Source organism: Silene latifolia, chromosome 1, assembly GCF_048544455.1.
Source record: "Silene latifolia isolate original U9 population chromosome 1, ASM4854445v1, whole genome shotgun sequence".
Classification (NCBI taxonomy): Eukaryota; Viridiplantae; Streptophyta; class Magnoliopsida; order Caryophyllales; family Caryophyllaceae; genus Silene; species Silene latifolia.
Window position 1 is genome coordinate 43,339,737 of NC_133526.1, and position 72,089 is coordinate 43,411,825.

Genomic DNA, 72,089 nt, shown 5'->3' on the forward strand with positions numbered 1-72,089 from the left:
CTTTTGCTACCTAGATGGCTATTCCGGGTTCTTTCAAATACCCATTCACCCGGATGACCAAGAGAAGACCACGTTTACATGTCCCTATGGTACATTTGCTTACCGTAGAATGCCTTTTGGTCTTTGTAATGCCCCCGCCACCTTCCAACGTTGCATGATAAGCATCTTTTCCGACTACATTGAGTCTATCATGGAGGTGTTTATGGATGACTTTAGTGTCTATGGTTCTTCTTTTGATGCTTGTTTGACTAACTTGTCCAAAGTTTTGAAGCGTTGTGAAGAAGTTGATTTGGTGTTGAATTGGGAAAAGTGCCACTTCATGGTGAATGAAGGAGTGGTACTTGGTCATATTGTTTCGGAGAGAGGAATTGAAGTGGACCGTGCTAAGGTCCAAGTTATTGAGCAACTACCCCCACCGGTAAATGTGAAGAGTGTAAGGAGTTTCTTGGGCCATGCGGGTTTCTACCGCCGTTTTATCAAAGATTTTTCTAAGATTGCCAAACCCCTTACGGAGCTTCTTTTAAAAGATGCTCCCTTTGTGTTTACTAACGATTGTCTTGAGTCTTTTAATAGGATTAAGAAGGCTTTGATTTCCGCACCTATCATCCAATCACCGGATTGGAACTTGCCATTCGAGCTCATGTGTGATGCAAGTGACTATGCGGTAGGTGCCGTGCTAGGACAAAGAAAGGACAAGGTTCTCCATGCTATCTACTACGCTAGCAAAACCTTGGATGCGGCTCAAATCAATTATGCCACCACGGAGAAAGAGCTACTTGCCATTGTCTATGCTTTAGACAAATTCCGCTCTTACTTGATTGGTTCCAAAGTCATTGTTCATACCGATCATGCCGCATTGAAGCATCTCCTAGCCAAACAAGAAGCTAAGCCAAGGTTGATAAGATGGATCTTGCTTTTGCAAGAATTTGATCTTGAGATTAAAGACAAGAAGGGGGCCGAAAATGTTGTTGCCGATCACTTATCCCGTTTGAAGTTCAAAGATGGAGGTATTGAATTACCTATTGATGATTCCTTCGCCGACGATGTTCTAATGATGTTGGAAGCCAATACTCCTTGGTATGCCGACATAGCCAACTACCTAGTTGGAAGAGAATTGCCACCCAACCTTTCATATCAACAAAGGAAGAAGTTCTTACATGATGCCAAGTTCTTCCTATGGGATGATCCACACTTGTTCAAACATTGCTCCGATGGGCTATTCCGGAGATGTGTCCCACAATGGGATGTGAAAGGGGTGCTAGAAGGATGCCATTCTTCTCCTTATGGTGGTCATCATGGACCATCCAAGACCGTTGCTAAGGTGTTGCAATCCGGCTTCTATTGGCCAACCATGTTCCAAGATGCCAAAAATTTCGTGATGGCTTGTGATGCTTGCCAAAGGACGGGTTCCATATCAAGAAGACATGAGATGCCTCTCAATGGAATTTTGGAAGTAGAGGTATTCGATGTTTGGGGCATAGATTATCAAGGACCGTTTCCTTCCTCAAAAGGGAATCGGTATATTTTGGTTGCCGTTGATTATGTCTCTAAATGGGTAGAGGCAATTGCTACTCCTACCAATGATGCTCGCAATGTGATTAAATTGTTCAAGAAGATCATATTCCCGAGGTTCGGTGTTCCAAGAGCAATCATTAGTGATCGTGGCACTCATTTCGGTGAGAAACAACTTGATGCTTTGTTGGAAAAATATGGAGTCTACCATAGAAGAGGCTTGGCTTATCATCCACAAACTAGTGGCCAAGTAGAGGTTTCCAACCGTGAGATCAAGTCCATACTTGAGAAAGTTGTTGCCAAATCACGAAAGGATTGGAGTATGAAGCTCGATGATACCTTATGGGCCTACCGCACCGCGTTTAAGACACCTATTGGTACCTCACCATATAGGTTGGTCTATGAAAAGGCGTGCCATCTTCCTGTTGAGATGGAACAAAAGGCTTTTTGGGCAATTAAGGAGCTTAACATGGACCCGAAATTGAGTGGAGAGAAGCGGTTGTTGCAACTCAATGAGCTCGATGAATTCCGTTTGCAAGCTTATGAGAGCTCCCGTCTCTACAAGGAGAGAACAAAGAGATGGCATGATAAAAAGATCTTGAACAAGGAATTTCAAATTGGTGATAAGGTCTTGCTATTCAATTCCCGATACAAGCTATTTCCGGGAAAGTTACGATCACGGTGGTCCGGTCCATATACCGTCACAAATGTCAACAAGTTCGGTTCCGTTGAAGTGATGACCACCAAGGGCGAAAAATTCAAGGCAAATGGTCATCGTTTGAAGCTCTACCATGAGAATGTGATCGTTGGTGTGATAGAGGAAATGACCGTTCAACCTCTACCAAAGAAAGCTTAAACCGACTCAAGCTTTTTCGTCGTGCGGGACGTTAAACCAGCGCTTCTTGGGAGGCAACCCAAGCTTTTTATTGCTTTTATTTATTTTTGTCTTTGTTTTTCTGCATTTTAATTGTTTTTCGTAGATTAGTAATAAAATACTCAACTTAACGATTTTTCTTTTGTGATTTTTTAGGTGAAAGTGAAGAAAGGAGAAAGTGGAGTGCATTTGACACGCAACCCCATGCAAAAACCCCGTTCGGGGACGTGGTTTTCGAAAAAAGGAAAAACGAGTTACTCCCTTATACGAGAAAGTCAAAAAGCGGGTAAGTGGTCAACCCCGATCGGGGCCGCCTAACCCCGATCGGGGTCGTGGTGCTGTAGCTCTTTTGCATTATTGACGGGTAAGTAAAAAAAAAAAGAAATTTTTCTATCATTCTTATCTAACCCGACGGCACTCCTCTTCTCTATCTCCACCATTCTTCTTCACTTTTCTACCTCAAATCACTAGGAAACTTCATTTTCTTCATTGATTTGCAAGCTTTGTTCAACCATTAACATCAACTTGGTAAGATCTCTTCTCTTTTCTCTTTAAATTCATCTATTGCAATCAATTAATTGGATTATGCAAACCCTAAATCAGTTTGGGGGAATTCGATTTTGTGCTTAATAGTGCTAGAAATTGGTTGTAGAATGATTGTTACTTGTTTGTAGTGTGAATTAGTTCACTAATTCATACTATTATGCCTATTAGGATGGATTTTGGTTTGCCTTAAGATGAATTTTGTCTTAAAATTTCAGCAATATGGCACCAAGAAAAGCTCCTTCACAAGGTGCTTCTAAGAGAAGGAGAGGTGAGGCGGAGGCTTCCAATGCAGCAGCGGATGTCCAAATGGAGGATGTTCCACAATGGCATGACCCGGAATATCCAAATGTGATCTTCAATTCACTAGCTCAATACAACAATTGGGTTGTTTTGAAAAGCAAAGGTATGGAACCGACGAAATTCATTAACCAAGCATCTTTAAACAACATTGGAATAGAGAAAAATGTTAAAGCTTTGTTTAAAAATCTTGGCATGAAATCTTGTTATACCATGAATTATAAGACCTTCCCCGAACTCACCCTTGTGTTCTTGAGCTCTTTGAGTTCCATAGGTCCAAGAGACCCTAAGTTTCATTCTCTTTGTTACCTTTCGTTTATTTAATGAAGATCATAAGATGGACTTAGCGGATTTTGCCGCTATCTTTGATTTGCCTCATAAGTTGCCAACCGAGTCACCCGACGATTATAACCCCATTTTAACTTGGGATGCCATTTCCCACTTGACTTTTCCGGGTTTTGATCATACACCACATCAATTTATTCATTATCCCGACATAAGGGTTTGGCAAAGGTTTATGGGATGGACTTTTTTTGGTAGAAATGAACCTCACTCGGTGAGGAAGATTGAGTTAGAAATCTTGGGTGCTTTCTTAAATGTTAATGGTGATGAGAAGTGGGGAATCAATATCCCCTACCACTTTGCGGTCCACTTGACCAAACAAACTAACCCCAAGAATAGTTGCATTGTTTTAGGTGGTTTGGTCACAAAAATTGCTCACCATTTATGTAGGTTCAACCAAGAGACTACCGGTTTGAGACCATTGCTTGAGTCTAGGTCTAGGGGAGTTGGTCTTGATTATGAATACTTTCTTTCTTGTAATTGGTTTAAAGATGCTCATCCCAACATGATTTGGAAGATAGGTAGACAAGACTCCATTCGTCTACCCGAGGAAAAGAAAGAAATAAAGGCTTTGGTTCATACTAGGCCTCGTAGTGGAAGTGAACCCTTTGTTAGACCGACCTACCATTTAGCTCTTAGAGGTGAGTCAACTACCACCGTTGAGAGACGTGTGGGAGGTTCATCCTCCCAAGCACGTCATTCCACCTCTAGCATTGAGTCACCATCTAGCATAGAAATGATGAACATGATGCGAGAAATGAACTTAGGTGTTAATCAAATTCGTGATGACCAACGACTTGCATTACATCCTATTTATGATCATTTTGCTAGGCAAGGAGTTATCCGACCCGAGGGGCCACACCCTTCATTCTATACTTATCCTCCGGGCGGATTTCCTCCTCCATCTCATATTCCCCCTTCCCCTCCTCACAATGATGCAGGTACATTTGCTCACAATGAACCCGGCCCGGATTTTTGTGGTTCGGATTATGGGATTGAGGCATGCTATGGAGGCTATGGAGGATATGGAGGCTATGGTGGCTATGGTGGGATTAGTAGTTATGGTGAAGGTCTCGGTAGTGGCCAAGATATTGGTGAGTATGTCACTCCTCTTCAAGGGGATGACTCAAGTGGTAGTGGCCAACAAGGAGAATCAAGTGGTAGTGGAAAGAAGAAGAAGAAAGGGAGGAAGGGGTTCAATTTTTGGCCCTTTTCTTAGTTGATCAATGAAGACATCCCCCGAATTCATGCTAGCTTGGGGGGGCTAGCAAGTTGAGTAAGTTTTTAATTGCTTTGCATATTAGTTTAGATCTTGCAACCCATTAGACATAACCTCTAGTCCTTGCTTTGTGCTTTGAGCCATTTTTATAATTGCTTGGGTGATTTGGATAGTTGGCACATTGAGGACAATGTGATGTTTAGCTTGGGGGGGATTGCATTTGCATATAGTGTAGTTTGCATGTAGTGTAGGAAATTTGAAAATTTTTGAGAGAAATTTTTGCTTTGTGCTTGCTTGTTGCCTACTTTCCTCTTTGCTTATCCTAACAATAGCTTGTTGCTAATGATTTATTCTTTAATGATGGGATATTAGCTACATGGGGATGTCTTGACATAGTAGGTGGGAGATGGAGAATGAACCGAATAGGCTTGATCTTGACTTATGGCAAGCTACAAAATGGTAAGGTAGAACCTCCTTTAAGGCCATTTCATCTATATTTGGTCTCACTTAGGTGAGTGTAGGTGTCTCCTTATAATGTGTGTTACATCAAAACGCACAAGTATGGTCTTCATGTCATTTCTTGGTAAGCATGCATTCATTTGTTTTAGCATTTTGGAGCCATTCACATGATATTTTAGCCTTTTTGACCCCTTCACAAAATTTATCCTTAGCTACATCATTGAAATTGCCCACCCTTGTTGAGCTAGTAGCTTAGTTGGATAGTGTTTGGGTGCTCATTGGGATATATTTGGTTGTTTGAAATCATGTGAGCTTGGTCTTAATGCTTAAAAAAAAAAGAGAAGAAAAAAAAAGAGAAATGAGAAAGAATTGAAAAATTGGAAAATGAAAGAAAATGAAAAAAAGAAAGAAAGAAAAAAATGAATGAATGAGAAAAAAGCATGGAAAAAAAGAAGTATGCATTGAAAAAGAAAAGAAAAGAAAGAGAAGAAGAAGAAAAGATGTGAGAAATTCTCAAGCTTTATTCATTATATTTTGGAGAAATTTCTTATGGTTTGAATTGAAAAATTGGGTTAGAATTGGGATTTGAGCATCCTTGCATTTTGGTAGTTGCTAGCTTGACTTAGCTCCACATTACCATAACTCTTTTGTTCCCCCTTCTTACCCATGTTTATTTACCTTCTTCCTACCCATTTGGCTTCTTTATCATGCTTACATTTGATTGTTTTTGCTTGCTAGTTTTGACATGTTTACCATATTAGATTGCGGGCACATTGTTATAAGTTGAGGATAGTTGAGTGTTCATTCACGAAAATTGTCCTTTCACATATAAAAGAGTTTGAGTGTCCCGTGAGAGTCCATAAGTCGAAAGATCATGCAAGAGCTTAAAGGTTCATTCAAAGTTTTCTATGCTACGCCGTCGTGTAAATCTCATCCATGTCTTGCTTTATTCCTTGCCCATGTTGTTTCGGGTTTTTAAATCATTATGCTTAGCTTGTTTAGGATATAGCAATTGATGGGATTTGGTTTCTTGCTTGAGGACAAGCAAGGGTTTAGCTTGGGGGAGTTTGATATGTTCATTTTATATATGCTTTTACCCCTCATTTTAGCTCGGTTTCTATTGATTATCATACTTTAATTAGTATATTTTTGAGCTAATTTTGTGTTCTAGGTGTATTGTTGTGTTTGTTACGGTTTTGTAGGAATCTAAGCATTTAGAGGCTTTTTCCTATGATTTTGTACACCAAGTTCACTAAGCTAAACAAGGCCAAATATTGGACCAAGTGTGTGAAGATTTCTTGGGTTTTGCATGAAGATTAGTGGATTGAAGTAAGGAATTAAACATGAAGCCAAATGCAAAGTCAAGCCCAAAATGAAGGTCCATATCAAGGTTGCAAGCATTGGATGCCAATAGAGCTTAGGATGCTAGGAATTTAGAACATTGCTCGGGTGATTAATCGCACATTTAATCACCAACATTGGATACCTTAGCAATTAAGAGGAGATTTAAGGCGATAAACCGAGGATTAAGTGACCCCGATCGGGGCCGCCAACCCCGATCGGGGTTGCATGCCCCGATGACTCTTACGTTTTTTCCTTCCTCTCCTATAAATAGGAGAGGTATTCCTAGGTTTTGGGCATCCCATTTTACGTCCGAGTTTACTACATTAAGCCTCAAGCATTATAAGTTTTCTCTCATTAGTTTTCATTTCAAGTTCAAGTTGTTTAAGCATTCCTTAATTAATCATTCAACACTTTGTATTTCAAGAGATTTTCAAGCATTTGATATTCAATCTTTTGGTTATTAGTTGTTTGTTCTTCCATGCAAGCCTTCCTTTATAAGGTATTTCTTATTACAAGTTTACAATTTACATCATTGCTTTAGTTATCACATAGTTATCATAATCAAGTATTTCATATTTACCTTAGCTTTATTCTTTTCGTATGTTATATCACCTAATTAGTATAATTCATTTAACCATGTTCAACATTACTTACAATTTAGTTTGCATTTTACAATTAAGTATGAGTAGCTAAATTCTCTAGTCTAAAGGCTAGGGGAGCCATGCAAAATCAAACATATAATATGATTAAATAAAGTTTATAATAATTTTGATCAATTTCTTCCATCACATGCTTGCTTTGTTACGCTTAATCTTTGATTATCGGCCGTAGTCGTAGATTAAAACTTGTTTATTCGTTCTAAAGTCGAGAGGCACAGAATTGAATTAGACTAAGCATGTATGGTAGGACGACCTAGTCATGGACGAGAGTTTTTCTAGGACCCGATCTATGGTTGATACTAATGCCGTAAGGTGGGTATCTTTAAGCCTAAGTAATTGACAAGATTATTAGTACCAAGTTTATCATGTTCATATGTTTACCTTTGCATGAGTGACCCGACCCCTTTAGACTATCTTTTATCATATTATTTACATTGCAATTTTCATTAATCAACAAACCAAACAAATCAAACCCAAAACGTAATCGACCTTGATAAAAATCCACCCATAGCAATTCACGACGTAATTCCCGTTTCCTTGTGTTCGACCCCTATTACTACATTAACTTGTGTCTAGGGAAATTATTTTTGCATAGGTACGCGATAAGCCTATCACCACTCCTCTAAGAAAAACCCAGCAGCACCATGTTCCAAACACCCAAAACCCAGCAGCACCATGTTCCCTTCAACACCAACCTCGGACAAAACCCGTCAACACAAACAATGACCACCAACGAAAGCCAAACAGCCACCCCCGAGACAAAGCCGAGCTCGGACAACAGCACACAACCACGACAAAGATGAAGGGAAGCCAACCTGGGAAAGGGGGACACTCACCAGGACGCAATCAAAACGATTAAAAATTACGAAATCGAAAAAGAAGCATCAAACATAGACATCAATACCAGAACACTGGGACGCCCCTACGCACAGACCTGCATTTCGTATCACCTGCAACGCGCAATACATTCCCAAAACCTAGAAAGTCAATCAAAGAAACCTCCCCCAAATCCCCAAAATTCAAAACCAGATTGCAAAAACCGTCGAGCAATCGAAAACAGATAAAAAATCGGCATTGGATTGATTCAGAGAACATCAACCACAACAATAATTGCTAAACGGATGAAGGAGGAAGACGATGGTGAACCTTAAAGACAAACCACAGTCAGCCGTCAGGAATGAAGCCGATCGAAAAACGAAGGGAACAATGGAACGAAAAGGGTGAATGGAACCGGGTTAAAGAAGATGAAAGAAAATAGGAGTGGGAGTTCGCCGGAGATAGAGCATCGAAGACGGCTCCATCTCCGGCGAACGCGTGAGGCTCAAGAAGGACGGTGGGTGGAATGGGGATGCAGTAGCTGCAAGATTGGGATTTTAGGGGTTTTTTAGAGAGAGAAAAAGAGGGGAAAACGCAATGTTCGACATAAAAGTTATTATAATTCCAAAAACATAGATGCTAAATCTAAGACAATTAACACTTGAAAGTGAGAGATGGGGTTAGGGAAGGGTGGGGACTTGACACTAATATAAAGCATATATGTCACTGCGTGATCGAGTAGAAATTAATCGACAATCAAATACCCCCAAAATAGAATCATATAGATGATTTTTATTTTGATCTCTAAAGTGTATAAAACACATGCAAATTGCTAATTATTGTACGCCCAAGGGAGTGATGTATGGGCCATTGGGACCAATATGAAAGCCTCTAGCTTAGCCTAACGTTTGTGGAGGGGAATGTGTAGCATTACATATTGCCTCAAAACCAAAATCACACAAATTCTTTTGACAAGAACCCATGATGTCAAGTGGGTATAGTCTAATAATTAAAACCACAAAATCTCATTTGTGACGGCACATATCCGTCACTCTTGAGTGACGGATACCATTTTACCTCACAAAGTACCCACTTTTTCTCTTTCTGCAACACTATTCATGTGGTCCCCTTTCTCCATTAACCCATTTTATTACCATTTTAACTCACAAAATATCCGCCACAAATGGTAACCCGTCACAAGGGAGACCAATTGAATTAAAACTTGGATGAAATTTTAAAGGGTGTTAAAAATTTTCACTAACAACTATCTTGTGGGGGTAATATGGCTCTACATTATGTTTTTTAGACTTTGAATATGTCACCCCTTAAAAAAGTTAGTTGTCTTAATAATATAAGTGATTTGTAGACTATCATATATACTTGGTGCTTTACCCAGTACACACTAAAAAAGTAATTAGATAAACTTATTTAAGTTAAGTGATTATTTGTAACAATGCAAATAAGTACGGAGTATTTGATGATGTAATTTTTTACTTTTTATGTCCAAGTTAATAATTTACTTTCTTTTATACTACTCCATTCAACTCCACTCTACCTATTTGTATTTTGCACAAATATTAAGAAGAGTGGGGTTGGGTGGAATATATTGTAAATAAGTAATGGGGTATGATGTAAATAAGTGGGGTATGAGTGAAAAAGGGTGGAGTTTGATGTAGAAGTAGTGGGGTATGAGTGGTAAATATTGTAAATAAGTAATGAGATATGATGACAAAATGGTCATTTGTCATTCTTTTTTAGGAAATAGGTAGAGTGGAGTTGAATGGATGAAAAAGGAAATATGGTAGAGTGGAGTTAAATGGAGGAAGTATGAAATAAACGTGAATTATTGACTACGATAGTGGGGGTAATATTATAAAATTATTTGGTAATGGACTTGCCAATTGTTAAAAGTATAGCAATGGTCGTTCACTCAATTTTGTAGCTAGAATAGAGTAAACAATACAATGGCAAAATTTTCAATAAGACGTCCTAAAACGATCATGCAATAGTAACCCATCATCTGTTTAAAAGCTAAGTTTAGCACATATCACTCGCATGACTAATTTAGTCATTGACAAGTGAAAATTAGCACAATTACAAACAAGCTAAGACGAACATTAATTAATTAGAGCCCATCAATTGTATCCCACCTAGTAACAAAGACACTTTATGGTCCTACTCTTTAGTTACACTTAGCTTGTCCTTATAAATGAGTGTCTATATTATTTTAAATTACATATAAGTGTTTTAAATTGATAAAAAAAAAAATACCCATATGAGAGTTTATAAATACGAATACTTTATATAAATTAAACTAGCTAGCGAGTTAAATCTTCCACCATGTTTAAATAATTTTTCTATGAAAAATATGATTGAGTTCAGCAACGAGTGTACTTTATCAAATAGTGTAGCAAGTGTTATAACATTGTTGGAAAAACATATGAGAATTGACTTTTCTGCTACACAATTAATTATGCTTTGACCCTTAATTAGTTAACTATGTCAATTTCCTAAACTAACGCGTTGATAGTAATAGAAGTTGAATATTTATAAATCCTCAACTCGCCCCGACTGTATATAATAGACTATCTCTTCTCTATGGGTAAAATATCTCATTTTAGGTGTAATTTTGAAAAGAAAAAACATAATTTGAATTAATAAAACTAAAGGATCTCAAACTTTTTAGGTAAATCACCTCATTTTAGGTGTAATTTAGAGCACTATATATGTATATGTGGTCGCTCTTCAACTAAATTCTTCTGCTTATTAATAACTTCATTCATTATGTGACTCTTCAAGTCTTGAACCATTCCTTCCTCATACTTACAAGTTACAATCTCTTTCACTTGTTTCTCTCTTCTCCTAACTACACTGCCTTTATAGGTTGTTCCTACTATTCCCTTTTCCTTCTACCCTAATATCTCACAATATTTGAGCCATTATTTATAAATTTCTTACTTTTTATAGATTATCAATAAAATCGATAGCAAATATATCTATTGGCTTGGTCACGTAAATCTTGTGAAACAGTAGTGTTTCAGAAAGAACTTTTACACACATTTCTCCTGTTTCAATCATTTGTTTATTTTTTTTTTATTTTTTTTTTATGACTTGTATTTAAATAAAAGTAAACAAATGATTAAGACTGAGGGATTATTGATTAGTCCCATGCTTGCAAAGTACGTACATACTTAATCGATTATATATGTGAGCATGGTACAAATGTTTTGCAGGCAATAAAACAAGATGGTGAAAATGGGATTGGAGAAGATGATGGGGACATTGAAAATGAAGCTAATGAGGTCATTCAAAGGAAAGAAAGCTTATAAATATGACGAAATTGAGAAGAGTGAAAGTATGAGAATAGAGATAAGAAGCAGAAGAGCACGTAAGTTGATTCAAGAGACTCTTAAAATTGCTGATTCTCCTACTAAGAAAAGTGTTTCTATTTGAGTGTATGATATTAAATTAAATAATTAAAACTCTTATTGTAAAAATTATATAGAGATTACTCCCTCTTGTTCTTTGAATTTGGACTTTAAAATATTTACTTTGAGAAAATGGTGCAAATTTAGAGAACTCGAGGGCGTATATGCTTTGCCAAGCTACGATTATGCGATGAAATTTTCTTTAGTATTGTAATAATTTTGAAAGTTTGGACTTTCATTTTAATATACTTTACATATTTATATCAAAGATATATAGTCATTAATTCATTATAGGTCTTATATTATGCTTGTATAAGTTAGTTCACTTGTATGAAGGGGTGATTTAAAATTTTAACGAATCGTTTACCATTATAGAATTCAACAATTCCTATATAAAACTGTTTTACAAAAACATTATTGTAAATTCAAGTGGTTATTTACTTAAAACCCCCACTAAAATAACTTTCACCAATCACCATTTTCCATATTAATAGCGCATTAATGTCTTTCCTTATACAGTTTTACAATGTGATATTGTAAAATTGTTTTACAGGAGATTTACTCGACAAAATTCTGTTAAAAGTTCTATCTAAAGGTAAAGAAAGGGGAAAACCCAGAGTCAAATTAATTAATGAAATACTTACCTCTAAATCTCTAATATATATATATATATATATATATATATATATATATATATATATATGCTTTTATATTTTGTGAAAGAGAAGAACATTTTATTAATAGAACGTCATGTGACACTTACAAAAGATATGAATAATCGAAAACCAATCTAATAGAAACCAAAGAAAACTATTTTTCTTATAAACTAGGGATCTCAAAACATGATCTGACAATTCAGCTCGTCCTATCATCGCTATCTTCTTGTAACTTTTGAGGGGATGCTTCGTTTGATTGAGATAGAATTTACCTATGATTGGTTCCAAAGATCTTCACAAATCACTTGCACCCTTTGAAAGAATACACTACGAACCATCAACGAACTATTCTCGACTATATTACTGATGAGACTAAACCCATGAATAAATGGAAAACCCCCGAAATAAGGGACGGAAAAACAGATCTCACCAAAAAGGAGATTATTATTGAATAGAAGATAGATCTGCATACTATTTGTTGAAAAATAAAACAATTTTGGGGCTTACCATCGATTGATGATCGATGAGAGCCCCCGTATAGTTGATGAAGGTTAGGGATTTAGAGAGTTTTTTTGAGAAAGTAGTAGATTTTTTTAAATTTTTTGTGTGAATGCTATGATTTGATATGCTATGTTATGCCATCCTCCTTCTAAAAGAATAAAAGTTCTCAAAAATTTTTTCTCCAAAAGGAATCTCCTTAATTATGGAAACAAGCTTATATTTTTATTAAATCTATAAATATAATTAAAAGCCTCCTCTAACATGGCTATTAAATGCCAAGCGGACAAATCCACGTAGGATTGGAAAAAGCCACCTGGACTTCTACTTCCCACGCACGTGTTTCCCACGTCAAATGCCAACCTATGATTTCACCTAGAAAGGAGAGCAAAAAATAATAAAATAATAAAATATAAATTATTACACATAATGATACGGGCTTAGATGCCTTTTGCTCTCCTCATCCATAACACATCTCCTACTTTCAAACTTCCACTTTCATCAACCCTAATAATTAAGTATTTATTAATTAACAAATTTGTCCAGAATATTTTAGTAAGCCCCTTCATTTTCCATCATAAATTCCGTATTATAAAAGGATGATCGAAAGGCAATAACAATTTCGCGCCTTCAAGGTAATTTTTCTTTTGTAAATTCTTTAACAATTCTAATGCATGTAAGATCTGGATTTTTCCCTTGATGTATGAAATTCAAATTTTGGAATGTTTATAGCCTCATAGCAGATTAGCACGATAACATGCTGAGTTTATTTCGTTTATTTCGTTTCATAATTTTGCGTTTTACGGAGTACCGTATTGTTGATATTGCCGTGATATTAGTGTATGGTTTTGTATTTCTTATGACTTTCGGACTTACTAATTGCAATAGTTTCATTACCGACTTCTTATTCCCCTAATTTTGTACATATCTGAATTAATGAAATTTATGGGTATGTTGAAATTTAGGGTCATAATTGTAATACCCAGGATATTCAAGGACTCTGTTGACCGACCCTGTTGACCAAGACAGACAGTAGGGATGGATGGGTGAGGGATCGGGCTTATAACATGAGCTTTATAGGATTGCTTACTCGACCTAGCAGAGGCTACTCGGCCGAGTATCACCTATACTCGAACGAGTAGAGCCTACTCGGCCGAGTACTCCAGTACTCGACCGAGTATGGCTGTCGTCGACGCGTTAATATAAAACGCAAGTTCGCGAGATTCATTTCATTTTCCATTTCTTCGACAGTTCCTCTTTCTCTAACCCTCGCCTACCTCCCTCTCCTATCACCCCATTTCTACACACTCTCATACATATAGCCTAAACCTCCACCATGGGAAGGACGAGATTCGCTTAGGAAGGATGGCGTGCGTGGTGGTCGTTTATGTCGCCGTTGATGCGCTTTGTTAGGTAAGTCTCTGCCTTGTGTTTCTTTTGGGTAGTTTATTGAGGATAGTTGTGTAATAGGAAGTGGATATCGTTGTAGGATGCATATTGGTGTCCTGATCAGCTGTATCTGGATGTCTTTCATAGTTTGTGACGAGGTAGGGTTTCCCTACTCAGTAGTACTAATTGATTGAGATTGTTATTGTTTCATAATTATTGTTATCTGCTGATCATCGGTGTCCGGGCGTTGTTGTGACGGTGTTTATGTGGAGATGTTGTGACAACTGTAATGCTGTGTGTGTTGTGTTTGTGGTGGAGTCACTTGCGGGAGTGGCTTCACACCCTAGTTCGCCCTCCGTGGAACCCGCCACGGGAGGGGATGTGCACATTAAGGGACAGGGATTGTTAGTCGCTCGTTGATGAGCTGGACTAGGTGGGATGGGCTGCGGTCACCCACTGGCGGCGAGGATTACCTGTTGCGATGGGTAATCTGGCAGGGCTACACACTTCAGTGTGTAGTCGGTTACTGTGCGAGATCGGGAGACTGGGTTAAAGGATGATCAGCCGGTTACATTGTTTATTTGCTTTACATTTGATTTGTTGGTACTAACCCCGTGTTGTTTTGTGGTATCTGCGGTGATCCATTCGGAGATGGTGAGCAGCTGGCTTAGCAGGTACTGTTGCTTGTGGCTGCTAGGATTGGAGTGATCGAGTCATCACGCTACTGGTCTAGAAGTTTTGTAACACGAGTGTAGTAGTTCTTATCTTTATAGAGGGATGTATACAGAGTTATGTTGTATAAGACATATTAATACAATGTAAATGTTCTTTATTTGTTGTCCTATTTGATCTACTTCCTCGGTAAACCGAGATGGTGACACCTTCAGACACGGGGATGGTCCTTGGTAAGGCATTCTGGTGTACGGGGGTGTTAAAAAGTGGTATCAGAGCCGACGATTTTGGAACCTGAACCAATGAATCTAATGAATGTAGGGTGTCAATTAAAATGAACCTGGTGTATGTGCGTTGGGAGCCCCAGCCGATGCTAGATTTTGAGTGAGTAGGCGCCCTCATTTCACAATCATGGCCTCATCAAACTTAAGCCAGACACGGGAAAAAGGAGTAGCAAGTAAGAGTCGTTGATTGCTTAGTGATGGTTGTCGTGTGCATATGTGTTTATGATAATGTGTGTCAAGGTGTGTGTGGAAAAGTTTAGAATGGGTGATTGGATTGTTGCAATGTGTGACCAGAGGTAAGTCAATTAATTTGTTTGACGATGGTTGCGTTGTGTGATGATTGCTGTCTTGTAAATGTGGTTAAGATGTATACCTTGTGATTAGCGGAATGTGTGATGATGTAGTATAGGAGCTAAACCTTGCAGGTACAGTAATTAATTGCTACGTATGCTTAAAGGTATAATGTAATCGTTTAATAACAAAGTGAGGAATGAAGGTAGAAATGATGATCGAATTGGTAATGGATGTACAAAATTCGTGTTGATGTGTGTTTATGTGGTAGGATAAGCTCTAACAGTGACGAGCCAATTGCACGGAACTCCGAACTATGCTATTTATTTTGCAGGAACAAAGAAAATTCAATTCCGTTTTCATTTTTGAAATTCGGCCGAGTAGAAATTTGTACTCGACCGAGTAGACGATTGTAGATACCCGGTATCTGCTGAGACTCCAACAAACACCCGATGATTATCGGACTACAACATGTTTTGGAATCGCGGCGTTTGATCGACAGTTTGTGTACAACTTTACGTCGGAAAACTTAAAACGATTTCGAAAATAAAACATTTCAAAACATTTCGAAAATACCTGGAGTGTTTAATGCACGACGACGAGGTCGCAATGACACTAACTAGAGTCAAAACTGACACCGGACCAAAAACCGACTCAAAAATTCAAATCCCGACTCCAACAACGAGTCCAACCGAGTCAACCACAAAAAACCAAACATTTCAAACCTTCTACCTTAAGTTTTCCCGAATTCATGTTGGTCAAGTACCAAATATGTGACTACAAAACCTAGGATAGAACAAATCATGATTGCGTTTGTTGTGAAAGTGACAACACAACTCGAAGAACCGCAAAGTGGCTCGCGCCTCTTTGAGCAGCCCAAGTGTCCACGTCGCTCAAAACTCACACAACCACTCATTTCCCTATAAATACCCCTCAAATGCTACCCATTTGAGACTTATGCGAGCGTCCGCCCCCTCTTTTCGCCCTTAAAATTCTCGACTCGACTTCTTAAGTCACAACCTGACGCGTATTTACGACCTACCGGTCGTAAACACGAGCCTTACACATTGTTTGGTACTGTCATCGTGCATTAAATCACTTGACCGACCATTTCGACCACTACACCATCACTAAACTTTTAAAACACTCTTTTTACTTACCAAAACGGTTTTAAACCGAGTTTTTTCCGATCAAACGAGTTATTACACTTACGTCGGTCACTCGCCATAACCAAACATGTAAGTATGAGGGTGTAAAAATCCTCTTTTATTATGTTTTCATTCGTTTCATGACTATAACATGCATAACATGAACCAAAACATGGAATAAACGAGTCAAAACTGATTTTTGGTCTGAGACAGAAGCCCCTTAGGTCGCCAACTAGCCCGCGCCTAAATGGGGTATTCAGACCAGAGATCAACCGTGTTTGTTCTCGTTATTTCTCTTAATCCATTTTTCATATTTGTAATCGGTTTTCACCATTTCAAGTATTTTCGAACCATTGTTATTTTATTTCACATGTTTTAACCATAAAGCATTTTTCACCCTTGGTTCCTCATACCATGACGGTTAAATCCGTGTTTCGGTGATAATATTTGGTTAATGACATTTAGAAGGTATTTTAAAGCCTTTTATTTCATTTCTTTACATTTTCAAACAAACATATTAGTCATCAACACAAAGTCATCCTTGGTTCTACATACAATGCCGGATTTTAACCCGGGTACGATGACGAGTATCGACTAATAACATTCAAATGGACTTAAAACAATTAGTCCATAATCATTTTCAAAACTATTCATGTCAAGTTTGTCAAATCGAACCCGACACCGAATATTATCAAAATAATGGTGATTATTCGAGTCTAGTTCTTCAAATCAACAAATGCGGTCTAAACGACCCCTTCAAATCAAACCGGGTTCAAATACCCATTTTCAACACGTTTTATAACGTTTTCTAAAAGGACAGAACACGGCACATAAACCGTGGGCTAACCCGCGCCTAAACAGGCTCTCCATTTCTCATTTTCAAAACCAGAGGGAGGCCCCTTACACCGCCGGCTGGCTCACGCCTCATATAGCCGTCTGGTACAGGGTCTGTTCCCTTCCAGCATTAGTCTAGTACGCTCCCGACTCCGGTTAACCCGGATATAGGACGGATCAGATGCCTATTTGATTATCCAAAACCATATTTGCAAAATGCCTTACTAAGACAAATGGATCATGTTATGCACCCTAAACCTAATACGGTAAATGGATGTTTAATTTCCGTCTTGCATGCAAATCAACCATTAATCCAACTCGAAATCTTATACTTGATACTTGGATTAAATCAACCGACTTAGAAAGCTCTCACATGTTAGGTTTAAATTATTGGATGCGCATTCATGCATTTAAACCGTTTTATCAACTTTTGCATTCAACCAACCAAGATCAATCAGTAGAGGCCGCTAAACGCGGGCGGGATTGGGTGTCTGATTAAAGAGCTTCCCAATACGTACCTTCACCTCTTACTCAGAAACTTTGGATAGTGGACAACCTTATCCAGGGCGTACGAGAGTCATTCTAGAGATAGGATGCTAAAGAGGGACGATTTCCTTATCTTTAGTACCTATGTCAAACGCTGCTTTGTGCTTCGATTTGACCGAGGTATAAAGTGGAATTCGAACGGGTTCGGGGCATCCCCGTCACGTCATAAATCGAGTCAGCACCGAGGGACCACACACGGTCACCCCGTCTTGTTGAGTCTGATTTTTGTTTCGTCCTTTGTGTCGTCTGCGTTCAGTCTTAGAACCGTGTCGGATTGAGTTGTAATGTGAGCCGTTTTTTTGCGTCAGAGCCATGGCCCCGTCTTCAGCTTCGTCCAACAACAACAATGATAACAACAGAGATGTCACAACTGATCAACTAGCCAGCCTGCTTACCGCTCTCAAGGTCACCCTGGATCGCGTCGAGATCTGTATCGACGCCCTGGAGAACAAAGAAACTGGGGAACATAATACCCCACCTCTGACTGAAACTGAGAAGAGGCTGAAGCTCTTGGAAGAACAGCTCCTAGCCCGGGGTAACAATATCCATCTTGAGAACAACCGAAGGTTCGAACCCGTTGGGGACCAGTTACCTGACAACTTCACCCTGACTGATGTGCCTAAGTTCAAGGGAGTGGAGGATCCACTCAACCATATCCGTGCTTTCAAAGACTACATAGCCATTAAGGGGGTCAAGCAGGAGCTTTTTACCCGGATCTTCCCATCCTCTTTGGAGCCGATTACTCGCCAATGGTACTACTCCTTGGATCCGAAAAACCTTACTACTTGGGATGAGACCGCGGTCGAGTTTGCCAAACAGTATGCCGACAATGTCGAGATCTAGGCCAACACCCGTACTCTCGAAGTGTTAACCCAAAACGACAAGGAGGGGTTCACTGAGTTCCTAACCCGTTGGAGGAGGGTGAGTACTCAATTGGTCAGTAAGCCGAGTGAATCAACTCTGGTGGAAAAGTTTGTCAACAATCTCCGCCCGGTTTATGCCAACCTACTGAGGTATCAGAATATCAAAACTTTTCAAGATCTGCAGATTCTGGGGACGCGTATTGAGGACGACCTCCGAAAGGGTGTCTTAGCCAAGACCACTGGCAGGAGTTATCAGGGATCCACCTCAACCGGATCTCGCCCTTACGGTCAGACAAACAAGATTGATGAGGTTAACCTCGTCGAACCATCCGCTAAGAAAACTGAGCACCCCCAGAGAGTGTTCACCAACATAGGGTCGACTTATGCAAGTGCCCTGAAAAGGCTCATGGACCAAGGGAAGTTACAACCGATCGAACGCACCCCGGATCCGACCGACGCCAAGAAGTCCCGATTCTGGAACCCCAATGCCTACTGTCAGTATCATCGAGGGAAAGGGCATGATACCGAAAATTGCTTCAAACTCAAGCACCTCATTCAAGACATGATCGAGAAAGGAGATTTGCCTTTACCCCCACCAACTAAACCGAACAACAAGACGAATCCTTTGGGAATCCACGCCATTTCTGATGATGGGCCGACCCTAGACTCCTCTCACCTCATCCTGCCAATTGACGACGAGGTGAATGCTTTGGAAAAGGATCCTTCAGACGGAGTGTTTGTGTTTAGTGCTGCCACTATGCTCACTATGTTTCAACAAGTTGAAGAGGCCATAGTCAGCCTCTCTGAAAGAATCACCCGACTCGACGACGCCTACCGTCGACTCATCTTCAATCTCCCAACACCGCGCCCAAGGGAGAATTCCCCAAGCATTCAAAACTACCCACCCCAGGATGGATTGCTCCCGCGACCATTCTGGCATAGACCTCACGAAAATCACCCTCAAAATAACTACCCCCATAAAAATCGCCCTCACAAAAATATTCCCCACAAGAACTACCCACCGAGGAATACCCCTCCAAGGTATCCTCGAGACTCTGAAATTAACGGCATATGGAGGGATGATGTTGAGGATGTCTATATCCTCCCAAGGAAGGAGAAGCGGGCGAAAGAAATCGGAGATCTCACCCGTTCCGGACGTCCCTATCAAAATCCGAACAACCCAACGGTCGTTCCTACAACGAATGACCAAATCGTCCCAGAGGTGGACACTCAACCAAAGGCCCCCGAGAACTCAATCCTGAAACAGCTCCAGAAAGCAAAAGCCGAAATCTCAATTTGGCAACTGATCGCAACGTCTTTTGAGCATCGACAGGCCTTGCTGCAGGCCTTGGGAAAATTAACCGTGCCCTCCACCTCTTCCCCAGAAGAAATAGTGGCGCACATGACGAGAGACGCCTCTGATCTAAACAACCCAGTCGTCTTCTCCGACGAGGACATCCCTCCGTTCGGAGCCAATCATAACCTGGCCATGTACATCACCGTACAATGCCTCCAGAAAAATATACCCATGGTCCTCGTGGATGACGGTTCTGCGGTAAATGTCATTCCTCTTAAGACTGCCCACAGACTGGGTATCAAGGAATCTGATTTGATCCCAACGAATCAAGGAGTACGCGCCTACGACGGCACTAGTTGCAAGGTCGCTGGCTTATCACTTTGACCGTCGCAACCGGAGCACTAGAAAGACAAATAAGTTTTCAAGTGGTCGATATCGACGCATCCTTCAACATGCTCCTGGGGCGTCCCTGGATTCACGCCGTCAAGGCGGTCACTTCAACTCTCCACCAGAAGATCAGGGTCCCCTTTAACGGGAAAACGATCACGATTCCCGCTTACCCAACCAAAGCAGTTATGAGAAGGGGGATAGCCTCCCAAGCCATTGAGGAGGACGACAATGAAATGTGGGATTTCCAAACCGTGAACGCCATAACTGATGAATTGGCGCCCTCTGATTGTGACCCGTTCACCAACCTCACGGTCAACCGTATCATGATGCGTCAGGGTTACTTCCCGGGTTTGCCGCTCAATCCACTAAAGGACCCATTGCCTCCCTTGAAGCAGGCTAAGGTCCCCAACATTCCATTTGGGCTGGGATACGAACCTACCGACGAAGATATTCGGGAGATGAACTTCCTAGTCCGAAAACGCAAGAAGCACTGGGTTATCCTCCGTCCCTACCACCTGACTCTCAACGGATACTTTGTCCCCGGGGGAGAGTCCGAGCTCTACCACGGCTTTCCGGAACCAATCTATGACTCTATGGTGAAGGCTAGGTACCCGGGAGTGGAAGTCTTCCAGGATTGCTACTTTATCCCCGACAACATCGAAGCTGCATCAACTGAGTCCAAGTCGTCACCATGCCTTGACGGACAAGCTGTCACACTCCTATTTGGGGAAGATAACGTCAAACACCTCGACTATGAGGACATCATCAACATCGCCCTGAAAGACAATCAATTTGATCAAACCGCCTTGATCTCCGATACTGACCCGGAGAAAGCCACCCAGGGCTGGAGAAAAACCATCAAGTGGACCGATCACCAGGGCCGCATTCTCAAGATAACAACTGGAGAAGGCCCTATGTTCAAGGAGGGAAGTGAAGAAGGATTTGAGTCCGAGTCTGAGTCTACTAGGGTCACCCCCACTCCTATGAAAGGTGATAATCTGGAGCCTGTTCCAGAGGCCACTTCCTCTGTTGTTTCGCCTCTGACTGATCACGAGATATCTGTCCTTTCCGAGCTTTTCGCTCGTGTCAACTTAATGAATGCTAAGTTTGATTATGACTCGTCTCAATTTAACTGCAATGCAATTCTGAGTGACTATGAGGAATTTGACTTGAGTAACTACCCACCTCACTTAGACAAAGAACTTGACAAACGGGAAACCAGAACCCCCATCATTGAGGAAACCGAGCCTATTAACGTAGGAACCGACAATGCACCTCAAGAACTTAGGATAGGGACAACCCTGGACCCCTCGGAAAGAGAACAGTTCATTGACCTCCTCCACGAATACAAGGACGTGTTTGCCTGGTCTTACAAAGATATGCCTGGGATTGACAGGGAAATTGCAGAGCACCAGATACCCATTAAACCTGGGGCTAAACCTGTGAAACAGAAGCTACACCGGATGCGTCCTGAGTGGGCCCTAAAAATCAAGGAAGAAGTGGACAAACAGTTCAAGACTGGGTTCATCAAAGTGTCTGAATACTCGGATTGGGTGGCCAACATTGTGCCCGTACCAAAGAAAGACAGAAGAATTCGGGTTTGCGTCGACTTCAGGGATCTGAACAAGGCGAGTCCAAAAGACGACTTCCCTTTGCCACATGTTGACATTCTGGTGGAAAACACTGCCAAACATGCTCTCCTATCATTCATGGACGGGTATGCTGGGTACAACCAGATTAAAATGGCTGAGGAAGACATGCACAAGACTGCGTTCACTATACAGTGGGGTACATATTGCTACACAGTCATGCCTTTCGGCCTCATCAACGCTGGAGCAACCTATCAGAGAACCGCTACTACTCTCCTACATGACATGATGCACAAGGAGATAGAGGTGTATGTCGATGACATGATTGTCAAATCAAAAGAACGGGACAGCCACATCAGCGCCCTCCGGAAATTCTTCGCTCGTCTGCGGAAATATAACATGAGACTAAATCCTCAGAAGTGTGCATTCGGGGTCACCTCCGGAAAACTCTTGGGACATGTCGTCAGCAAGAGAGGCATTGAGATTGATCCAACCAAAATCAAAGCCCTTCAACAAATGCCTCGGCCTAGTAACGAGAAGGAGATTCGGGGATTTCTCGGTCAGGTCCAATACATCAGCCGGTTCATTGCCAAGCTCACTATGATTTGTGAGCCAATATTCAAAAAGCTTCGTGCCTCCGATCACACCGATTGGGACGACGACTGTCAGAAAGCCTTCGACAGGATAAAGGAAATCCTATCCAAACCTCTTGTCCTCATGCCACCTCAACCGGGGATTCCTCTATCCCTATACCTGACTGTTACCAACACAGCCATGGGAGCAATGCTAGCACAAATAGTTGGTAGCGAAGAGCGGGCCATCTATTACATCAGCAAAAAGTTCATCGAGTACGAGACGAGGTATACCCAACTGGAAAAGACATGCCTTGCCCTAGTATGGTCAACAAAGAAGCTGCGGCATTACATGCTCAGCTACACGGTCCACATCTACTCCAAGATGGACCCGGTTAAATACATCTTCGAAAAATTCGTGCTAAACGGAAGGCTGTCTAGGTGGACACTGATGCTGTCCGAGTTTGATCTCAAGTTTGTACCTCTCAAGGTTATCAAGGGAAGAGCAGTCGCTGCTTTCCTAGCAGAAAATCCCGTCAACGAGGACCCAATGACCGACACATGGTCACTTCCTGACGAAGACATCCTTTATGCCGACTCCGACGCATGGTACCTATACTTTGATGGTGCATCTAATCTGAGAGGCTTCGGGGTAGGAATCCTTCTAATATCACCAGAGGGAGAACACGTTCCGATCTCGGTCAAGCTAGACTTCGCCGTCACCAACAATGCCGCTGAATATGAAGCATGTCTCATCGGCCTACAAGCAGCCATCACACATGGCATCAAGAGATTGAGGGTCCATGGCGATTCCTCACTCATCATCAATCAGGTGTCAGGATCATGGAAAATCCGATCTGACAGCTTAGCTCCCTACCGAGCAAAGATCAATCAAGAGGCTGAGTTCTTCGACCAAGTCGACTACTTCCACTTGCCACGAGAGGAAAATCAATTTGCTGATGCCCTGGCAAAACTGGCCGCGCTCGTCAACATACCGGACGACATGACATCAATGCCCCTATGTGTCAAAAGACGGAGCGAGTCAGCTCACATTTGTGCCATTATCGACGACGAGGAAAGCCATGATGAACCTTGGTACCAAGCCATCCTCAATTACAAAACCAAAAACGAATTTCCTCCCAACTCTGATCAAAGAGGATAAAGAGCCATCCGTTTACTTGCATAACAATTCGTGATAAACCAAAATCAACTCTACAAAAGAACACCCCAAGGAATTCTCCTCCTTTGCATTGACCATCACAAAGCCAAAAAAGTCATGGGAGAGGTTCACGACGGAGAATGTGGCCCTCACATGAGTGCAATGATGCTTACACGGAAAATCATGCGGCTAGGTTACTATTGGACCACCATGGAAGCCGATTGCCGTAACTACGTCAAACATTACCACAATTGCCAAATCTTCGCCAACATACAACACATACCACCATCCCTTTTATACACCATGACGTCACCCTGGCCTTTCTCAACCTGGGGCATCGACATCATCGGGAAAGTCAACCCGATAGGCACCAAGGGGCATTGCTTCGTCCTTGTCGCCATCGACTACTTCACCAAATGGGTGGAAGCACAGTCATATGCAGTCTTGACCGCCAAACAAGTGGCCAAGTTCATTCAAAACAACATCATCTGCCGATACGGGATACCCCATGAAATCATCAGCGATCAAGGGTCTCACTTCCGGGCGGAAACTCAAGCTTTGCTGGACAAATACAAGATCAAACGACATCGATCATCCCCCTACCGTCCCCAAACTAACGGAGCGGTGGAGGCAGCGAACAAAACTCTTGTCACCATTATCAAGAAAATGCAAGACAACTACCGCGATTGGCCGAGCAAACTCCCATTCGCACTCTGGGGATACCGAACCTCCATTCGAACAACGACAGGCGCCACACCCTTCTACCTAGCATATGGTATGAGACGGTTCAACCGGTAGAGTTAGAGGTCCCTTCTCTACGCATCCTACTGGAGAGTCAAGTCCCTGAGGTGGAATGGACCCGTCGAAGGTACGAACAACTCACTCTTCTAGACGAACGACGACTCAACGCCTTGCGCAACGTCCAGCAATACCAACGACATATACAACGGGCATTAAACAAGAAGGTTAAACCCAGAAACATCCAGGAGGGCGACTTGGTCCTTAAGTCAGTTCGAGCACCGTTACCCGTCGATCCGAGGGGAAAATTCAAAACCAACTGGGCCGGGCTATACCTGGTCAAGAAAATATTTTCGGGGGGCGCAGTGAGACTGAGTGACCTAGATGGGGAGGACTTTACAAACCCGACCAACCTAGACCAACTCAAGAAATACTACCCTTGAGCCCTAGCAACCAACGACCTAGCCTAGTTTTACAACTAGCAACGACCTCAACCCTTTTCAAGTCAAGTTCCTCAACGTGTTCTGATTTGAAATTGCATGTTTTATCGAGTCTAAGCTGCGGCACCTTGCCCGTTTCGAATGTCCTTTGATCTGTCAAAGGCAACGTCCATTTGCACTAAAACAAAAAAACCCCCTGAACTACGAGCATGGTTTGATTTCACTTCTTCAGGTGAATACGTAGGCAATCCTTCTTTACACAAGAAGGATACAACCATTCCCATAATAAAAAAAAACATTACCCACATACAAAAACATCCCAAAAAAGAGAAAGGGAAAACCATTCCCTTTCCCACCAACATACAAAAATGAGCCTTTCTCCCTTTCCACCAAGTACCACTTTCCCAAGTGCAATTGTTTAGGACGATTCAAATCGAATTGCCTTCACCAAATGGATGGAAGAAACAAGCGTTCACAATTTTCGACACGGGAAATCCTCTTATTTAATTAATAATGGGAGGGATTACAATTTCAACCATAAATAAAGCTCGACGAGTCTACAACTTGTCAAAGCTAAGGTGTCAACTAACACACCTCACATAGTAAAACTAGCACAAATCACACAACAACTAGCTAGTACAACATAATAAAAACTCACAACAATAATACAACATAATAATAAAGTGGGTAATGGAGGTCTTCACTCTTCCATTCTACCCTTGCCTTTTCCTTCGGGGTACATCTTCCCCTTGTTCCTCTTGTTGGCCCGCCTAGCATGGATTTCTTCTTCGGAACGGATCCTCAACGGATCTAAGACGGCGATGGCCTCCGGTCTAGCACAAGACCCCATATTCGACCCAAGACAGGCCAATGCGCGACCCACCATATTCTTGGGATCGGAACTCCTCCTCTTCGGTGGTCTCATCACATCGGGAGTAGCTCCATCAACATACTCCTCAAAGAAGGCACGGTTGGCCTTGCCAACCTCTCGGTACTTCAAGTCGACAACCTCGTCCTTACGGAATTTGGATCTCTCTTCCAAGGACGGAGCACGCGACCATTTGACATAAGTGGGAGTCACCCATGTCGTGGCAACGGGGTTTGGTACCTCCCAAAGTGGCCGAGTGGCCCACCACCTTTCAAAGAACTCTACAAGCTCGGAGTTCCAGAAAACCTTCTCTTGGACAAGATCATCTTGAGCGGGCACCTTTTGTTGACGCCCCATTTGCCTCATGAGCCTTTCGGGATAAATAAAGGAAACAACCTTCAAGCTTACCACCATCAAAGAACGAGGACTAGCACCCGAAGCGGGCAACCCCGTGAAGGACCTCAAGTGCCACCACGACACCACCCAACGGATATGAGGACCACCCTCCTCCGCCAATCTTGCGGCCCAATAGGCCTCGGTGGAAGCAAAACTATCCGGGTACAACTTCTTCCTCATGGTAAAGTGACGGAAGGAGTAAGAAGAAGGATCAACCGGAGGCTCTACATACCTTAGCCTCTCAAATAGCCACACTTGGAGGATCCTTGGGGATCCAAAAGAGGGAGTTTCTCCACAAGAGCCTTCCTTGTCCAAAGCTTGGATAATCTCTCCAAGCACCAACCATGATGGATCTCTACCATGCTCCATTTGCTCAATCACATGGATAAGGGTCATGCTACCATGGAATCTTGGCCCCTCCTTCTTCAAGACATCAACAAAGAGGTACACATGGACAAGGCAAAAAGCAAGAGCCCTTCTCCTAGCCACCTCCGAGACATTAACATCTAGTCGTTTTGAAAAGATGTTGATAAGAGCCAACATATCCACACCATGTGGAGCAAGAAGAAAGTTGATTTGGCTTGTTGATAAGCCCAACATGGAACGGAATTTCTCTTTATAGCACAAACGAGTCGGAGGAAGCACCGGAACACAACCCGGCCACCCACCAATGGCTCCAACTTCTTCGGCAAGAGGACAAAGCTCACCTTTCGGGAAAACGAAAACATGGTGTTTCGAATCCCAAAACCGAGAACATGCTTCAAGAAACGAAGATTGCACCTTGACTTGACGAAGCACCAACAATTGACCAACTCCCATGCAAGCAAGTTGATACTTTTCGGGAGGCGACAAATCCCGGCACCATTGTCGCAAGGCGTTCTCAAAAGCATCCATGAAATATTTTTGTGGAAGAAGAAGAGGTTATGTAGAGATGATTTTCTGTTTCAGATGATGAAACAATGAAGCGCAAACATCCCTATTTATACAAAATGATCAGCGCATTTTTCAGAAAAAGGGGAGAGCCGGCTTCCATCGCCAGGCTGCTCGCGCCGCTTTGAGGCTTCTCCAGGATTCCCGCTGTTGACTTGTCTCTTTCAACATGTGTTTTCTCCTGACACCTCAAACCTCCCGCCAGGAAGCTGGCGCCTCTTTGGGATGATCCGGGACATTTTGTGTTTCCTCACACTCACATTTCCTTGTTTTCGCGTTTTACGAAATCCGACACGGTTTCCATGACGCAGCTTTAAACATACGGATTTTTCTTTCTTTTTTTAAGGAGGGAAGGGCTAGTCGCCCCGATCCGCGATGGATCGTTTCCATGTCAGTCGAAATTCCGAAAATTTTTCGCTTTTTCGCAATTCTCCATCAAATTTTCAATATCGAAGATTGATAACACGACATCAATTTTTCTCAAAAATTCAAGCACTCACAAACTCGAGTCTTGACCTCAAAAATCAAATATACTCGCAAAAGTCCTTTTCTAAAATTCTTTCCTGACGGTTTGAGTTTGATTTTTTCGAGTCAATTTTCAAAAATTTCGATGCAATTTAATTCACAACACGAGTTAATTGCTCAAATTTTCAAATTAATTCCTTTTGAATTCCGAACGTGACGATTTGTCACGGAATTTTCAAAATTCATTTCAAAATTTCAATCTTAACTTCAAGTCATCTTGGTTAATTTTGGTTTTCAATCAAATGCTTTACGTGTTTTCAATCAAATGCTTCTACGTGTTTGCATTTATGTATATGTGCTATCTGTTGCCTGTTTTCTACTCTAACGATGCAGGAACTGGTGCAAAGCAAAAGGAGAATCAAACAGCCGACTGCGCTCCTCCGAAACACAACACAAAAAAAGCCAAAAATCACAAAATAAACCACAATCCAAAAACACATATATACAAACTGCCTCACGCAAAATGTAAATATGTACAGACAAGAGTCCAAGACACGGACAAACTACAATAACTACTCGACGTCTCCCGTCGGACCAGTCCTGGTCTCACTAGGAGTCGCCGCCAATGCAGACACCACCACCTGCTCAAGCTCCCTCTCCGGAGAACTCTCCAGCGTCTCCTCCTCCATCACGACGCGAACCTCCTCCGCCGCAGCCAACTGAGCCCTGAGGGAGGCAATCTCCGCGTCTCGACTCCGCAGCTCGTCCTCACGACGCCTCAAGTCCTGGTCCCGAAAGATGATCCCCAGCTCCTGGCCCGCGATCATCGACCTGGCTGCCTCCAACTCAGCACGAACCCGAGCAAGCTCCGCCGGATCCGCAGTGCCCTACAAAACATAATAGCAGATCCTCAAGATCTAAGAACGTGAAATAAAACACCAAATACACTAAAACAGCACACAAAACGTACCTGAGAAAGCCGAGCCTCCCTCGTAGCCAGGTCACCAGCAAGCGCCCTCCAGCGGTTAGCCATCCGCCACAAATTCTGGTGACTAACAGTCGTCACCTGCAAAACAAAAATGTCCTTCAATACGATGTAAGGCAAAGTATAATCGGAGAAAGTGTTCAAGTCAGGAACTCACCCTCAGAACAATCAACCTCCACTCCATGCCGGCATCGATCACCTCGGCCGCCACGGGCTCCGGTAAGCGCAACTGAAGCTCCTCGCAACCCGGCCCCTGAAAAGTGGTCTCCGTCGGGAAAGCTGGGGGCTGAGTCCTCATCAGCGGGTCGACTCCCTGCCATTTGGATCCACATCAAAAGTGACAAACCCTCCTATTAAGAGAGGCAATGGAAACAAAAAAAACAGAGGAAAACGTACCTCAATCGGGTACCAAGCAAGCCTCGACAACCGGAAGGTGTCGTAGTCAACGTCCCGCAGCAACAGCTCCTCACCTCCCCGACCGTGAAGGTGCTCCTCAACCTCGTCAGGGGTCGACTCCTGGAACAACACCCTAGCCGTGTCAACCGGCACGATGAATGTCTCGGTAAAGCACTGGCGAACTAAACGCTCACCTAAGTACCAAACCGGCTCAATCGCCGTCTCCAGGTACAGACGCAGGGAGCTGCGAGGCCGCAAACACTCCCTGATGGCAGCCGGTACACCCGTGTAGTGCTCCCAAGGCCGCCCAACAAACTGCATTCAAAGCAAAGCTATTCAGCTAACTGGGGGCTTCATGAGCTGCCTAATCATCCTATCTCTATCTATTTCTATAAAGGAGAAGGGGAAGAGAGCGGAAACTTACATCAGCAACCCGAAGCTTGTTCACGCGACGCCTGCAGTCCTCGTAAGTCGACTTAATCGACTTCTTCCGAGCCACCGTCCAACCCCTCACGGCAGGGTAGGCCGAAGGAACACCGTCTGAGGTCCCCGGACGCAGAGGAGTGAAGTAAGCATACAACCAAGCCTGTAATCAAACACAGCAAACACAAATCAGCCAATTTCTCAAAAATTGCCAAAATCAAACTCAAAAAAAAGCTACCACAAAAAATCCGTACCTCAAAGATGAAGCCGGGACCAACTAAGGCAGGAGCACTACCCGCTCCCACTGTCTCCGGACGCACCGCCGCATACAAGTACCGGGTGAAACTCGCCAAAGCCGGCGTAACCCAGTCAAACCGACCCAAAGTGTCAAGGTCGGTGAGGAGAGGAAGCACCTTGGTCGACAAGCGCTCACCCTTGTCACCAAAGTATGTGGCACCCAAGAAGTACCACAACCACAGCTGCGCCTCCTTCGCGTCGGCCTCAACATCTGCCTCTGGGCTCGCCAACGGCATCGGAGTAACACATGCCACCCTCCCAGTGAAGTGGTCCTTCACGTACGAGCTCGCGATCAAGTACGAAGTGACGTCGGAAGGCTCCGGCAAAGCAGTACCGATCAAAGCAGCGACCGCAGGAGAGGACACTCTCTCCGGCGTTTCGGGAAACTAAATGGGCAACTAACCACAGGGAAGGCCGGATACCATGGCGAAGTCCTCTAAAGTTACGCCGACCTCCCCAAACTCCATGTGGAACGACGACGTCGTATCCCAATACTGATCCAACATAGCGCGGATCAAACACAGGTTTGCCCTAATCGAAGACCTGTGAATGTCCCGCCAAGCGGCCACCAACGGCCCAAAAGCCGACCTCTCTATCAACGCCCACGACCCGGCTCGGAGAACGTCGTAGAAACCCAAGCAGTTAGAAAAGCCCGAGAAAGTCCTCATGGTGCCAATCTCCTGAAATCAAAAACAGACAACGTCAGATGCCTATTTAGGCCCGACACTTCAAAAATGACAAAATTCAACCGGGGAACACGACTCACCATGCCCTCGTGAGCACGGTAGGAAAGGTGTCGGTCCAGTCGAAGCAATAATTGGCTACCGTCAAAACCCTCGGCCCACTCAGGCGCCGCCCGTAAAAGCAACCCCCGCGGGGCCGTAACTCGCCTGGCTCTCCAACTCGCGACGTCAGCATCGTCCTCGGCTGTCTCCACTCTCTGTCTCTTATGGCCGCGAGACTCGACGTGGTGGGTAGGGCCCAACTCAACGACCCTGTTGACATCCCGTAACGACCGTCTGGTGCCCCGAGGACGACGCTCCCTCGTAGAAACCCTCCTCCCGGAGGTACTCGCCTCAGCCCCAGTCTGAGCTCTCCTAGTGCTAGCAGCCCCAACAAAGGGCTCCTCACGCTCCTCGACAGCCCCTGTGGCCCCAACAGTCTGCTCAGGAGGTCTCTCCTCCTCGGTAACGTCCTCCACAACCACGGCGGGCGTGCTAACCGAGATCGTCCCGAACAACTCCTCAATAGTCGCAGCCATGAACTCGGCATGCCCCGAACACTCTCCTACAAACAAAAAACGTCAGCCGGAATTTCGGCATTACGACGGCATGAAACGGATAAATCCAAAAAAAACAAAAATAACCTGCAATGCAAAACAAGGGCAATCCCGCCCAAAATCCAACCAAACAAAACCATTCACAAAAAACAAACACAAAAATGACTCGCCCCTCTTTTCAAGCAAAAGACGAGTCAAAATCATAAAAACGGCATTTCATGACCCATACAAGGTCCGCCTACAAATCAAAATACATTCCCGACACAATGGTGTATTTTTCTACGGCTCAAAAAGGCAATTCATACGCTAATTTGAGCCCAAACCGGTCAAAAATTCAAAAACGACCGCAAAAGGCAGACGTGATTTTATCACGCCTCAAGGTGACCTAAATTACCAATAAGGTCCATTTCAAGGCAAACTGACTCAATTCAAGCCCAAACAGGCGCTTATTTCGTCAAACGTAAGACCGTCACAAAGGGCAAAAATCCAATTTTGCCCACAAATATCCAACGAAGGTCCATAAATGGCGAATACGGGTTTTCCCAACTACAATGCAACCTAGTGGGACCCACTACCCAAGCAAATAAACTTGGCATTGTGAAATGAGACGGTTTCTCGCCTCACTCACGTTTTTCGAGCATAGGGAGCGGGAACGGGGACCAAAATGCAAACTAAAAGCACCCCTATACTCCTAAACAGGTTTCTAACCTAATGCAAGCATCAATTTCGCTCGAAATGGGCTCAATCAAAAACGCCCAATTCGATTTTTTTAGGGTAAAATCCGCCCTAAATCAATCAAGCTAAAGATCAACAAATTTGAATGAATTCAAGAGGAAATACTTACCTTGAGATGACATTCTTGATAGTGGGACGAGTAGAAGCTAGCAAAGGTCCTTCAAATGGCGATTTTTGCGGGTTTTTGTGTCGAAAGGAAGAAGATGAAGTGAGGTTGATATGCGGACCAACCTCGCGTCTTTTACAGAAAAATAGGGAAGCCCCTTTGGTTCGCCAGGTGGCTCGCGCCTAAACCAGGCCTCGCCTTTGCTCTTTCAGCGTATTTTGGGCTTTAGCCCAATTTCCCGTGTTAAACTTCAAGTTTTTCTTCGACGATATTAAAGGTCGTCATTTTCTCAAAAACAAATAGTGAAAACTTAAATTCACTATTTTCAAAAGCTTTAAACGACGGCAAATAAACCGTCCCTCTAATCGAGTAGTGAAAATTTAAATTCACTATTTTCGAAAAATTTCAAGCAAACGGCGATCAAAACCGCCAATTTCAAAAATAATGGTGAAATCAAAATTCACCATTTCCCTTCAAAATTTCAAAAATAATAGCGAAAATTCAAAAAACCGCTATTTCTCCAAATTTTAAGCGACGGCAATGAAAACCGTCATTTTCATGATAATAGTTGGGAATTGAATTCCACTATTCTCATCAAATGTCAACGGCGGCACATAAATCGTCACTTCAATTAATAGTGAAGATTCCAAATTTGCTATTTCCATCAGATGTCAACGGCGGCACATAAACCGTCACTTCAATTAATAGTGAAGATTCCAAATTCACTATTTCTTACGAACGTCAGCAGCGGCATATAAACCGTCACTTCAAACGCAATAGCAAACTCAAATTTTCTATTTTCCTTCAAAATTCAAGCAAACGGAGATCAAAACCGCCACTTCAAGTTCAAAGAAGAACGACGAATGGTGAAGATGCCAAATTCACTATTCTTTCAAATACCAGCAGGGGGCTTCCTCGCGGAACCCGTTCATTCCAAAAACAGTGATAGTGAAAATCCATACTCACTATTCCCGCAGCGGCATCACGAGTTCGCAACTTTCAAAACAAGCCCATTTGACGCGGCTACTCCCATGGTCCATTAACGACCGTACCCATGGCTGGCGAGCCTTTGTCCGCAACCTTTCGAGGACAGATCCCGAAGATGCCTCGAGTACATTTCCTTGTCATGGCTGGCGAGCCTTTGTCCGCAACCTTTCAAGGACAGATCCCGAAGATGCCTCGGGTACATTTCCTTATCTTTGGCTAGCGAGCCTTGTCCGCAAGCAGTCGAGGACAGATCCCGAAGATGCCTCGGGTACATTTCCTTACCAATGGCTGGCGAGCCTTTGTCCGCAATCTTCCAAGGGCAGATCCCGAAGATGCCTCGGGTACATTTCCTTGTCTTGGCTGGCGAGCCTTTGCCCACAATCCTCCAAGGGCAGATCCCGAAGATGCCTCGGGTATATTTCCTTGTCATTGGCTGGCGAGCCTTTATCCGCAATCCTTTAAGGACACATCCCGAAGATGCCTCGGGTACATTTCCTTGTCATTGGCTGGCGAGCCTTTATCCACAATCCTTCAAGGACACATCCCGAAGATGCCTCGGGTACATTTCCTTATCATGGCTGGCGAGCCTTTGTCCGCAACCTTTCAAGGACACATCCCGAAGATGCCTCGGGCACATTTCCTTCCCACAGCTGGCGAGCCTTTGTCCGCAAACACACAAGGACATATCCAAAGATGCCTCAGGTATGACTCCTTCTTATGGCTGGCGAGCCTTTGTACGTAGTCTAACGGATTTTAAACGACCCGGACGGACAGTCGATAGACTCTAAACTATTCCCGATGACAGGTCCATGACTCGTACCCTCAAATCACCTTGGCGTCGCCCTTCCCGACGGCAGGTCCATGGCCCGAATCCTTTCGAGCCGCCTCGACGTCGCTTTGGTCTCCAGGTTGTAATCTTCGATTGACCTGGGGACTCTACTTTGACTTTCGCCCTGTCCAAGCCTCAGTCAAAGTGGGGGCTCTGTAGATACCCGGTATCTGCTGAGACTCCAACAAACACCCGATGATTATCGGACTACAACATGTTTTGGAATCAACAGTTTGTGTACAACTTTACGTTGGAAAACTTAAAACGATTTCGAAAATAAAATATTTCAAAACATTTCGAAAATACCTGGAGTGTTTAATGCACGATGACGGGGTCGCAATGACACTAACTAGAGTCAAAACCGACACCGGACCAAAAACCGATTCAAAAATTCAAATCCCGACTCCAACAACGAGTCAAACCGAGTCAACCACAAAAAACCAAACATTTCAAACCTTCTACCTTATGTTTTCCCGGATTCATGTTGGTCAAGTACCAAACATGTGACTACAAAACCAAGGATAGAACAAATCATGATTGCGTTTGTTGTGAAAGTGACAACACAACTCGAAGAACCGCGACGTGGCTCGCGCCTCTTTGAGCAGCCCAAGTGGCCACGTCGCTCAAAACTCACACAACCACTCATTTCCCTATAAATACCCCTCAAATGCCACCCATTTGAGACTTATGCGAGCGTCCGCCCCCTCTTTTCTCCCTTAAAATTCTCGACTCGACTTCTTAAGTCATAACCCGACGCGAGTTTACGACCTACCGATCGTAAACACGAGCCTTACACATTGTTTGGTACCGTTATCGTGCATTAAATCACTTGACCGACCATTTCGACCACTACACCATCACTAAACTTTTAAAACACTCTTTTTACTTACCAAAACGGTTTTAAACCGAGTTTTTTCCGATCAAACGAGTTATTACACGTACGTCGGTCACTCGCCATAACCAGACATGTAAGTATGAGGGTGTAAAAATCCTCTTTTATTATGTTTTGACTCGTTTCATGACTATAACATGCTAAAACATGCATAACATGAACCAAAACGTGGAATAAACGAGTCAAAACTGATTTTTTGTCTGAGGAAGAAGCCCCTTAGGTCGCCAACTATCCCGCGCCTAAATGGGGTATTCAGACCAGAGATCAACCGTGTTTGTTCTCGTTATTTCCCTTAATCCATTTTTTCATATTTGTAATCGGTTTTCACCATTTCAAGTATTTTCGAACCATTGTTATTTTATTTCACATGTTTTAGCCATAAAGCATTTTTCACCCTTGGTTCCTCATACCATGACGGTTAAATCCGTGTTTCGGTGATAATATTTGGTTAATGACATTTAGAAGGTATTTTAAAGCCTTTTATTTCATTTCTTTACATTTTCAAACAAACATATTAGTCATCAACACAAAGTCATCCTTGGTTCTACATACCATGCCGGATTTTAACCTGGGTACGATGACGAGTATCGACTAATAACATTCAAATGGACTTAAAACAATTAGTCCATAATCATTTTCAAAACTATTCATGTCAAGTTTGTCAAATCGAACCCGACACCGAATATTATCAAAATAATGATGATTATTCGAGTCTAGTTCTTCAAATCAACAAATGCGGTCTAAACGGCCCCTTCAAATCAAACCGGGTTCAAATACCCATTTTCAACACGTTTTATAACGTTTTCTAAAAGGACAGAACACGGCACATAAACCGTGGGCTAACCCGCGCCTAAACAGGCTCTCCATTTCTCATTTTCAAAACCTGAGGGAGGCCCCTTACACCGCCGGCTGGCTCGCGCCTCATATAGCCGTCTGGTACAGGGCCTGTTCCCTTCCAGCATTAGTCTAGGACGATCCCGACTCCGGTTAACCTGGATATGGGACGGATCAGATGACTATTTAACTATCCAAAACCATAGTTTCAAAATGCCTTACTATGACAAATGGATCATGTTATGCACCCTAAACCTAATATGGTAAATGGATGTTTAATTTCCGTCTTGCATGCAAATCAACCATTAATCCAACTCGACATCTTATACTTGATACTTGGATTAAATCAATCAACTTAGAAAGCTTTCACATGTTAGGTTTAAATTATTGGATGCGCATTCGTGCATTTAAACCGTTTTATCAACTTTTGCATTCAACCAACCAAGATCGATCAGTAGAGGCCGCTAAACGCGGGCGGGATTGGGTGTCTGATTAAAGGGCTTCCTAATACGTACCTTCACCTCTTACTCAGAAATTTTGGATAGTGGACAACCTTATCCAGGGCGTACGAGAGTCATTCTAGAGATAGGATGCTAAAGAGGGACGATTTCCTTATCTTTAGTACCTATGTCAAACGCTGCTTTGTGCTTCAATTTGACCGAGGTATAAAGTGGAATTCGAACGGGTTCCAGGCATCCCACAAATGCTTGGTGGCGACTCCGAACATCTCTAATCGTTTCGAGACCTTTACCGAGACGAAACCGACCGATCTAAAACGATCCGGTCGAAAGCATTTTTACGCCGCCGAGCGTGGCTTTAAAAAAGACCGCTATACGTCCACATATTGGCCTGGCGTGTAGGTGGCTACGTCCACAACGATACTCGGCCGAGTATGAAGGTGCTCGACCGAGTGTCTATTTTCTTATAATTTAAATCGCTACTGTCCTTGAAAACTCAACCGAGCAAGAGGAATACTCGACCGAGTAGTCGACACTCGGCCGAGTATGCCCAATACTCGACCGAGTACTGCTTTATCGGGACTTAAGCGTGTTATACAAAAACCCTATTTTCGTCCCATTCTTCCTTATTTCCGCCTCCCATCTTCTCATCTCCTTCTCTCTAAAACTCCATACCCTTTCTTTCTCAAGCTTTTGGGTGAATTATTGGTAGTCTACTTGTCCTCACTTGCCATAAACCAATTTAAGGTAAGGTTTTAACTCAATTTCCTTCCTTTGTTTTCAAAGTTATGTATGGTTTTGTCAATAATTCGAATTTTCATCATAAGTAACTGAAATTGAGCCTTCACCTTGTTGTTTCTCGGATTTAATTGTATATAAACCTCGAGTATGCCATTGTTTAAGCAATTTCATGGTTAAAATTGGATCGTGAACTCTAGGGTTTGCTAAAAACGAAATACCCTCTGTTTTGTTGATTAACATTTGGTTTGAGACAACTTGAAGCTGGTAACGATGTAATGAGTAAAGTATTTGGTAATTTTTTCTGATAAAATTTGTCGTAAAAGTTCGTCACAAAATTTGTTTACCCTTGAAAAACAGTCCGTCTTTTGCGGTAAGTGTTGGTGTGTCAATCTCTTTGTTAAAGCTTGTTTCCTTGCAGCATGGTGAAAACCAGAGGCCTACCCAACAAGAGGACCCGTCCTAATGTCCAACTCGAGACGGGTCAGTCAAGCAGTGGACCTGTAGTTCCACCGGCGGAGGCATATCCATCGGTAGTTTTATCTGATTTCAAGCAGCGCAAGGCCTTTGTAGCCTTGATGAGGCATCCTTTCCGACCTACTCGGTGTGTGAACCCCGAGATTTTAGACACCTTGGGGATTAGGGGAGATATAATTCATATATTTGAGATTTTGGGAATGGAGGGGTTATATCATTTAAGGAAGAAGTCCTACCCCCATCTGACCTTAGAATTCCTGAGCTCGTATGAGTATGATAAGAAGGGGAAGACTGTATCCTTCCGTCTCATGAATGAGGATCACGAGCTGACTTTCGATGAGTTTGTGGGCCATCTGGGTTTGGAGGAGGAGGGGACGGGATACCTGAGTGATGTTGCTAAGAATAGTGGTGCCCCTCTTTACCTTCCTTTCTTGACTGGCCGACCTGCCCCTAGTGCCAGTGCTATGCTGATTAATGATGTGCAGCATGTTTCCCTTCGTATGTTCCTGAGGATGATGACTTGTTTGTTGTATACGAGAGATGATGTGAGTAAGCTTAATTCTCATGAGGTCATGTTACTTATGTCTTACCTTAACTTGCACCGTAGGAAGCCGTTTTATTATAGTGCTCCAGGGATAGTGTGCTCTAGTCTGGAGTGTATGGCACAGTCTGAGACCCGACACATTGCTTGCGGGGCCATAGTGACCCGCCTAGCTCAGCGACTGGCTGATTTTGAGACCCCACCTCCCGAGGGGGATGAGTATGTGGAGACTGTTCCTACCATGGACTCCCAGTATTGGCGTCAGAATAGGTGGTTGAGGAAGTTGGATGACGGGTCTTATGCCTGGAGGGTGAGGGGATCTATATGGATGGTACTTCCTAACCCTGCCCATCTCCCTGTTGTTGACCATTTGGCTGAGTGGGAAACTTGTGCTATACCCAGGCCTGAGCCCCAGACCTATCTGATTGATCCTACCATTCTTTTGAACCTACCTGAGCCGGTCACCGTGCCTGAGGGACAACAACAGGCACTGTTGGAATATGTGTCCTCCGACAATAATGCGATCACGACTGTTGATCATGATGATCACATGTTTAAATCTCATTATAAAGAATACAATTGGGAAGTAATTTTGTTACTGTCAACTGGTCAACATATATCGGTAATGATTGGCTGACTAGAGTTTGACATTACTGTCGTGCGACGGTGGTGATCAGTTGACCCCCTAGGTCATACCTATAGGGCAACACTCTTAATTGATTATTTAATTAATCGTATAATGTTACGAGTTAATTAAATTACTTGAAAATTGAAGGATGATTTTGGAAGTAAAATTTACGTATCAAATTGAAATGTGATTAAATGAGATACGGTCTGAGTAATTGAATTGTATCATTACTCGGATGAAATTATTGTTTGAGGAAACAATTAAATTTGAATGAATTATTATAAATGCGATTTATAAATGATAAAAATATTTTGGTACAAGTAATTATAAATTACTAAGTCGATTTTGTATGTGACGTATTTTTATTAATACGTTGATTTTTAATATGATAAAAATACACAACAAGTTTATGTGACATGTGACATGTGACATATTGACAATTGACAAAATTAATATGGAATCCATATTAACTAAAAGTGCCGAAATTTGGAGGAGTATTAGGCTAAAATTGTGTTTACATTTTAAGTGGTAAACATAATGATTAAAAGTAAGAGTAGCCATGCAACCCTATAAACCTTGTGAAGGCAAACTAATGCATACATTGGCTCCTCTCACCTCCCCTTGGTCCGGTTTTTTAAGAGTGAAAGACTAATTGTTTTTCCTCTTAATTTACCTCATATACAATAATGTAATGTCATTATTCATTCATTCAACAACTAATCTAAAATAAGAGTTTTAGAGAGATTAAAAGCTCCCATCTTCTTCCTCCCCAAAAACCGAAATATTCAAGTGTTTTATAATATTTTGGTTCAATTTTCTTCTAGATTAATATTATACTAGTACTTATAATATTAATTTGAATTAAGAGAAAGCCTTGGGTATAAAGCTTAGGGAGAGATCCTACACTTGGATCTTTGTTCTTCCATAAGGGAAAGCTATAGAACAAGAGAGAAAGGTGATCTCTCTTGTGCCCATTAAACCGAAATCACCAATGTAAGGATATGATTTCTCCTCTATTTTTATATTGTTTGCATGCATAAAATCCACATTTAATTTTATGACAAATTAATTTCGACATATATGAGTATGTTAGTATGTATATGAATCTACATTTCCTTCAATCGGTATCAAGAGCCACGGTTGTTTGCATGCAAATCGGTTAAAAGTTTTTCCGAGTTATAAGAATAACAAATAAAACGTGTAAAATTTGTGTTATTATGAGATATCACGAAATTAATCCATGCATGTTAATATTTCTGGTCCTAAAATGTTTTAGGATATTTTGGTTAATTTTTCGGATTTTTATTGTTCATAATTTACAATAATGGCATTTAAATGTGATTTTATGAGTAAAAATGTCATTTTTGGTCTAAAATTAGCTATACTTCGAATTTTCACTTGGTTTTTGGATATGTTGTCACATATATTATTTTGAGATAACCTGTAAATTTTCATAATTTTTGGACTTGTTATGCTCGAAAAATGAATTTTTCATTATTAAATTCGGATTTAAGTGAAAAATAGGTTAATATGAGTTAAATTTCGAATCTGGTCATAGAAAATTAATATGTTGTCACATGAAATTTTACAAGATGTGTGTAAAATAATTGACTATGAAGAAGTCTTTTTGCATGATTTATGAATTTTTGAAGAAAAATAGCATAAATAGTGACATTATTAGTGGAAAATTAATAAAACATAATCTATGACTTAGGAAAAACGTCTAATGTTGCATTTTATTATCTTTTTCAGATCTAAAATTGAAAAATTAATGAAAATAATTTTTCCATGCTTTTATGATTATTTTATTAAAAATCGATAAACCGCAACATTGTTTTTCCGGAAAAATTTCGAAATTTTTAACCTAAAATTTTGAACATTATGAGTGTCATGGTATTTTTCCAGAATGTTCATGAATTTAAATTTCAAATTTTGAATTTATTTGAAATTTTGTGATTTATTTGAAGTTTATGGCTTATTTTTGTAATTTTTGGTCCTTTTATGAACAATTTTGTAAATATGGGTTAATTATGGTCAAATTATTAGTGAAGACTAAATTTTGAGTCCTAAGAAGTTAGGGTAATTAACTTATGCATAAATATGAGTTTATGTATTTTTATGATTATAAAATGTTGAAATCACGCAAATCCGTAAAAACCGAGTAATATACGATATTGGCTAATTAAAGGCGATTTAGCATAAAATTGAGCATGTTCATACATATTATAATGCTGCATTTTCTTTATGATTGTCATAATTTTAATTTATGTAATTTTTGAATTATGTAATTTTACTTAGTATGGCCTTAGATTTTAATTGGTATTTCCCGAAATGTATGGGAATATCGATTCGGTTGTAATTTTATTGTGATCTCGTATCACCGTTTTGTAATTTAATAGATTTATTTTATTTTAGTTACAAATGTATAATAGGAAATTATGTAATTTATTATGTAATTTTATTCATTCCGGAGTTCCCAAAGACGGATTTCTTCAAGAATGGCGATACATAAAGACGGTGTTACCTCGAGATGCGTGCCACAACCGAAGTTCAAGGGACCAATGGAGTTGATTTCCGAATATTTAATAGTTAAATAGTTTTTCTATTTTAGGAAAGGCCATACTAGGATTTATTTATCTTTATGCTTGCATTTTATTTTATGTCACATGCATCGCTAAATCGCCATAACTAAACATGCATTGTTATTTTATCGAGTTTATCGACCGTGTCAATTAAAATTATCGTAGTTCACCGCTTCAGTTCACTTAAAACGTGATAGATAATAAATTGACATGACCTCTCGCTAAAACAATTAATTGAGACATAGCCTTACCAAATAGTAGAAACCATGAAAACCTATTTCGCGAGGGAGTGCGCTCGGCCCCACCGGGGTACAAACCTTGTTACGTAGGGGAAGTGGGTGATGAATGTTAATCCACCGAATTCATGTTGATAAGGGATGTATCGGCCACACCGTGCCCAAGTTAATGTGGGTTTGGATCATGGACACATTTATTCGAAATTTGGATTGAACTCAACAAAAGTATTTGATAAGGGATGTATCGGCCCCACCGTGCCCTTGTCGATGTGTTTTGGGCCATAGATAATTGTTAATGTAATATTATCGACCAAGAGTTCTAAAAGTAGAATCGATTAAACGTTAATCCACCGATTTATATTGATAAAGGATGTATCGGCCCCACCGTGCCTAAGTCGATATGAATTTGGGTCTTGGAATCATTTATCTAGTTGGGTAGAGGTCACTAGAAAAAATGCATAAAACTTGTTTAAATCATACATTTTTACGAGTATTAATAAAACGACAATTGTTTTACTCCTTATATTTTGTTTTGTAGACCACTTCTTTTTCATAACAAATGGCAACACCAACACCAACTCCTAATGCTACACCTCTCGCTAGTTCATCTTGGCTCCGATCCTTTATGGATCGATGTAAACTTGAAAAGAATGGGTCAAATTTCTCCGAATGGGATGCCCAACTCAAATTAGCCGCCGAAGGTGACGACAAGCTTCGTTACCTTACCGAGGCCTCTCCACCCGAACCCTCCACTAGGTCCACCGCGGCCACTAGGGAAGCATATGAGGCTTACCAAAAGGAGTCCGCTGCAATGAAAAATGTCTTAATATTTGCGATGGAGGCGGACCTCCAAAGGAGAGCCTTTAAAATGGGCAATGCTAATGAGATTTACTCCAAACTTGTGACAATGTTTTCACAAACTCCGCGGATCGTTCAATATGAGGCGGCCGCGGCATTTTTTGATCTCGACTTCAAAGAGGGCCAAAAGGTTAGCCCTCATGTGCTCAAACTCATGGAGCTTGTCGAGACCTTGAAAATTCAAAAGGTTGAAATCCCCAAAGAACTCATCGTAGATAGGATTCTACACTCCTTGTCCAAAGTCAAAGCATATGTGCAATTCCGGGTGAATTTCAACATGCAAGACAAGGATGTGTCTCTTGAAGAGTTGCACAAGTTACTTGTGCAAGCCGAGAGGGACATGGGGTTAAATGTGAACCCTCCCAAGGATGTGCTTAACATAAGCACTAAGAGTAAGGGGAAGTTCAAGAAGAATGGGAGAAAGGGCAAGAAGCAAGCTCCCACATTCACCAAAGCTAAGTCTTGTGAAGCTAGCACCTCAAAAGTCAAGAAGGGTCCTCTTGATAAATGCCATTATTGTAATGGCATGGGACATTGGAAAAGAAATTGTTCCAAATACCTTGGTGATATCAAAGCTGGAAAGATCACTCCAGTAGGTAAATGACTATCCTTCTTTTATGTTTCTAATTCAACTATGGCATTATGATGCAAAGTTGTGATAATGTATCTCCCTTTTTATTGTAAATAGGGCCTCCACCAAGCAAAGACAAGGGAAAAGAAAAACAAGCATGAGAAACCATGGAGAAGCTAAGGATAGCTTTTATGGAGCTTTGTTTTTCGTTGTCTTATTTTAAGTAATGTTTTGGATTTTTAGAACTTTAAGTTTCCATGTTTGACATGGAAAGGTATTTTGGATAATGGTTTGTATTTTGGATGATGGTGACTTGGTTTGCAACCCAAGTCACCCGTTTTATCATTTATCCTTCTAATGTTCTAAATTTCATCTTTAAAATGCTTGCGTTTTGAAACATAAGATTATTCACTTAAGGTGATCTAATAGACAATTATAATGACGGGATTCATTATATGTCCACATGCTTAAGGCGTGTGTATGATCATTTATAAAGAGATTTTGAGTCTATGAACTCTCTTAAAGGAATGTCAATCACCAAGTACACATATGAAATCAATAACTATTAGTCTCTCTATGGGATAGTTCTCCTTATACTTCAACATCATTAATTTGTGTCTCATATGCTATCTTTGAATATATAGTGTATTTATTCTAAAGATAGAGTGGGAGAAAAATGAGGACACAACACACAAGGCAAGATAAAATTGTGTACTTGTGTAAATGAAGATCTACGCAAGAGAAAATGATTTGAATGAAGGAATATCTATTTACATAGTATGCCGAATAGATGAGATCTATGGTCTCTAGTAGGTTCTATATGACTAAAGAGACCAAGTGTAGTAATCATAAGAGAATTTTCTCAAGATAACTAAACGAGGAGACCAAAAGAAAGTTTTGGTAGAAAAATGACTAATGCAAAGTCTTAACAAGTTTTTGACTAAGTTTACGAAACAATTGACCAATAGTTTCAACCTTGAGATTTACTTAAGAGCCTAAATGAATCATAGTAACATACTAGTTATGATCGAGTTGCAAAGATTGATATACCGATATCTTCGATGGCCAAAGTTTTAACCACGCAAATGTCATTGTTTAACCTCACTATGAAATGGTTAAACCTCCTTCCAAAAGGGTATTTGCGAAGGGCGTATTCTAGATATTGTTTATATTTGAATAATGACATTACTACACATCATTATGACATGAGTGTGTTGGAGATTTAAAATCTCTTTACGTAAGGTTGTGATGAGACCACTTCAAAATAGGTATTTTGAAAGGATATGATGGGAACATATATGGTTTTATCCTAATAACTTGGCAATGCAATTTATATTTCAATTCTTGATAAATTTCGATTGAGAAGTCAATTTCGAAATGTGTAGAATTGAGTGGGAGTTAGGAAATTCTCATGTGAAGACATGGAATTTAGTGGGAGCTATCATCCTTGAATGTATAAAACTCATCACTCATTAAAGAATGACGAGCTAATACCTTCTTTCATAAAGAAGCTTTTGAGTTTTCAATTCTGGATGAAAATGGACAATGACGAATCCAATTACATTAAGGGATGTTGGATTAGTATTAAGAGATACACATAGTATCAACATTCACAAAGGTTATTCATGTAGATGAAAATGGAATTGCCATTAGCAGTCATGGTCATTCATTGAACCTATGAACGGTTGATCTCATGATTATTAGTAACTAATGTTTCCGCCATTAGAATAATCATGTACATGTCCAATCATGAATCATATGCATAAGAGCATGATGATGGATGGTAAGCCATAATAGAAACGTCATATATTCTCAAGAAGAATCCGATGAGCGATTTCGGTGTTTGATGGAATACTCCATTATGTGATAAGAGGTTGCACATATTGTAGAAAATCCGAGCACATGTAAGGATTTATGAGAATCCCAATTCTTTCAAGCCTAGAAAGAGAAATGAGAAGTTTTTGGAAAGATGCTTGGTTGAATAAGAGGTTATTCAAGATAATCTTTCCTAGTAAAGTTAGGACTTGTGAGAAGTGCTAAGCTAAATAATCTTGTCAATTGTTACAAGATTCTACAAAACATATACCTAGTGCATTGTGTGTGGAAGAAATACTTGATCAGTACAAGTTATATTATTCATCACAAATTCGTTCGTTATGTGATAGTCGATAAGAAAGTTCTTTCAAGTTAAAGAACCGAAACCAAGGTCGGGAACCTTGATGTGTACTTGGTAAGATTCATGCTATGAGAGAGAACATGAATGTGAAGGAGATTGCAAGTGTAAGAAGTTTGAACACATGGACACATGGGATGTTGAACTTCTATTGCAGTCAATAAGTGTTTACACTTATGATATACATCAAAAGGTTGTAATATGATATTGACTACCCGAGTGTGATGTCGACATTTGTCGTTTGAGTTATTATTAACTCACCTTGCACTTTGTTATATCCAAACGGGTTGTAGAGACAATTGAACCCCGTTAAAGTGAACATGGATTAACATTGTATTTGCCCATGGTCACTTGTATGAGGTGACGTCTCGAAGTGACTAGAGTGTGAGGCGATTGATGGCAAGTTCAAGTGCCATAGAGTCATGTGAGATGACTAGTCGATCACATAGGCAGACTGTTAGGAACATTTTGTCGGGCCTAATGACCGCTTATAGAGTTCTGGCAAATTTATATAGCCTGGTCGTGGCGAGAGCTACTATAGTATTCAAATGAGTCGATTCTTTTGACTAAAGACTATTCGCCTAAGATGGCACGGTTTCAGATTAACTTTGATTTGTGTTACTACGACCTTCGTAAATGGGGTCAAATGGGCATATTTTGGGTTATGATGGCTGTGGCTAGTCGAAGGGAATGAGTGCGATAGGAATTGTCCACCCCTAGTCAGGGTTATAACAATATCTCAGGGCCACTCGAGGAGTAATGAACTGGAAATGCGTGGCCACGCTCGGAAAGTATCTATGATAGATAAGTCCGGTCAATCAGTTATTCTCCAGATCGAGGAAACCACTCTCGATATGATCACTTGCAAGTACGACCTGAAAGACACCTTGCATTGAGTGGGAGATAGTAATAGGACAAGAGAATTGGTGACGCACACTTGTCGAGGACAAGTGGGAGATTGTTGGAATATGTGTCCTCTGACAATAATGCGATCACGACTGTTGATCATGATGATCACATGTTTAAATCTCATTATAAAGAATACAATTGGGAAGTAATTTTGTTATCACAACCGGTCAACATATATCGGTAATGATTGGCTGACTAGAGTTTGACATTACTGTCGTGCGACGGTGGTGATCAGTTGACCCCCTAGGTCATACCTATAGGGCAACACTCTTAATTGATTATTTAATTAATCGTATAATGTTACGAGTTAATTAAATTACTTGAAATTGAAGGACGATTTTGGAAGTAAAATTTACGTATCAAATTGAAATGTGATTAAATGAGATACGGTCTGAGTAATTGAATTGTATCATTACTCGGATGAAATTATTGTTTGAGGAAACAATTAAATTTGAATGAATTATTATAAATGCGATTTATAAACGATAAAAATATTTTGGTACAAGTAATTATGAATTACTAAGTCGATTTTGTATGTGACGTATTTTTATTAATACGTTGATTTTTAATATGATAAAAATACACAACAAGTTTATGTGACATGTGACATGTGACATATTGACAATTGACAACATTAATATGGAATCCATATTAACTAAAAGTGCCGAAATTTGGAGGAGTATTAGGCTAAAATTGTGTTTACATTTTAAGTGGTAAACATAATGATTAAAAGTAAGAGTAGCCATGCAACCCTATAAACCTTGTGAAGGCAAACTAATGCATACATTGGCTCCTCTCACCTCCCCTTGGTCCGGTTTTTTAAGAGTGAAAGACTAATTGTTTTTCCTCTTAATTTACCTCATATACAATAATGTAATGTCATTATTCATTCATTCAACAACTAATCTAAAATAAGAGTTTTAGAGAGATTAAAAGCTCCCATCTTCTTCCTCCCCAAAAGCCGAAATATTCAAGTGTTTTATAATATTTTGGTTCAATTTTCTTCTAGATTAATATTATACTAGTACTTATAATATTAATTTGAATTAAGAGAAAGCCTTGGGTATAAAGCTTAGGGAGAGATCCTACACTTGGATCTTTGTTCTTCCATAAGGGAAAGCTCAAGAACAAGAGAGAAAGGTGATCTCTCTTGTGCCCATTAAACCGAAATCACCAATGTAAGGATATGATTTCTCCTCTATTTTTATATTGTTTGCATGCATAAAATCCACATTTAATTTTATGACAAATTAATTTCGACATATATGAGTATGTTAGTATGTATATGAATCTACATTTCCTTCAGGCACCTCCCCCACCTCGAGAGCGCCGTAGGGTCAGGCAGTCTAGGACAGACCCGGTCGTACCTGAGCCCTCTTACTCCGCCCTCTTACTCCGCCCCTGACTTCTACCCTTACCAGTACTCGCCCTACCCCACAGTGCATGACCCCAGGATGCAGCCAAGTGACTTGGCTGAGCGGATCTCCACTACTTTGGTGCTCCGCAACATGCATGAGATGGCCCATAACCAGGGCATAGGGACACAACTAGCATAGCCTGTCTGGTAGAGAGGACCTGGAGTGGACACGGGAGTCTTCCACAGCTACGGAGTTGATCCTGGTTTCTGGAGGCCACATGAGGAGACAGAGTTTGGCTGCCTCGCGGGACCATGGGGAGCCAACTAAGGCAGCCAGCTAGGAGGGGATTACTCAGCAGCAGCAGGCTTTCCAGGAGCGGGTAGTTCAGGTGCAGGTGGTGACGATAACATGGAGGAGTGTCCTGGCTTTTGATCCTTTTGTTGTATTGTCCGGATTGGTTTCCTTGTGTTGGATGTGTATTTTGATGGATTTATTTCTTACTGTTGGATGACTGTACTCGGCCATAAGGCCATTACTTACTCTAGCTTATCGTGTAGAGATGTGTTGGATTTCGTTATGTTTGGTTATATTGTAGGGAGTTTGGTTGCAAGATAAGTAGTGAATGCATTATGTGAACTGCGTCAAATGCTCTCTGCCTGTCACAGCTCGACCGAGTATAGACACTACTCGACCGAGTAGAGCTTACTCGGCCGAGTATATAATTATACTCGATCGAGTAGAGCTTACTCGACCGAGTAGACACTCATACTCGGCCGAGTATTACTGTTACAGGGACATTATGTGTTTGATAATTATGAATTGTAAGGTTTATGTGAACATTTGTATGACAGAGCGTGTGGGTGCTTCATAGTATAGCTTAGTGTAATCAATTGTCCAAAAGATGGACTATGATCACGTCACAGGTATGCAATTGCTTGGATAACATATCAATTTATGAATGTTTAGTCATATGGCAGTGGTTGACATCAAGGAACTTAAATTGTTCAAGGTGATGCATGAGTCTTTAAATATTATGGAAAGGTAACGCAATAAAAAGAAAATGTTGTAGCTGCCACGAGTCTTATCCGTATATATATGTTGGTTACAGTTATAACAAGTCCAACTGGATGAGCGAAACTGGTGGTCAGTATGTGACTAAAATAACAGATAATGCATAAAGCTGCTATCATTTGATAACATCATCTTTAGATGTATATAGAATACTTAATTTCCGTCACTTTCTGTGGCTATGGATCACAATGGTGTAATGTCATAGATTAAGTTTTGCAACATGATTTAAAGTCATTACAGTCTGTGAGTAATGTCACAGTTAGGATGTATGTGTTAATTGTGGGTATGGGAAGTGATTAGTGGTGAACTTCGGGGACGAAGTTCCTTTAAGAGGGGAAGAGTAATGTCGCGGAAACAAATGTTTAATTATGCCTATAATACTTGAAATCACATGTATGTATATATGTTAGTATTCGGAATAACATTCATGTATGTATGTATGTTAGTATTCGGAATTACATTCATGTTACAGGTTATTGTAGTTACACTTACGTTTCCTTGAAGCTGTATCTATGTTACAGTCAAGTGATATGAATGTGCGTTGAACCACTCTGTATGGGTGTGCGGGACGTGTCCTTTTGTGACGTGTACTACTGTTGTGGTTGGGTATTGTTTTGTAGTTTTGTATTGTTGCTAGTCGTTGTGTTGCTTTTAACAAGAGGGTGCATATGAATTCATTATTTCCTGTAAGTTTTGTGTGTGATAGTTGATGGCCGGTAATACTTGGAAGAATAGTTGTGATGGATGATTGTTGCTTGAGTAATGTGGTGTGGTGGTAGTGTCAGGATGGTCTGAGTTCGTACGCCTTTATGTAGGTGGATAGTGTCATAGTGCGTACACTACTACAATTATAGGCTAAGAGGACACCTCTTAGAGAACGGTTGGGGACTTGACCGTCTTAATTTGATCTAATAATTTGGCGCCAATAAAGACTATATAAATAGGACGCTTAATAGAAACACCCGTCCTCATTGTAAACGTAACAAGGACGGTTGGTCAAGAAAACCGTCCTCTTATTAATAAACAAGGCGGTTATTGAATAGAAGCGTCTTCTTATTTTTTAATAGTGATAATTAAAATTCCGTATCACTACGTTACTCCATCTTCACTGTTTATGCGTACCCCTCTTATTCAAATATAAACCAGTTATACCCTAGGTAGCCCTCATCATCTACCATGACGCTACCACCGGCGCGCCCCCACAAACCACCACCGCCACATCCTCCTTCATCATCGCCTTAACGCAACACCACCTATCACCTTCTTTCATCTGCTTACCGAGGTAATTTCAATTTATCTCATTTATTCCGTTTTCACTTTAATTTTCTTGCAATATTACTTGGTTTTTACCGCTTGATTGGTGATCACACCGGCGGTATATAATTCAATTTTGTGTTAGATGAGTATTTTATGTTAAATGAGTATTTTATGCCTTAATTTGTACCCTTTTTTTTTCCAATTATTATCGTGTATGAATGTCACAATTCATAGAATACTTGTTTATGATATTTTTTCATAGACTTTCACCAACTAATTATCGGGTTTTTGTTAAGTTGCATTTTTATTCTTCTTAATTTAGTTGATTCGGGTTTTCAGCAATAGATTGTGGATCAGTTATTCGGTTAATTAATCTGTGTGCGTGAAATTGTTGTTCTGTATTTAGTTTGTGGGTATACCTACTACTTGAAGCCTAAATAGATATCAGCTAGCTTTGTGTTGCCTGAAATTCACGGGCTCGGTATTGGTTTATGACTTTTAGTCCGCTGTTTTTGTCATTCATAGTGGAATAAAATAATTGATTTGAAGATCTCCAAACAATTAGGAAGGCGGAAATGCTCTTGTTGCCCCTTAAGTTAAAAAAACAGAACAATGTATAGCATTGTTGATATTAGACCCGGTTTGCAGAGACCTTATCGAGCTCCTCATAATGAATTAGAATGCCCCGTAGGTACTAAATAAAAGCTAGACGAGTTAGCTTTCGTTTTCAATTGGAATTACATGAAATGGCCTACTGGATTATGAGTTATGTACGTTTGAGTGCAAGCAGGTTAGTTCTGAACTTTCAGCATTTCTGCCGTGTTCCAGCAGGAATTTTGAGGCTTCATATCTCTCTGCTCAAGTTGAACCAATGTGTAAGCCATACCTCAAATGAAAGCTAACTGAGTTAGGTATCACCTCCAAAAAGAATCACCCTAAGATGTTGCCTGGTTTAAGAGATATTAGCATTTTAGTGTTGACAGGTCGGGTTTGTCGCGATTGAGACATGAAATCGTATCAGTCTTTGAAGGCTTTCTGGGCAAAATTTACTTGATGAAACTCGACCATTCCAAGTTCATGAGAATGCTGACATTCTCAAGATTTTATACATATAAAGAACGCAAATTTTCACCGAGTAAAACTCCAGATATGGAACAAACAATATTCCCTTAGTTCTGAAATCAAATTAGAATGATATGCTTTGATGTTCTTTGCTTAAGGAATTTCTTTTTTGGATTGTCATTAGCATTTTCCTTTTTTGATTGATTGAAAAATAACATACCCATATCTCAAGTCCTGTTGCAAACACACTGGATTCAAAAGAAATTTGTCCTCAAATTTGAATGCACCAAAAATCAGTCATCTGTCAATGAATAATTTGTCCCTCTTATTAAAGCAAATAATAAATCCTATATATTTTGATGAGAATGCGCGAGTCATACCCTTAGCTCCTGCTCCACCAATTGATGACACAGTATATTATAACAAACAATAGTAATTTGTGTCGATGGTTTGGGAAGAGGCGAGCCATCTAAATTAGTCTTGCATGAGTGAGTAAATAAAGAATAAGAAGAAATGAGGTTACATTTTATAAGAAGTGTTATAGGAGTTCAATTTAAAAGGAAATATAAAAGTATAATTTCAACAGCTCCCTTAGTACTCAATCAATATCAGTGTTTCAGTATATTGAATATCTAATGGAAAAGGATTCCGATTCATTCATACCCTGCAATTTGATTCACTCATATAATTATAAATCAGTTTAGTAAACTAAAACTTTGTCATCTAAATATGATCCTCATTTTTGCCTTAAGTAGTTTGATATCCATATAAGAGCCAGTGATTTTCTGGTAAATAGTAAAATCCTAAAGCAAGTCAGTGGTTGAGCAAATTAATGCAATTAGGCCTTAGTAGCATGAATTAATCTAGTTTGCTAAACTAGTGAGTGTTTCTTTATTTAGCTCCTTGTAACTAAATTGTTTGTCTCTTTGATAAAGGAATACAATTGCTCATTTATATAAAAAAAAAAAAAGTACTTTGTCATCTAAAATTTACAGAGTGACACAAATGAAATCCAAGTAATTTGATTTATTCATATCTTTTACAGAGTGACACAAATGAAATACAATTATCCTGTGTTTATTTTATCCCCACTTTCCGTCAATTAATTCCGTTAGTTAGCTCCTAACCCTTTATAACACCACCTTCGGGATCCTTTATAGTCACCCCTCACCCCTTCAATAATGCAGTTCCTTTGTTATTTCATTCTTTTCATGGTAATTGCATCTTTTTACATTTTAATTTGTTATTACTATAATTGATGTGGTTATTTTGCTAAAAGTAAAAGTTGAAGGTGGTGATGAGTGATTGTTGAGGTGGTGTAAATTAAATGTGAAGGTTGCATGTAGGGAAGATTATAGGAATATGAGATTAGAGAGGTGTTAAACTAACGAAAAGAAGGTGACTTGGTGGTGACTAACATAATAATCTGACAGAACAAACGGAAGACAATTAGTAGGGCTACTTTTGGGGGGAAAATGAGTAGGATAAGGGTATAAGTGGGATTAGAAGGGGTATATGTGAGAAAAAACCTTAATTATATTATTTGATGCTACTTTTACTATGATTTACATTTGTTTTCGTAAAATAAATATAATGAAGCTAAGTCTATAACATATATTTAGCAAAGGGCGATTACAAAGATAAACTCTATGGATCACAGCAAAAACAGCCTGAATGGAAACTAATAAAGGTAAATTTTCAACTAATAATATTTTTATCTTCTAAATTTTATAGTCTATGTTTTATTGTTATGGCTTTGTTGTTTATAAGTTATAGTTGACATGACTTCGATTTTAGTGTCTTATACAGCCCTTTGGGAACGTCTTATGTGGTTATTATATGTGCCGATATATGTTGGAGATTACCAGAGGACGCTATATTAATATTATTCCAAGTGTATGTCCTTTAATTTGTTTCTTTGGTTTCAATATTTACTTCATTTTATATAAATTACACTTCTTAGACATGTAAATAATTGTAAGTGTGTTTTTTTGGTTGTATGTAATTCATGTTTAAAGCCCAAAAGACATACTCGATTGAGCAAATTGACGAGGTGCGAGACATTTGGGCAATATATGCATTGGAGTTTAAGGCGCAAGTATTTGATGACAACGTGTAAAGTATGCTCAACGCTTGGATGTTATCTAGATAGCTTAAGCATGGTGTGTGGATTAAAAAACTCTTCTTAATGCTTGTGTTAAATGATTATCGAAAGTTTGTATTTTGGTGGTTCAAACTTATTCCGTTTTGTTTGGTTGGATTTAGATTATAAATGTAAGATTTGCTGGATTTTCTGAAATGTAGCAGGATATATTTAAGCTATACGACTATTATCGTATAGGGTATGAATGAACAATTTTTATTTCAAAAATCTAGCTCTGTCAAAGAGCATGGATTTGTGCCAAAAAAAATGAGCGGGTTTTATTTATTGCAAAATTGGCGGGCAATATTCAGAAAATGGCGCTAGATTGATTTAAATAAAAAATGCAAAGAAGACGGTTGCTTTGCCTAGGCGTGATGGAGTTGGGGCTGAAATCATGCGCGCATTGTGTCCAAAATAAGACGGTTGTGACACAGAACCGTCCTCTTTAAAAATGCAAAGATGACGGTTCTAAACCATAACCGTCCTCTTGTGAAAACTAAAAGAGGACGGCTTGACTTTATTTCAACCGTCATCTTAGGCAAAGAGGACGGGTGAATTAAGGACGGTTGTTTTACGATATAAGGACGGTTTTTAACCATCCTCTTTGCCTATAATTGTAGTAGTGGTAACCTTGTGGTGAGTGGCGTGTGGGCTGAACTTTGGGGACGAAGTTCTTTTAAGGGGGGAAGACTATAATACCCAGGATATTCAAGGACTCTGTTGACCGACCCTGTTGACCAAGACAGACAGTAGGGATGGATGGGTGAGGGATCAGGCTTATAACATGAGCTTTATAGGATTGGTTTCTCGACCTAGCAGAGGCTACTCGGCCGAGTATCACCTATACTCGACCGAGTATTGCCTACTCGGCCGAGTACTCCAGTACTCGACCGAGTATGGCTGCTGTCGACGCGTTAATATAAAACACAAGTTCGCGAGATTCATTTCATTTTCCATTTCTTCGACAGTTCCTCTTTCTCTAACCCTAGCTTACCTCCCTCTCCTATCACCCCATTTCTACACACTCTCATACATATAGCCTAAACCTCCACCATGGAAAGGACGGGATTCGCTTAGGAAGGATGGCGTGCGTGGTGGTCGTCTATGTCGCCGTCGATGCGCTTTGTTAGGTAAGTCTCTGCCTTGTGTTTCTTTTGGGTAGTTTATTGAGGATAGTTGTGTAATAAGAAGTGGATATCGTTGTAGGATGCATATTGGAGTCCTGCTCGGCTGTATCTGGATGTCTTTCATAGTTTGTGACGAGGTAGGGTTTCCCTACTCAGTACTGTTAATTGATTGAGATTGTTATTGTTTCATAATTATTGTTATCTGCTGATCATCGGTGTCCAGGCGTTGTTGTGACGGTGTTGGTGTGGAGATGTTGTGACAGCTGCAATGCTGTGTGTGTTGTGTTTGTGGTGGAGTCACTTGCGGGAGTGGCTTCACACCCTAGTTCGTCCTCCGTGGAACCCGCCACGGGAGGGGATGTGCACATTAAGGGACAGGGATTGTTAGTAGCTCGTTGATGAGCTGGACTAGGTGGGATGGGCTGCGGTCACCCACTGGCGGCGAGGATTACTTGTTGCGATGGGTAATTTGGCAGGGCTACACACTTCAGTGTGTAGTCGGTTACTGTGCGAGATCGGGAGACTGGGTTAAAGGATGATCAGCTGGTTACATTGTTTATTTGCTTTACATTTGTTTAGTCGGTACTGACCCCGTGTTGTTTTGTGGTATCTGCGGTGATCCATTCGAGGATGGTGAGCAGCTGGCTTAGCAGGTACTGTTGCTTGTGGCTGCCAGGATTGGAGGGATCGAGTCATCACGCTACTGGTCTAGAAGTGTTGTAACACGAGTGTAGTAGTTCTTATCTTTATAGAGGGATGTATACAGAGTTATGTTGTATAAGACACATTAATACAATGTAAATGTTCTTTTGTTGTCCTATTTGATCTACTTCCTTGGGAAACCGAGATGGTGACACCTTCAGACACGGGGATGGTCCTTGGTAAGACATTCTGGTGTACGGGTTGTTACAATAATGGCATAAAAAAGCAAGAAAGCAATAAGGAAGGCATGTTGTTTGAAGGTTACAGACGTGGTTGTTTCGCATTTGAGAAGCGGAGTTCAGCGAAGATAGTTTGTTTTGGTACTTCTGCTTCATAAATTTTGATATCAGTGTCATTGATGGGTGAGTTATCTTTTCTACGGATTTCATTTTCGTGTGATTATACTCACATTTACAAGGCTATGTGCCTTCATGTCAAAGCAATGGTTAGTGTACTTCGTATGATTGGGTATGTACTAATAGTCCTTTTTTATGCTTTGAATCCTTTTGCTTAGACTTGATAAAATTAACCCGATCCGATTGACCCGATCCAAAAAGGCTGCCCCGAGATCCGAAATTGACTCGAACTGCCGCACCCCAATGACACCCGAAACCCGAATTAACCCGACCCGAAAATTACCCGAGCTTTCATAAACCCGTATTAAACCGACTCAAAATGACCTGACCCGAAACCACCCAACCCGAAAATGACCCGACAAAACATAACATTAGTTGGCCCCAAAAGACTTGAAATGCTTTTTTCCATCTTAATCATTGACCCGAAAATGACCCGATCCGCTTGACCCAAAACAACCCGGCCAACAAACCCGAAACAGACCCGTAAAATCGAAATGACCCGACCCGACCCGAACCAACCCGAATATTTTAGAAACCGAAATAACCCGGCTCGAATTGAGCCCGACCCATTGGCTCGATTTGCCAGGTCTACTTTTACTGATGGTTGAAATACAAATAAAAAGGTATAGAAGACATGTCTCTCAATAACTTATTCAAAAATCGCCTCTCCCAAGTTTTAGTGTTCTTTCACACTCATTTCGATTTAGTTTCTTTAATGGTTATCGGTTCACTCTATTCTATAAGTGTTTTACTTTGTTATATCGATCTTGTGATTGTACTCTATTTTACAGCTAAGAAGGTCAATCGTGAGATTTATGACACAGGTGCAAATTGGTAGCATCTGCTTCTTTGCACAACAAAGCTTGAAGCATTCAATATAAAAAAAAAATTGGATTATCAGAATACATATTCTAGATATTTTGTAATAGAAAATAGGAGAATTGTGTACTACTCATTGTAGCGAACTTCACCAGCCACATTGATTCTTTATACTCCCTCCAATCCACATCAAACTCTTCATTTACTTTTTAAAGGTCGAACCTCGAAAAGTTTAACCATTAAATCACTCAAATATAAATCTTTGAAAAATAAAACTTACATATTTAGTTTTATTATGAAAATATCTTTCACAAAATTATATTTTTTGTGAAAAATTTCTACGGTTAAAGGACGAAAATTACGGTCAAAGCGTTACCTCGAAGATCGCCCAAAAATAATTGGGGAGTTTGGTGTAAATTGGAGGGAATAGAATACAATCCCTCACTAAAAGTCGCCATGGTTTAATTTTGGTTGTATGTAGCTTAGTATGGATGATAATAACTGACATTTGGATTTGTACAAAATATTTCATGCTCCCTCGTGATATGAGTTTCATATTTGCCTACTTTCGCATATCTCCCTTAAGAAGTTCTTAACTTAAGACGAGAAAATGTCAACATCTTATAATAAAAAGTGACTTTATAATGGTAAAATGTTGTCACTTTATAACAATAAACTGATGGTAACATTTTATTCTAAAATGGTCTATTTTACCATCTTAATTTCAGATAAGTTATACCGCAAATAATTTCAAAGGCTAAGTAAATAAAGTTAACATTCAATTGCTTTGATTCCTTTTGATGATGTCGATGAGAAATGATTTGCGGTGTAACTTATTAGAAGCAATTGAATGTTAAACTTTAAGATATCTATTGAAAAAAATTGGTCATTGAGTTGCGTTATTTACAACCAATAAACAATGACGCTGTCTGATGATAACTTTTTCCTTGAAAAAATTATACATTGTCGTCAGACATACAATTACATATAAGTGCCCCGTGAATTTCACGGGCACAAAATCTAGTTATTATCTTTAATTAATACATAAGCTTTAATCATAATAATCTTTTAGTTAAAATAAAACAAAACTGGTATAAATCTAAAAATTCGTATATGAAAAAATGATAAATTGATATTATTCGTTTCGTATAAAAAACAGTACCTCGTACTTAAATTCGTATTACAAAAAAACACAAACTGATATTATTAATTTCGTGACAAAAAAATTCTTTAAAATTATTTGAGAAAAATTTATAAATTGAAATCATTAATTTTCTGGTAATTTTTTTTTATTAAAATAAACATTTCATTACATTACTCAATTCTTTTGATTAGTTTTACATTTTAATTTTTTATCCTCATATTAAAATATGAAAAATTATTAATATATCAATTTTAAATCTATAAATAATACATTATAAACTAAAGGATCTATAAATACCGCGCATGCATGCGCGAGATTCATACTAGTAATTAATTAAGGAATAAATACAACAAAGGCTTCTATATTTTAGTTAATAAAGTAGATTTACAGTCAAATTAAAATATGGCAAATAAAAGTGATTTTGTAATCAGTCAACTTTTGAATTATCATGTTCATTGATTCAACCAGGGTTATACTACAAATTAGAGTTGTGTTGAATTGTTGATTCATATACTCCAATTCTCCAAAGAGTTATGCTAGATTCCCTCCTTTCTTCTGATTGAAAATTATCTTGCAAAGAATAATTATTAAACACGTGATACTCATACCGCAAGCTGGAATAGCTCAGTTGGTTAGAGCGTGTGGCTGTTAACCACAAGGTCGGAGGTTCAAGCCCTCCTTCTAGCGTTTTATAAATTTTTCTGCAACCATTATTTTTTAAAAAAAGTGTTCGCCCTTTCTTTCGAGTACAGTTACGTACACACCCTTATTTTTTTTTTTTAAAGGGACACTGTGTCTCTTGAATAAGCCCTTATCGTATCTCGAATCTCCAAAACCATTCATAATAGCAACAATGAAGCAGTGGCGTATCTAGGATTTAGATCGTGGGGATGCAGAAATTTAATAATCATAGGATGTCATCTAAGTCCTCTTAATGTAGTCGACACAAAACATTGTTAACCTAAACTTAAATATACTTGAATTTATTTAGCTTATTATCATGTGCCCTATATGCGTATGTTAGAAAATCAGTATTCTAAATACTTCGTATAAAATTATCTTTGAGATGAAATTTATTCATATTATAATATACACTACTTTTTGTTTTATAATATGTAAACTAAAACGACTGATAAAATGAAATAAACGAAGTAGAACATATAACCTTTGGAAGTATATGAATAAAACGAAAATAATATTATCAATTTATCAATTCATCATCAATTTAAAGGATTAAACTTATAAATAAGCATAGTTAAAAAGATGAAGTATTTTATGTAAATTTTTAAAGGTATTTAATGTGAAAATTAAACAAAAGCATTTAATATGTCATGGTATTTAATTACAAAAGCCAAAAAATTCCACAAGGAGAATTGAACCCAGGACCATTAAAACTAAATACAAGGAAGTTACCACTAAACCATTAGCATTTCTTTGATTCCTTATTACACTTAATATTATGTATTTCTTAAACCAAAGGGGATGCAGTCGCACCCACTGCACCCCCTTTGGCGACGCCTATGCAATGAAGACTTGAAGAGGATAGGGGTACAGACAAAAGATAACATCCGTCAATTAGTTTGATTAAATGGGGACTAGCTTACGACTCTGTGGACTAACCAACCGTGAATTAACGGAAGACAGCTCAATTTTGACTAATACACAATAGCCACATTCATCATCACTAGCTTGCAGCAAAACGCGGCAGTAAGCTACTTGTAAAGCCATACTCAACAGTTTTATGTAAGAATCCAGGACGACGGTAAAGAATTGAAAATGTTGCATCTTAAGAGCGATAAATAGATCATCAAATCGATGTTGATCAGTTTTGAGAGGCATCTGTAGACAGATAAAATTTATACAATGGCACGCCGGAAGTCAATAGTCGAAATGTTCACCCCTCAAATGAAATGTAAACTAATATAATTAATTTGGACGAAATTTAATTAGAGTTGTCCATTCTACTTATTATGTCGGATCCGTTTCTTTAACGTGACAAAACCCGATAAATGGGTCGAATGCATTAAACGGGTCAAACTCACCTAAATGGGTCAAATATACTCATATGGGCTGAGATGACTTCCAAGCCCACTAGTGAGAAAGGGTTAGAGATCCATTTTCTCTATAAAAAAAGAGTTCATCTTCACTTACAAGGGATAGAAAAAAAAAGGAGAAGAGGTGACGACTAGTGAATTCATTCTCTCTACAAATCAAACCCTTCTAAGTTCATCAAGAAAGAAGATCAAAGCATCGTCCAATGATCGACATCGAAACACTTCAAATCTCTTGCTATCATTGCCGCCGCCAAGGAATCAAATCATCATAGGAGAGCAAGTCCAACAACCCTCCATCAAATCAACTCGTCTACGGAGATCAAGTCAAGTGACCCTCCTCCATCAAATCTTTCATCTCTTCAAATCCCCACGTCAAGCACTTGAAATCGTACAGTCAAAGGTGAAGAAAACAACATCCCGTCAAAGGAGAATTAAAGTCATCGAGGCCCTCCTTCAAACATCGTCATCCAAATGTAGTGGAATTTGAATAAACAGATTAAATTAGAGATTGTACCCGAAACTTTTAAATCTAATAAAATTATTTTGTTACCATTTTTTGTATTTGTTAATTATTTTTCAAATTCACAAAATCTGTGTATAAAAATTTGGCACGCCCGGTAGGACAATTTTCGCTCTTCATCTCCATTCGCAAGGATCAAATTTAGTAAAAGAGGTTCGAGACCAAGTTGCAACCAACATCAAATCTTTACAGCTAGTCTCGAGAGGGTAATTGTAGATATCAAAATTTTATATTTTATTATCTATTTATTTTATTGTATCTTAATTATTTAGAGATAATTATCAATTATCAATAAAATATTGTGATAATATCTTAGGATATTAGGATATTAGGATATTCTAGAATATTCTACCTTGCCCTCCAAGCCACTTCACTATAAATATAGACCTTGCCTTTAGGGTTTAGGGAGAGCAGATGGATTAAGTCAAATGACCCCGTCTTCCTACTACCAAATTGTAGGTAGGATGAAATAAGTCACAAAACGACCCCAGCATCTCTCTACGATATTAAGTCGATAAGACCCTCGTAGCACTATCAAAACCCTAAATCCCTCAGAGATGGAATAAAGAGAGTTACGGAAATTGTAACCTTCAATCTTTCAATAATAAAACTCTTGCTTTCCGTATTATTTTTGTGCCTCTTTATTTATTATTGCAGGTTCAAATTTTATGGTTTGCAAATTGGCACGTTTGGTGGGACAATCTCTACCGCTCATCTCTTTCTCCATATCAAAACCGTTAACGTTCATCTCAATGGCTTCAATAGAGAATTCCGCCAAAAAGATGAAGGTCGTGACATTCAAATCCGATGACAAAACATCTACGACCCTTGATGGCAACTTTGGTGATCTACTCATTGACACGAAAAAAGACCCCTTGGTGACGCAAACCGACATTGTCGCTTCCATGATGGTGATTGAAGCAATCTCAATCGAAGAGGAATTGTCAAAAATGAAGTTGGCTCTTGAAGAACTCCATAGGGAAAGTGAAGGAAAACATACTCAAATCGCTGCACTTAAAAGAAAGTTGCAGAAACTATCGATCAACGAGAATTCCGACGACGGCGAAAAATCGAAGCATAATGATGACGACTTCGTTCGAGACGATGGGGATGTCAATTAAAAAATCTAGTATCTTTCTGCCCAACAAATCCAATAGATGATCGAAGGACCAGTCAAAGAAAAGTTTGGTGAAACTCCAAAAGACAATGATCACCTCTTCACGAAGTTGTATACTAGAAGGGTTGATAGCTTCAAAATGCCTCTCGGATACAAGCCGTCAAAGTTTCAACAATTCGATGGAAGTAGCAACCCCAAACAACATATTGCCCACTTTATTGAAACATGTAACAATGCAGGCGCCGACGGTGATCTTCTGGTGAAGCAATTCTTCCGCAACCTCAAAGGAATGGCGTTGGACTGGTACACCGACTTAGCTTACCAATCCATGGACAGTTGGGAGCAAATGGAAGAAGAGTTATTAAGCCGCTTTTACTGCACTCGCGGAGTTGTTAGCATGGTCGAGCTAACTAACACCAAGCAAAAGGAAGAAGAGTCCGTCATTGACTTCATAAACCGCTGGTGGGCACCAAGCTTAGAATGTAAGGATTGTCTCTTGGAAATTTCAGCAGTGGAGATGTGTGTAGATACCTCATTTCTGCACCTCCCACAAACCACCTGGTGATGATTGGGCCGCATATTTGGTACGCGGAACGATTTGTGACAGTTCATAAGTTTATCATCAAGTGATTGCTCAAACACTGATGTCTACCTCTTAGTTGTCATCTACCCGCCGATACGGTCGTTTTGACAGTAATTAGAGTACATTTGGAGTCCGGGCCTAAAACCGTCTTCATTTTCTGATAATCGTTAAATCCTGAGTCAGAATGTTCTGGATGTTCCGGATATTTCTAATCCATATTTTATAAATATTTCCCAATCTTTTAATCTTTGGTAAACAATTTCCCGTAATATTCATACAAAATATTAAGGAAAACCAAATTAATCCGTTATTCCATAACTTAAACACGGAAATCTTTCTTCCGCAGGAGGAAACCATCTGGGAACAGACGCAGCAGGTGCTGCGCCTCTTCCAAGAGACGCAGTGACTGCTGCGCCTCTTCCCAGGCCCTTTTCTGCGTATTTTTCGTATCTTTTTCATATCTTTCCGAGATTCACTTCCAAAGTCTCTCCGAAAACCCTATTCCTTCACGTGATTAGTATAAATAGGAGCCTTCGCTCCTCATATTTCTCACGCGAGTGTCCACCCTTCTCTTCTCCCTTTGCATTCTAGACCACGTTCTTACTTTTTGGCGTCTACGTGCTTGAACATTCGACCACGTAAGTTCGGATCCTTCTGAGTACCAGCCTCGTTTGCATGACCGACCAATTTGACCAACTACACAACTAAATCAACTTAATTAATCTAATCGTTTTCCTCTTACGAGGGCACTTTCGTTACATTCGAGTCGAGCATCACTAATCATAAACTCAGTTCATCTCGTTTCGTCAAACATGTAAGTCTGAGGGTGTAAATCCTTCTTTATTTATTGTTATTTACCTTTTTGTATCACTAATGTAAGATTTATGTCGAAAATACTTATTAAAACCGATTTCTAAATCCTCGTTTTAAACCCTTTTTACGGATTACCAGAAGACAAACCGTCGAGAAAGGACGCATCAACTGCTGCGCCTCTTCGAAGGAGCACAGTGCCTGATGCGCCTCTTCGTGAGGCTGCCGCAGTTTCTGCTTCCTTTCTTCTTCCTTCGTCTTCTGTAAATTCGTCTTCTTTACTTGTTTTCGTTTGTTTTTGTTAATTCTTTGGTACGATAACATAATCATCTCACATATGTATATAATTCATCATCATTAACACATTTAATTCATCGTAAATCCGACTTAAATCCCTTATAATCCAATATTTGCGGGTTTTCGTCATTAAAATCAATCCGGGTTGTAGAGATTCGATTCATTCATATTGAGTTAAATATATTAATCGATCATCGGGTTTTCGTCATTAAAATCAATCCGGATTTGATATATTTTCATCTGTCTATTGTCATATTCGTCATTAATTCGTCATGCCTAACCTATTTAGTTCACCTATGTCACTAATCATTCTTTCATTCATGTAAATAATTCGTTTGTATTCGTCTCATCCATGTTTTATTGCTTTTACGACTCATTCATATGTAATTAATCAATTAAATCACTTCCATCCGAGTTAAATATATTAATCGATCATTAAATTCACCAATTAATATTAACGATTTGCAGTTCTGGCTTCACAGCCAGAACTCACCCTTGGAACAAACGCAGCAACTGCTACGCCTCTTCCAAAGGGCGCAGTCCTGCTGCGCCTGTTCCATGTTGATTTCTGTGTCTGAACTTCCGTTCTGCCTTGACTTGTTTAACTAGCTTACGTATAATTAACTATTATTCGTATTATCACCCTAATTCCTGTTCGTTAATTCGTTCCTTTATTCTTTTTCTTAAATTATCCGTTTTAGAAGTATTTTCGACATAAATCGCTAAACCCATTGCAATTATTGTAATTTTTATTATTGTAATTTTTCCTTTATTGTATTTATCGTTGTATTTTGTATCATTTGTATGTCTTCACATGTAATTGAACATAAATTCCTACTTTGACTCAATTGTTTGCTAAATTAATTGTTCACCGACCTAGTCTAATCTTCACATGCTAGGATTAAAACTTGGATGTTGCATTGCATGCATATAATCGGCGATATATCAAGTATAGACGATTTCCCTAATCATTAGTAGAGGCCGCTATCGAGGCGGGCGGGATTAGGTGTTCGATCAAAAGAGCTTCCTAATACGTACCCTCACCCCTTACTCCAGATCTTTGTGAACATCCGTGTTCATTGGCATCCACGAGAGTCATTCTAGGCATAGAATGCTAAGGGTAACGAGTTCTTGGTGTTCATGTCTCTACTTTGTGTCTTGACATGACACGAGGTATTCGAACGGTTCCAATTTCCCATAAAAATTGGTGGCGACCCCATAAATGCAAACGCTTGTTTCCCAAGCGCCCCCGTGGCCCCATGTCCACAATGTGCATCAAAGACATGAACATGAACTTGGTTTATATTCTTCAGGGAATTAAACCAATGACATTTCAAGAATTCGCGACTCGGGCTCACGAAATGGAAATCACAATCGCAAGTCATGGGGAGGGGGGGGCATCTCTTTCGCCAATAAAAGCAAACAAAATGGAGGATTCACGAGAATTGTTACTTCGATGATTTGCGTAACCGTGGTTGTTCCTCCAATCAAAACAAATGGGGCCAAAGAAGAAGTTTACTCTGTGAAAATCCAAAAAATGCTCCTGAGCACGAGCCTAAACTGCATAAAAAAAGGAAATTTAACTACGCTGCCTTGATCTTGTGAAATGATCACACATTTAACAAGTACGTAGGCAGCTTGAGTCTTACTCGAGTCTAGCCACACCAAAACAAAAACTCAATGTATCTTTGGAGCATCGTCAGCCAAAGCAACGAAAGTCTTCAAAGTGTCATGACGAAATTTTGGTGAATGCTCACACGCCTCAAGTTTTCATCAAAATGATAAAAGATGAGCAAAGTAGCGGAAAAAAAATTCCAAACACTAAGGCCAAGTTGTAAACTCAAAGGACGTGAAAAATGGAGAAACCTCTAAGCACCATAAATTCATCAAATAATCAAAGACATAGATTTGAAGAAAGCTTCCAAGCACCGAGAGTTGTCTTGAAGTCAAATAATGAAGATATGGTCGATGATGTAAGAAACAATGGGCTAATGATAGTTTTATGTCATTTTACTGGTTTCTTCAGTAATAAGTGATAGGCTAAATCGCACACCTATCAAAGATAAACCAACTAGCCTAACTAATGTAGTAGAGGAAGTCGGGATCGTATCCACAGAGAGACAAAAGTGGTCTAATTGTAGTTCTTACTTTGTCTGAGTCACAAATTTCGGGTGTTTGATTGGTTTTATCTACTAACTAAAATAGCAAGCAAGAGAAAAGGCTAGGATATCGGGTCACCACGGTCAACAACGATCAAGGTAAGGTCAACGGTCGGCATAAATATGGTCTGGGGGGTAATGAAAAGGTCCTTCCGGTTCGCTATTCGCCCTAGAGTTCTAATCAAGCTTTCGCTCTAATTAGGATGATCTATTATTTGTGACAGGTCTAACTTCTTCCAATCTTTCGATCTAGGTCAAAGTTTCCCGGGTCAAATAATTAATTACGTCGAGTTAACCAATTAAATGTTATTAGATGCTACAATTAACAACATAGATATATATATTAATGCCAGACCGAACCACCTAATTAAGACTGTCTTATAACCATGGCTTCCCTAATCCTAGCAATGAAAATTTAGCTACGCATAATTGAAATGATAAACTCAACAATAATAATATAGTTTAAATTAAGCATAATGATGAGATATAAATAACGATCTAGTATAATACTTGCAACTAATAAAGAAGAATAATGAGAGTAATCAATAAGAATTAACAACTTGAAGAACGAGAATTAATTAATTACCAAAATAAGGAAGAAATAATACAAGTCTCAGATACGGAATTCTCGAGTCGAAGTAACGTGCAACAATTTTTTTAGAAAAAGTAAAGATGACCTAATAAAGTTCTGACTTTCTATTAAATAATAATAAGGGAAAATTAGTAAACAAGCAACTAATGGGCCAAAATAAAACTAAACAAACACGGCTTGTTCTGAAAACTAGTCGGTCGACTAAAAATCTAGTCGATCGACTAAACAACTTCAACAAATATTCCCTTTAGTTGATCGACTAAAGTCACAACACAGCAGCGATTTTCTCTCCGAAAGTGCTTCCTAACTTGCTCACGCGTCTCGAGGCGACTATTTCCGAGCTTCAACTCTTCCAATATCCAAAATACAACACCGGGAACAGGTTTTGACTTGTTTAATTCGTCTTGGGTCAAAACCTGCATAAAACGCAAAGTAACCCAAAGTAAACGATTCTTGGGAGGATAGTAGCTATTAGCTATGATTTATGCAAAGAAATGCGTGTTAAAATAGCAGTAAAAGTACGAAAAAAGAGAACACATCAAACCTCCCAAAAACAAACCCTTGCTTGTCCCCAAGTAAGCAAAGACTGACACACAACAAAGGAACTAATGGAACGATGAAAAGACTCAGAGCCAACTATGATTTTGAATGCCCAAACCGTTTAATGCAGTTTAGCCAAAACCAAAGTACAAAATCAAATGCAAACGAGTTAAACCAATGATAAAGCTACTGAACCGTCGACCTTGCAAGACTTATGTATATCGGACTCTCACGGGTCGCTCATCACTCATTTAAAGCACAAGGTAAGTATATTGTAAGATAGAAAGAAAATAAGCCACTCATCTAACTGCGACCTATAAGAACATGCATGCAATCTAACATGAAACTAATATCTACCAACCGTACATATGCATTCCAACCAAACAGGACCAAGACACATGCTGAGGACTTACATATAGTGTGAGGTGAGGTAATTGGATAAAAAGGGACAAAACAGATTTGGATAGGTGGAGGTAAAGCCAAGCTAGTACAACTGTAACCAAATAATAAACTCATTCCGCTTTGTATACCCAACTTAGAAAATAATAACCATGCCAATGCGGCATAAACTCACCCATACCAACAAAACATGACTCTCCATAATATATAAAGACCAACAAAACACGACTCCCCATAATCCCTTTTTCCTTCTTCTCCTTTTCTTTTTTTTTGTTCAGCCGTTTTTTTTTTCACTCTTTTTTTTTCTTGCTAATTTTTTTTTTGTGTTCATCTCATTTTTTTTTTATTTTTCTTTCTCATTTCAACCCTCTTCTCTTGACAATAAGAGAATACCAAAATGACAATCAAACACATAACCATAATTAACAACCAAACTAGCTTGACTAGGGTAAGCTAAATTTAGGATTGTAGTTAATAAACGGGTCAAAATAGGTCATTTTGATTAGTGGAGTTCAAGGATAAAAGACGATAAAAAAGGGATTTGCCTCTCCACATGTGTCACCACCACAAACCGAATGCATACAGGTATTAAGAGACAAATGTCATGCTTATGCAATTTTGATGTAACATTCCTTATAAGGAGTACTACTCTCATCCTAGAATGAACTTGATCATGAATGTCATCAGTTTATTAAGCTCTATACCTGAGAAATTTTGAATAGGTTGCCGATATTAAGTTAAGTCTATTCGTTCAGTAAATTTAAACAAAAACTCTTAGATTACGCAATGATTGTACAAAAATGGCACTGGCAATGCAAGGCTTGAGTTATAAATAAAAGCATAGACGCGGTTTCATCACTGTTATCTAAACGTTCCGACTCGACCTAATATGCAAAAGAAAACATGTTTTTGTGTTTTTTTCAATTTTTTCAATTTTTTGTGTTTTTTTTATATGGTAAAGAAAAAATAATGCAAACGGAAACGAGAGAAATATGCAAACAGAAATGCATTAAAAATGCAAATGGATGCAAACAGACAAATGCATACACTCCCCAAACCAAATCACACAATGCCCTCATTGTGATCAGCAAACCACCAGCAGCATCAAAATATATGGGAAAGGGATACGCAAAAGTAGATGAAAACAAGTAAAGCAGAAAAGGAAGAGAAACTCACAAGATAGGGCGCACAAAAGACCTCCCCAAACCAGCCAACAACAAGGGGAGGTAGTAGCTAATAGCTACTATTCGTCGCCCGCAGGGTAGTCAGCGTCGTCCTCCTCCCTCTCTTGGGAACGTGAAGCAAGCCTAGCACGGTACCGCTCCTCCACCTCAGTTGTGTCCTCCTCCTCTGTAGTAGCAGTGCTAGCTGTGCCAGGGTACCCGCCCTCCTGGTAGAGGTAGTAAGACGGATGTGGCCACCCAGCTGGTAGCAACCATCCGGAACGGGCGTAGTGGTCGTACACATGGAACCCGGATAAAGCCTGGTTCAGCTCTATCCTAGTTGTACGTCTGCACAAATCAAGTAAAAGGGAATCACTCCCCCCTGATCCATGACCAGTGGGGGCTCAAAAGAAGGGGGCAAATAAATTGAGCCGGGTATACCGGCTGAGGTCCAGACTCGGTCTCCGTAGTAGATGGTACAGTGCGTGCAGAAGCGCGAGGGGAAACTCGTGGACCCCTATAAGACCGACCCACTTCCCTAGCAGTGTGGGAAGTCGGCCTCGACCAAGCAGTGGATGCCCTCGGCATAGTGTAATGCAAGTGGTAAGAGGGTACCGATGGTCGAAGCGCACCACATAGGGCCTTAGGAAGAGGAAAAAGTGGGGGTAAAGTAGAGCATGGAAGGGTCACATAAACCGCCATGGAGATCTTCCACGTATAGTCAGGTAGGATCCAGTTCACATCTATCATATAAGGAATGTTCATCAATCATAGACTATCTAAGGTGACTGGATCCTCACGTCCTAAAGGCAGCATGCCCCGGGGGAAGTCGGAAAAAAGCCGGTGCGCCAAATGAGTAACTAACCCGCCACAAACAATAGTAGACAAGGTCTCATCTCCAATGTTCTAGAAATGATGAGCGGTTCTAGAAGCTATATTAAGGAAAAAAGGGGTACCACTATCAACATTCAAGTACCCAGCTAAAATGCCCAACTCATCAGTGTTGACACAGTTAGACTCTTTCCGACCAAAAATTGTGTTACCAACCAAACTGAGCCATAAACGAACAGGAGGGTGGTTGATGTGACTATTATTGGCGCATATTTAGTCCCCTAATTGAACCTATTTTGCATACTATTATAACATTTCATGGCCATTTTATCCGTCAAAACCTTCCTATTTGCTTTCCTAGTACATTTCGTATGTTTTAAAGGAAAGGAGATAATAAGGCAGAAATTCCTGTCTTTCGTGCATATTTGAAAGCTTGTTGACGATATTAGATGGACTAGTATGAAGAGGAGGCAAGAATGATGGCCAAGGATGTAGGAATAAAGAGTATATAGAAGGATCATAGGCTTAAAAGTAAGGATGACGAGAAGGAAGACATTGCAAGAAGAAATTGCTCAAAACCCAACCAAGGGTTGCTCCTTTGGCTCTTAAATTATTCTAGATGAAATGGCGTCGAAAACTCAAGTGATCTAGGCTTTTGAATCACTCCAATAGGAGTCCGGATGAGAAAATGACGTCCGTTTTACAATCCGAGCTCAAACAAAGAAGCTGTCCGCCAATCCGCTCATCCCGAGACCCAAGACGCTTGTCCCCTGAGACAAGAGGCTCGTCCCCCCCTCCAGGACACTCGTCTTGAAGCCTTGTGATTCGAGCATCCCGTGCTCACGACGCTCGTCTTGAGGCCTTGTCATCCGAGCGTCCCGTGCTCACGACGCTCGTCTTGAGGCCTTGTGATCCGAGCGTCCCGAGACCAATCCGCTCGGATTCCTTTCCAGTGCAACCGTCTCTCCTCCAGCCCAATCGAGATGTGCATATTTATAAAAGACTAGCAAAAAGGAGACTAGCATCTTTCTTTGAGAGGAGCATTTCCCTACTCAACAATTAGCATTGTTATTTACTAATTTACCCTTTGCTTAACCTAATGATGTACTACTATATATACCCCACTTGTAATAATCAAACCACCATCAAGATTTCTTAGATTAAATCAACTTTCCTTAGATTATATTAGGAGTAAATTAGAATAGATTATCCTTTAATCTTTCCACAAAATTACACATTAATCTTTCCTTAATTATTGTTCAAGTTTATTATTGAGTAATTCAAGTTTATTATTGGGTAATTAGAAGATCATTAAGGTTTATTGGGAGATTGAAAAACTTCCATCAATCATCAAGTATTTCTATTATTCTTTGCATTATTATTTTGGAATCTCCATAGGTATAATTCTCTTAATCCTTGTCTTAACTATTGTTAATCTTTCTTACTTGTTCATCATGTTTTGCCTTGTTAATATGATTGACAACCTTGTTAGCATGTTAAACTTGATAATGAGTGAGTAGTCTCTTAGCTAGGATTAATGAGTAATTAGGGGAAACCAACATGGGATTGATTCATGCTTAATCTAATATGTTCACATAATTTATTTGCTTGCTTGTTGTGATTTCAACTTATACACATGTTATGTTTGATGAAATGCGAGCATATGAATCCTTGCATTTTTTACCCATCACTTATCTTTTCAATGAGACTTGTAAGACATAAACCAACTCGAGTCTCATTAGACCATGCAAATAGTTGGATAGGGAGGATTAAGTCGACTTGTAGGTGTTGTACAATCTAATCGATTCGGCTCCGGGACCCAAACCTTCTTAGGGATTGTAAGATATACACTAACTCGATCCCATCACAACAATAAGTGCTTGCATATAATTGAGAACATGTTTGTATGATCAACTCCCATGATTCCCCTATGAACTCATGATACCCTAGTACTTTTAATCATTTGTTTACATCCTTCTTTTTATTGCTTGTTTTACTTTATTGCTTGCATTAGTCTAGAATACAACTACAAACCCAAACAAATTGTGACACTAGCATAAATTGAGATAGATGGACTTAGAACCCAAAGCACACCGTCCCATGGATCGACCTCGACTTAACCACTAACTAGTTGTTTTGTTGAGAATATAAATGTGTTTGATTGGGAGACCCGACGATATCACACTACCGATCAGTGGTATAAAAACCGACCCCTCTTCCAGCCTTCAAAGTTATCTGAAATAGCTCCCCACATAAGTCGGACTAATTTTCGAGGGGGTTTGTGCGCCCCCTCACTGTGGAAACCAAGGTATCTGCCAAAAGTGGCTAAAGTAATGGTAAAGTCTTGGTTAAAAAGATGGAAATTGATACAATTTTCAGCTCGGTCTCTGTCATAGTCCTCTCCAAAGAAGCGGAAACTGCTAAAAAACTCAAGGGTAGGAACGAGATAAGTGTATTCTCGCATAGTGGTCAACCCCGAGATACCCGTACCATTCAAAAGGTCTACTACCGACTGATAAATCCCCAAAGTAAGTAGACTCTCTCAGTCTAGAAAACGCGTTAAGGTGATATTAGAACGGGTAAGCATAAGAAAATGGTCTTTTTGAGCTTGTTTAGTGAAATGTACCTCCGGATAGTCAGGTAGACTATCAATAGACTCATGAATTATCAAATCAGTGCATGGTTATTGCGGAATCTGATCGCTACTATGGATGTGGGAATTTGATAAGCCACGGGGTGTTTTGAAAAAGGAGACGTCACCAAGTTTTAAGGGAAACTCGGAAACCATTTTAGAGAAAAAGGTTCGTGTGTGGGTACGTGTTAGGAAGTCCGTTAATAAGACACCTAACCCCTCCCGACGCAATAACAGCCTCTACGTAGAAAAATGATGGCTAGCGAATGAATTGTATTTGTTGAAGTACAAACATTGTTTTAACCCTAACATGTGAATTCCGTTCATTAGCTATTATATCAAAACAAACAAAGAAAGGGATAAGAGATGTTCTTACTCTTAGCATAAGATAGATTAGCAAACGGTTAATGTTAGTATACAATAACAATTGCAATAAATACAAGAATTGAAGCAAACATAAATAATTTAACTATTTTAAGTCAGATTAAATAGTTTATTAATTTAAATTTAATTCTAAATTCATTACATGCATAATTAAAATAAACTAACTAATTCTTTTAAATAACTAATTAGAACGATCAATCTAAATAATTTAACTAATATTCTAATCAAACCAATTTAAATTATTATCCTAATTTATATTTCATGCATAAAAAAGATGATTAATGAACTAATTATCTACATCATATCTAATTAATTAAACAATTAACATGATTTATAATCAATAAAAAAACGAGTAAAAAAAGAGAGAGATGGAATTTGTTCACCCTTGACTTACATGTATGACAGACTCCGCTCCAGGTCGATGAATGTAGGTTTGGATGATAGTAAGTCTTCGACGGTTTTCAAATAAGACAAAGTTTCAATTTTTAATTGAAAAGCAAATTCGCGATTTTTATGTCTCGCTCGCAGCATTTTTCAAATCGTCACCACGTGCTCGTTTCTCAACGAAAATTCGATCCGAAAGATGTTTTGGAATCATGGGACTCCAAAGTTTCGATATTTGGCAAAAGGTAAAAGATAAAAAGAATTTAAAATGACTCGAAACAGTAGCAGCCTGAAACAGGAACCGAAGTAAGAACTTGAGCAAATTAAAGCTCGAATCCTTACACTAATATGTGTTTGATGAATGGGATCAATTTTTGGGTTATTTTTGAAGGCTTATGATGAATTATTGAAGGTTTAATGGAGGTGTGGCCGTGGTTAAAGGCAGATTTCAAAGCTAATGCTACTGCTCTGTTTTTGCAGGTTTTCGAGACTGTTTTCGTGCTCTTTCTCACTGTTATTCATGTATCTTTGCTATGTATTTCGTACCCATCAATGGTGAAGTTAAGGTAATATTTATATGTAGAGGAAAGGCTAGGTTTAGGTATATAGTTTGGCTAGAAAGAAAGGAAGTCTTGCACAAGAATGCATTCGATTTTAGGAAAACAAATCTTAGACTCGATTCGGACTAAGACTCGAATGCAAATTCCGACTTATAATTGTCATCCTCGGTTTTGAATTTTTCTCTTTTCAAGATTCAACTCAGATGTTCGGTTTGAAAGTTGGTCCACTTTCCCAACACGGCTTGACCTGGGAAGAAACTATGTGACTCGGGTTGACAGAGTTTCGGCACTACTTGTAAACTAACAGAGGTTTTACTCTACTTAAAGACCCGGGATGCAAATGGACCGGATTGGATTGGACATGATTAGACTCCAGAAAGAACAACATGGTCGTAGACCTAAATAGACATTGGCTTGACAACAGATTTGGCTCATGTTTTGACTTAGGCATTGACTTGGTGTAGAATTGACTCAACAATAGGTTCGACTAACATTTTGACTCATACAAAGACTTGGCTTAAACTCGACCTAGCCTAGACTGAGTGTGACTAACCCGTGCTTGGAGCAACA

At 39.9% G+C, this 72,089-nt stretch overlaps 2 long non-coding RNA genes and 1 other non-coding gene across 3 annotated transcripts; 2 read left to right on the top strand and 1 right to left on the bottom strand.

Moving 5' to 3' along the window:
- Window positions 1-10,760: 10,760 nt before the first annotated feature.
- LOC141604773 (uncharacterized) lies at window positions 10,761-11,876 on the top strand. Its single transcript, XR_012526214.1, has 2 exons — window positions 10,761-10,951; window positions 11,302-11,876. It is a non-coding gene; the product is annotated as an uncharacterized LOC141604773 (long non-coding RNA).
- Window positions 11,877-29,107: 17,231 nt separating this feature from the next.
- On the bottom strand, window positions 29,108-29,798 carry LOC141588069 (uncharacterized). The gene is made up of 3 exons (XR_012519780.1): window positions 29,580-29,798; window positions 29,327-29,488; window positions 29,108-29,217 (listed from the first exon to the last, which is right to left on the bottom strand). It is a non-coding gene; the product is annotated as an uncharacterized LOC141588069 (long non-coding RNA).
- A 27,309-nt stretch (window positions 29,799-57,107) lies between these two features.
- On the top strand, window positions 57,108-57,181 carry TRNAN-GUU (transfer RNA asparagine (anticodon GUU)). The gene has a single exon. It is a non-coding gene; the product is annotated as a tRNA-Asn (tRNA).
- The last annotated feature ends 14,908 nt before the right edge of the window (window positions 57,182-72,089 follow it).